The sequence below is a fragment of the Cnephaeus nilssonii genome, assembly GCF_951640355.1.
Source record: "Cnephaeus nilssonii genome assembly, chromosome: 3".
Taxonomy (NCBI): domain Eukaryota; kingdom Metazoa; phylum Chordata; class Mammalia; order Chiroptera; family Vespertilionidae; genus Cnephaeus; species Cnephaeus nilssonii.
This window is the reverse complement of record NC_137074.1, coordinates 73,210,007-73,282,095: the sequence shown is the minus strand read 5'-3', so window position 1 is coordinate 73,282,095 and position 72,089 is coordinate 73,210,007.

Sequence of the window (72,089 nt, the reverse complement as noted above, 5' to 3'; positions counted from 1 at the left end):
AGATGATAATGAACTATTACATTAACACTCCATTCATTCATTCATTTCCACTCATCCATTCATTCATTATTCAATTCAATAGGGAAATAGCCCTAGGCATTAATAGTTCTCATCCTCACAGAACTTACAACAGTAATGGAGGATGTAGAGGCGTAAAAAGCTGGTGCAGCACAATAAGCCCTATGATAAGGGAATTTGAGACTTGAAAAATTCGAGGCTTCCCAGAGGAAATAGACTTGAGGATGAGTGGATTTAGTCTTGTATGTTTGGCAGAAAGAGTCCTGTCCCCTGTGCCTCACTGTCACACATTACCTGGCTCAGTCAACTTCTGAAGTTACCCCAGGCTCCAAAAATCTGCTTCCCTCTACCTATTCTTTTGATGCTCCTAATCAATAGACAATCAATAGACAATTTGGTTATCATATTGATGTAATTGAATGGTCCTCTAGAGAGCATCCAGATTTACCCAGAGGAAGTATTTTAATACATTGAAATATCAAAAATATAAAAGAGCAGATAAAATGGGAATGTTTTGGTGCATCTAGCCTGTTCATATTTGTTATTTATTCTCATTTTACCATAAGTAGGATAGAGCTACATGATGCCCTGCTTAATAAAGTTGCTCATCCCTGCTGTAAATATTGTACTAATACTATTTTTTAGGTAAAGATGTGCACAGGGTCAAGAATAATAGAGGCATAAAGTCAGATGGATTTTAATTCCTGGTCCTCAAGAATTCCATTAAGCTATATGGTTTCCCACAATCATGATTCTACCAATCAATTACTCTAATAGTATAACAGAAACAACCAAACCACAGCATTAAAGTAACAAGTGTTTCTGTTTAAGGGAATAAAACGAGCAACTTTAAAAACAGAAATCATTACTAGTACATGTGAAGGTATTTGTTTCACGGAGATTTTTGCAGTATTTTGCAAATATGAAAATATTAAATTTATCTTCAAATAATAACATAGTAGGCATTTAATAAACCCACATTTAGAAAGATAGATTGACAAATAAGTACTGTATATATTTATTTAACATATATTGACTGTTATATTCCAAGTTCTGTTTCAGATATCTGCCAGCCCCTTAATGTGCCTGCCCCCAAGAAATTGAGTCCTGTGGCCTGTGAAAGGAATGAGGAGACCAGTGGGCCTGAAATATGCTGGGAACGTAATATGGGATGAGCTTGGAAATGTAGGCCTGTCCCAAATAATTCGTAATTTTGTAAGCCATGGTACTCATTCTAAGAGATGAACACGAACATAAACTAATTTATGTTTTCAAAACATCACTCAGATCATTGTCAGGTTTGCAGAGTATGGAAATTAGGAGACTAATCAAGAGTCTTGCCAGCTTATACTACAGTGGTATCTGAGCAGATGGAAAAGAGAACAGATTCCAACTAGGTTGATAGGTTTGAAAACAGTTCTAGCTGGTTGGCAGCATGCAAAAGATAAAGGAAGATAAGCCAAGGGGTTGAGTAAGTGATTAGACAATATCATTTACTGAGTTTAAAAAGACAGAGCCCAGCATACCTGGGGAAAATTAAGGGTTGCATTTGGCCATCTTAATTCTGAAATGCCTATTAAACATCTGATATGAAGCAGTTGGATATATAATCAGGAGATAAGAACTGTAGGGGGAAAAATAGAGAATGTATAGAGAAGATTAGAGAGAGGAGTATTAAGTTTTGGATGCAGTCTAACATTTAAAGTCTTGGTAGAGAAGGAAACAGCAGAGAAGAACTGATAAATAGCGAGGAGAATGAAGTCATAGACACCAGAATTCCAAGAAGAAAGGAGTCAACAACTATGCTGAATGCTGCTGAAAAGTCAAATACCATGTGGAGGGGGGGGGGGGGGGGGATGGCGGGCCGGCGGGGGGTGTAGGGCTAGATAAGCAAGCTCCAGGGTTGGCAGTAAGGGATCATTCGATAATTTAATAAGCAATTTCAGTGGAGGTGTATGGACTGTATGTGGATTGTAGTGGAACAATGAATGAATGTGAAGTGAAGATAGGTAGTAGTGAGTATACAAACTTGAGAATTTTTGCTGTGAAAGAGCAGAGAAATGGAAAGCCAGCTACAGCATGGTTGTGAGGTCAAGAGATTTTTTGTTTGTTTGTATATGATTGTTGTTTGTGTATGTTAAAGTTAACAGGGCATAATAGTAAAGCATGTTGTATATTCCTGGGAATCATACAGGAGAGGTGAAAAATGTGAAGATTTCAGGTTTGGGGTGAGAGGAAGGATCAATGCCAGTGTGAGGTTCCTTGATAAAAACAAGAGTGAAGGGCTCAGGATACAAGGGGATAAGTTAGCCCAGGATAGAAGTAGGGACTCTATTGCAGAAGTGGAAAAAAAGAGTACTATACAGATGTAGAATACAGGTATCTCCTCTAACAGTTTTCAAAATCAGTTACTTCTGACATGAAGAGCCTTGAGTGAAGTGAAGCAGAGATATATTATGTGAGCGGGGCTAGCTGCACACACAGGACAGTCCAAGTGCAAAACAAAAATGTGAGGACCCTTATTGTAAAGGACGGGGGGGAGGTATGAAAAATACAAAATATAATTTTCTCCTTTATTTTGCTCTTTCTTTTTTGACTTGCCATTGTGTGTTTTTTGTTATTTAACATCACTCTAAGTAAAGAAAAAATAAAATATGAAATTATTATTATGAATTTAACCATTTATTTTTATGTTATACAATGCCAGTTTTAACTGGAAATATAACTCATTTGCAGAATTCCAAAACTATACAGTTTATATTCTACAGCTAATCCCCAGAGGATGCCTCAAGCTGGCTGAACTAGACATTGTAAATGGACCCAGGAAGGTTGGAAGGCAGCAAACATGGTCCCTCAGGCATGGAATCAGAGAAGGTATGTGTTGGGGGGGGAGTGCTCCCTTGGAAACTGGGAGACTCTGGCATCAGTGCAAACTGTTACCTGTGTCTGGGGGTCCTACCTGTAACTCAGAGCAAGCTGGGCAACCCTTCCTGCCAGCTGCTAGACTGGCATGCTGCACTAACTCAGACTGTGGTGCACTCCAGGAAAGTCAAGCCAGATATCTCTTCCCATAGGCCTGCCGCTCCAACCATGGTGAACAGGCAATTTCAGGGTCTTTAAACCCCACACATGCCAAAATGCATCCTTGGTCCTCAGAATACACTGGATCAGAGGTGAGTTAGGGGCTTTCTCTCATCTATACATAGTCTCAGCCTGGCCTGGCTACCCTCTGATTGCTTGTGTAACTGCCAGCTTAAGGCTGTATGGTTGCCACCATGTCCCACCCTGGGCCGTTGTGTGGGGAGAAGGGCAACAAAAGACAAACAATTCCCCAAATGAATACAACCCAGTACTTGCCCCAGAGAGAGAGCAACAGCCTTCCTGGCATGGGGAGGTTGGGTGTGGTATGGGGTGTCAGGGACAGATGGTCTAACACCCATTCCCAGGAGGCAGGGAGGTGAACAGGAAGGAGGATTATCAATAAGCCAAGACTCCAATTACTCTGTTATCTCACACAACTTCATTTGCAAAACATAAAGTCTAAGATGACATGATTAAGTGTTTTAAGAAAGGAATCACAGGTAATCACAGACCGTTAAACTACAGTAGAGGGTAGGGGTTCTGAGCATAGGGCTTTGTATGTTTGCACTGATTGTGTGCCCATGAAGATGATCTTGTGAGGAAGGGTTTGAAAGAGGTCATTCTGCCAGGTACAGGGTATGTTGGCTTACTCTTTGTAAAACCAAACCCAGAAGCACATATTAATTGAGAGGCATTTATCCACGAAGCTCTCATGTTTCTGCATATCTTGCAAGCAGAGACACTTAATGCCTTCAGCATGCTCTTGACCATTGTAAAATATCCAGGCTCCGTAAGCTCAAACTTCCTCTCCTGTAAGCAACTCATGTGCACAGCTGTCATCTAGCTCTCCCTCATGTCTCCCTATAGGAATTGGAGCTTAGAGAACTGGTAAGTAAGTAAGTAAGTAAGTAAGTAAATAAATAAATAAATAAAATGCTGATACTCTGTCTACTGGTTAGTCTGTCATTCATCTCTGTCTCAAGAATCTCATGTCTTTTAACAGCATCCATTAGAGTTTGGCAGGCTAACTTCTTAGCTTGCAAATAAGTAAAAATTCTACTTCGTGATAATTTTGCTTTAGTTATGTACTCTCTGATCAAGACTTTCCAGAAATAATTGAATTTGCAAAATATTCTAAAATTCATGTCATTATCATTCCCCTCTTAGCAGATACAGTAAATGAAAACACACTGTCTGAGGGGGAAAAACATCTGGCTTCTAAAACAGTGATTCATAAAGTGTGCTTCATTGGATCTTAAGTGATGATACATACATACACATAAAGTTGCTTATGGTGATATAAGTTCAAAGTGATGTTGCTTTACTGCAAAAATTCTAAGATCCTCTAATGAAAAAGTCTGCAAATTTTTTTCTTCACATATTTTTTCATCAATAATAATTTATCCCCGATATGTGTGTACATGCTCATATATAAATTGAGTAATTGCACTATTGTGTAGTTATATACATTATAAAATACATAAAAATAAAAGAAATCCAAAATATTATAAAATACATTTTAAAAACGTTTTCAAATTCCCTTCTTACTTTCTACTGAATTATCTTGTGCACCCTGTGATAGAGTCACACCCCATTTGAAGACCACTGCTTCAATGACTTGATGTACATTATCAATCTGAGAAAGGGGAGACATTATGTGCAGAGTTTCTCCATGGGGCCATGAAATTTTTTTTTATTCTACTGAATCTTCTAAAATGAATGCTTCTCAGAATGTATTTTAAAATCTCGATCCATTCTCCAGAGGCTGCAGGCTTCAGAGTTGCAAATTCTGGTGGCCCCAATTAGTTCATTCATTTCATTTGAATCTACATGGCATTACTCAGCATTGCAGTTAGTCTCCAGTTACCTAATCTTCAGTATACTTCTTTTTGCTTGACAAATTTCTTTTACTTACTCATCTATCTAACATATAAAGTTCTTTTAGTTTCATAGTGCAACTTGGATTGGTTTAAAATACCACACGAAGTTTAGTGGAAAGCTTTGTGGCCTTAGAGGAACATAATTTCTTCAGAATGAGCACATATTTTTGTCCAGGGATAAGTACATAATAGCTTGCTTGAATTGGACCTAAACCAAATGGTCATGCAAGGTAATGGAATCTTTAATTCCTCTCCCCACTATCATTGTAGAATTTATTGTGCCAAAAGACATGGTCCCTAGATTATTTATGATTTTCATATTCAAGAAAATTATAGCTTCATTCTATGGCCAAGTTTGAGAAAGATAGGTTGTTAGCTTATACAATAATTAAAGAATAAGTGGCATTAATTTGTCATTTATCTTTCTTCACCAACCCTAGAAATTCAACTATTTCACACAAATTAAAAATTTTAAATTTAATTCAGAATTATCTTATTGGATTTTAAATAATCTAGAGGGAATTATAATTTAAATATGTCTAAATTATTATGAGGGTAAATTGATCATTGAAGAATATGATAACTGAATCACATTAAATCCAGTGTAATTTGTATTTCTTCTGTGAACCAGTGAAAGAAATGAGAAAAGAGAGAAAGAAATTATGTAAACAACAAAGTCGGCACCTTCTTTCATGTGAAATGTTTTTAAATATTAGCCAGAAAAGGGAGACACTTTGCTAAGTTTTGTGGCAATTGAAATTATATTGCCATTCATTCTATTCCCGCAGGGAGAGAGTGGATGAGACAACAATTGATTTCTTCCGAAGGGAACCAGCACCCATGACTCTCACTGTTCTTATACATCCGTAGTCGGGCAAAAGAAAGTTTCCTAAAGGGATTTTTATTCTCTTGAATCTTAAAAAAATATATTTCTAGATGTTTTAGTTATTAAATTTCAAAATTGTATGATACAGATAAAATGAGATATTTAAATGGTTGAGCAAGAGATGGTAAGGAAGACATAAAAATTGTACATCATAAGTGCTTTTAGCTCATATCCAGATTTTTCTCTTAAACCTTTTAAGAGTTAAGAGGGTCTGTTTGGTACTTCCTAATTTAACCTGGCACTTGAGCTGAAAAACTATAGTAAAAACCTGAAAGGAGGAGGCAGAGCCAGTGATTATTATAATAAACACACAGTTTCGTACTTAAAAAAAAAAAATCAATGGGCTTGAATTAGAATTTAAATGGTTCCTGTTATACTCAGTGGAACCTCAGAAAGCAATGCAAAATCATGCCATCTTAGCATGCACTTTCTCTCTCTGTCTCAGTATGTATATATATTTCCATACATATATATTATATTATTATAAATATATACTTTATTCATATTCTTTAAAATATAATAAAATATTTTTAAAATTTTAAATTCTTTATTGTTGAAAGTATTACATATGTCTCCTTTTTCCCCCCCATTGACCTCTCCCCAGCTGCTCCCACCCCCCAGCACATGCCCTCACTCCCTTACTGTCTGTGTCCATTGGTTATGCTTATATGCATGCATACAAGTCCTTTGGTTGATCTCTTACTGCCCCCCCCCCACCCTTCCCTGCCTTCCCTCTGAGGTTTGATGGTCTGTTATAATAAAACTAGTAGCCCTGTGCATGAATTCATGCACCAGTAGGCCGCTGCCACCCTCTTTTTCTATTTCAAGCTACTGATAGTATAACCAACATCTTAAATGATGACAGATCTGTTTTTTTGAAATGTATAACACTGGCTGTCTCTGTTTTCACTGCATGCTGCTAAGGTGGTGACTGAACTAAAAATTTGATTGCAAGGTATGAAGTTTATTAATAGCATGGGAGAAGCAAATAAGCAGAAAGAGATTACAGACCAGTGCTGATGGTACTTAGCACCAAATATTAAAACCAAACCCACCCACCCCACACCCTGCAGAACTAAATTCAGTGCTGAACATTTAGAAACATAAGAAACTAATAACAAATTTGCTCAGCCCTCTTAAAGTGAAAAAAATGCAAAGCTATGTAAATACTTCCAAAGCTATGTAAATACTGTGGAAATGATGAAGGCAGAAGGCAGGCCAATGGGCTCATTATTAAATTGACACAGCGAATCACCAGGTGGAATAATGCAATTCAAAAAGGCATTCACAACACTGACTGGGCCTCCAACAAATAATGTATACTGATTCAAATACTGAATACCCTGACTTAAGTTTCTAACTTTGTTTCTCAAAGAGATGTCAAACCTTAATGTACCAATGTTTATTTTCCCCTTTTCCCTACTCTGTAGCCAAAGCAGAGGTTTCATCCATAGTATCAGAATGAATGTTCACAATTATAACTCGTGAATTTGGCAACATCCTACTTAATAAAAGAGTAATATGCAAATTGACCACACCTTTGCTATGCCCAAGTCACGCCCACCAGCCAATCAAGGCGAGTATGGAAATTAACCAAACCAAGATGGCAGTTAATTTGCATACATACCTGGGTCCGGGGAACCTCCTCGGCATCCAGGTCACTCCCAGCCGGCCATCAGGCAGAGGCTTTAGGCTTGGGAAGAGGCCGAGCCTGCGATCGGAGGGGTGGGGGTCCCCTTCCCAAGCCTAAACCTGGGGCGGAAGCTTTAGGCTTGGGAAGGGGTCAAGCCTGCGATCAGAGGTTTGGGGGGGGGGACCCTTCCCAAGCATAAAGCCTGGGGCGGAAGCTTTAGGCTTGGTGAAGTGCTGGGGGGAACCCCTTCCAGGCCTAAACCTGGGGCGGAGGCTTTAGGCTTGGGAAGGGGCTGAGCCTGCGATCCAAGGTGCTGGAGGGGGAACTCCATCCAAAGCCTAAACCTGGGGCGGAGGCTTTAGGCTTAGGAAGGGGCCAAGCCTATGATCAGAGGTGTGGGGGGTGGGGGAGGACCCCTTCCTAAGCCTAAAGCCTGGGGTGGAGGCTTTTGGCTTGGGAAGGGGCTGAGCTTGGGATCAGAGGAAAGGGGGGAAAATCAATGGAAACATATCCTCAGGTGAGGATAAAAAATAAAATAAAGAAATTTCATATTCTATGAAAGATACATCTTGAAAATGCTTAAAGAAAGTTGTCATTTTTTCATGAAGCGATGGGGGTCTGTGTTGATGAAAATACCTGGGCGGCTGCAGTGACTGGCAGTGGCTGCAGCAGAGGGGTGATGGGGCGGGACCTTCCCCTGATCAGCCCAGTTGCCTCAAGCAAAGGGAAGACAGACTGCGGCTTAGGTCCGCTCCCAATGAGGAGTAGGCTTAAGCCATCCATAGGACATCCCCTGATGGCTCCCAGTATTTGACAGGGGCAGGCTGGGCTTAGGGACCCCTCCCCAGTGCATGAATTTCATGCACTGGGCCCCTAGTTGATCCTATATCTGTTTATTTGAAAGAGCATTTGAGTAACTTAAACTCTGATCACCATCAATACAAAATGGCCATGTTAACCTAGGCCAGTGGTCAGCAAACTCATTAGTCAACAGAGCCAAATATCAACAGTACAACGATTGAAATTTCTTTTGAGAGCCAAATTTTTAAACTTAAACTTCTTCTAACGCCACTTCTTCAAAATAGACTCGCCCAGGCCGTGGTATTTTGTGGCAGAGCCACACTCAAGGGGCCAAAGAGCTGCATGTGGCTCATGAGCCGCAGTTTGCCGACCACGGACCTAGGCTGTCCTAACTTTATTTCATCTCAGCATAACTACTTTTCCGCTGATGAATTAAATAGCAAAATGTTGTTTCAGGTTGTGTTTTAAGGCTGTGCCCTAGAGAGAAATTCAAGAATCAGCTTAGTCGACAGAGCTGCACTTCCTAGCCTACACTTGATTGAATGTGTTCTGTCCACAAAGTGCTTTGAAGCAAAGACGGTAGATGATATATAATAACTAAATAGACAGAATTTTACTGGGGCACTTAAGGAAAGGGAAACAAAAGAAATCTGACCATTTATATATATTGCCATCAGAATGTTCTAAGAGAGCCTCATACAAAATATGTTGTAAATAAAATTAAATTGCTAATTGTTATTAAAATAATAAAATTCAATCATTTGTGAAAATACCTTTTTAAAATATTTATTTGATCATCAGAATCTTTGTTTTCATCTCTAATATTTTGCTCCATTTTAACAAAATGTGCTTAATTTTTCTTATGTTTTTGTCAGCTTTTTAATGTATGAGAAGTACAAATTGGCAGTTATAAAAATAGTCATGGAGGTATAAAGCACAGCATAAGGAATATAGCCAATAATATAGTATTAACTATGTATGGTGTCAGATGGGTACTAGATTTATTGGGGAAATCACTTCATAAGGCATATAAATGTCTAATGACTATGTTGTGCCTGAAACTAATGTAATATTGTATGTCAACTGTAATTGGAAATTAATTCCTTTTTAAATAAATAAGCAGATGGAGGTTTCTACCTTTAAAAAATAAAATAACAAATACCATTTACAGTTACAAAGAAAAAAAGGGAAATCCACAAATTACATAAGAACAAAGATAGCAGAATTATAAGACCTTTATGAAAAGTATTAAATATTATTGAAAGATTTTAAAATGCTGGAGTAAATTTAGAGTGATATATAATAAATGCTATTATTTATATAAATACAAAAACAATTCTGTTTTTATTTCAGTTTCATGAAATTACTCCTTCCCGCCTTTCATCTTAAAGGTTTTATTCATTCAAATACTCTATACTTTTGCCAGAGGAGGCATTAAATGAGGTTTCATAGTAGGTTTACTTTATTGTTTTATGTTTACACATTACCCTATATTTCAACTTTTTAAAAACACATTACATGTCTAATTTCTAGTTCAATGTTTGTATTTCCCATCCTATCTAATACAAAAGTAATATGCAAATTGACTGTCACTCCAACACACAAGATGGCCGCCCCCATGTGGTCAAAGATGGTCGCCCCCATGTGGACACAAGGTGGCCACCACAAGATGGCCAGCAAGGGATGGCAGTTGTGAGCGATCAGGCCAACAGGGGAGGGCAGTTGGGAGGGACCAGGCTTGCAAAGGAGGACAGTTGGGGGCAACTAGGCCTGCAGGGGAGGACAGTTGGGAGGGACCATGCCTGCAGAGGAGGGCAGTTCGGGGGGACGATGCCTGTAAGGGAGGGCAGTTGAGGGCAACCAGGCCTGCAGGGGAGGGGACCAGGCCTGTAGGGGAAGGCAGTTGGGGGGACCAGGCCTACAGAGGAGGGCAGTTGTGGGGGACCAGGCCTATAGGAGAGGGCAGTTGGGAGCAACCAGGCCTGCAGGGGAGGGAAGTTGGGAGGGACAAGGCCTGCAGCGGAGGGAAGTTGGGGGGTGACCAGGCCTGCAGGGGACAGCAGTTGGGGGTGACCAGGCCTGAAGGGGAGGGCAGTTAGGGGTGACCAGGCTGGCAAGGGAGGGCAGTTAGGGGTGATCGGGCCACCAGGGGAGGGCAGTTAGGGGTAATCGGGCCAGCAGGGGAGGGCAGTTAGGGGCAATCAGGCTGGCAAGGGAGGGCAGTTAGGGGTGATCGAGCCACCAGGGGAGGGCAGTTAGGGGTGATTGGGCCTGCAGGGGAGGGCAGTTGGGGGTGACAGGCTGGCAAGGGAGGGCAGTTAGGACCAATCGAGCAGGCAGGGGAACAGTTAGGCGTCCATCAGGCTGGCAGGGAAGTGGTTAGGGGGTGATCAGGCTGGAAGGCAGGCGAGCAGTTGGGAGTCAGCAGTCCTGGATTGTGAGAAGGATGTCTGACTGCCCAGTGGGATTGGGCCTAAACGGGCAGTTAGACATCCTTCAAGAGATCCCAGATTGGAGAGGGTTCAGGCTGGGCTAAGGTACACCCCCTCCCCGTGCACGAATTTCATGCAGCGGGACTCTAGTTAAATTATAAGATCAATCATCTTTACTTTTAGATCCCCCAAGGTTCAACACAGTACTTGCAAAATAGTAGACTCAAAATTACTTTCATTCATTCATTCATTCATTCATTCATATTGTGTATTGTTATTATTTTAATAACAATTCACTTAATTTAGACACAACACATTTTTACACATCTGCTAATGTTATTTAATAGTAAAAATACTAGTTAAAGTTATTTTGGGTTTTATGTTTATTTTCATATAGTTTGATTAATTGACCTAAGAGAATGGACTATGGGTAGCTTTATACTGAAAATTTTTGCTGCTATTTAAGTAATTCCATGCATAGAAAGAGTATCTTATTTCATTATTTCTTTGCACCTTGATAAAGCAGTGTTTGCACCATTTTGAGTCAAAGAAAACTGAGTTACAAAGAGGTTGCTTAGCTAACAATATCTCTAGGTTAGACACTAGCAGATAACATGCAGTAAGTTGGGATGAATAAAAACAGGTTTGAATAATACATATCCAAACATTGTGGCCTCAAGTGTCATTACATAAGTAAGGCTGAGATGAACATTTTTCAAGCACCATTAATAATCATATCATATACTTGTATAATTTAGAGGGTTAGAGTGATTCTGTGATTCACCACACCTACCACTAATCTTTCATTTTCAATGCTCTTTACTCTGATGTAGAATATTAATTAAATCTGTTCTGTACAGATGTAGTCTCAGGAAGTGCTAAAACAAACACTTGAAGTAGTCTCATTGAGACCGATATTAATATCAAGTTCATCTGCAAAATCCCCTGAGTATCTGAAGAATACATACTTCAGGGTTTGAAAATATTAGCTGCTGATATTTCAATTTATTCAAGTATTTTGTTTCATTTCCATAATCTTTTTTTTATGCACTGCTTTTTTATTTTTAAAAATGGGAATGAGTTGAGATTAATTGCTCAGTTGCATGAGCCTTAATAATTATAAAAATCTCATATGGTTTATAAAATCCACTCCATTTTAAGAGATGCTTATGAGTAATAAAAAAAACTGATGAAATATGGTTTTATATGTGAATGTCCCTTTAGTGAAAAAAAGAATTTTCTGAATTTTGGCCAATTATAGTAAAGCTGTAACCATATTCTAGATGTTGTTGAGTTTCAATTCTCCTTCAGTGTTCAGTGGTGGAGGCCACTTTGCAGTCTTCAGGAAGTCCATTCTTCCAGGAAGTTCTCCACTACAAACATTTTCTGAGAACCTCTAAAATATGCACAGTTTTCCTCTACTCCCTCCTTCTCATCACCGATGGCTTCATGTTGGACCACTGATGCTTCCAAACCTGAAGGCTACCTCTTGCTTCTGGAAGTGTCTTCCTGAATCTCCTGTCACACACAAAGCAAACACGGTTAATGGGCTGCTTTCTTCATGCCTTAGATTGAGCCATACTATTTTTAAAATATTTCCACTGAAGGAATAAGAAAAGCGAGCTAGAGAATAGCTTATGTGCCAGCCTCACTCTCAGCAAACTGATACTGGAAAAGCCAGATCAGCCTCTGGACCTGGGCACAAAAAGAAATTCTGCTCCTGTCCAAGACTACCATTTTTCACCCCAGAATGTGTCCCTTCTCAAGAGAGGGGGTTTTTAATGACTTTAAAAGCAAGTTCCCATCTCCACCTGCAAAATAGAACATGAAAATTAAGATAATCATACTGCTCAATGTTATTTCTAATATCTGGTTCTTAAAATTCTAAATAGCATTGCATGTGGCATACTAATAAAGCAGCACATGTTGGACTGTGACAGCCTCGATCTGGCTGGCAGTTTTCTTCTATTATGGGGTGGAGACACTCTCTGACTTAAATATCCTTCCTGGAGTGATCTGTTCTTCCAATAAATGCAAGTAAATGTTTGAATGTATCAAACATTGTGTCCCAAGGACAAATAATAGTTTTTAGTCGTGGGATAGCATACATCAAGATTCAATAAAAAAATTCATTTCTCTATCTCAGCAGGGATACAGTTTTGCATAAGATAAACCTAACTTCTATCATTAAACAGAACGCATCTTGGTTGATAATAGCTGCATTTTGATTTCTTCTCTTCTTCAGGGCTACACTATAAGGATAGGGTAGACATTGCTTTGTGTCTGCATGAGTGAAAGAGCAAACCAGAGTAGTAAGTTCCCTAGAGAATACAAACAAACACAATGTCCAATTTTAACCCCAATCACTGGAACTTCCAGCAAACCCAATGTGGCAGTTTTTGTCTTAGCATTTTACAATTAAATCTTCATTGTACACTCACACAAAAATATCCCAAACAACCCAATAGTCAGTGACTCTCTGTTTATCCCCTGAGAAAAACTGGCATATTGCATACTTCTAAGTTCTATTACCTTCCTGCCTGGCCACTGCTAATTAACCTCTTTCCTTTTAAATCTTCTAAATCATTAAGCAACTAATCATTCAGTGTCTTGGAAAATATTTTCTATTGTTTCCCAGTATAGCCTGTAATCACACATTACTGTCTCATTTCTCCAAGTCAATTGTGTGCTTGGAGGGTACAACTGTGGAAGGGGAACAGATTTTTGTCTTTCAAATGACCTTGAACTGTTTCTCTGCACTCAGTAGGAAACCAGTAAATATATGCTGATCCTATTCTATGAACATGTTCAGAATATGATAGTCTCTACTGTCTTTTATTAACCCCATCACAACACATACAAGTTATCTTCATTTTGGTACCACTGAATATTAAATGCGCTCTCTTAGTTAATGTTGTCATTGATCTCCTGAGTTATAAATTACTCCAAATTTTAATAACTCCTTCTTTCTTACTATCTCAGCTATTCATATAAAAATTTGTCTAAAATTTTACCTGACAAAAGCCTGTGTTACTTAACCTCTCTCGTCAATTCCTATTTCCCTTAGTTTAGGACTCACCTGGAATATCCGTAAGACTGCTAGTAATTCCCCAAACTTCCAGTCAATTAACATAACTGATCATCATTCCACTAATCCCATCAAAATACTGCTGAACATAAAATTGATTTTGTCACCCACTTGTTTGAAACTTTCCAGTGTTTTTCTATTATAATCTTAGTTTGGCATCAATCTGTTACCGTACTAAAGGGGCTCTTTTGCCTGTGTGCATTAAAGCCCAATGATTCACAAACAGGAACTTGCAGCAAAGAAGGTAAGGGTTTATTGTTAGGAAGTAGCCCACACGCAGAGAAAGGTTAGCTAATGCTCAAAGACCTGGCTCCCCCATGACTTCCATGACACTGGCTATATAGGGGGAAAATCATTAATCATGGTGACAGAGGGAGCTAGGGTTGTGGTCTCTACTGATTTGTTGATGCTACCATAGATAGAGGGTAGTTGATCAGGGCATCTGGTCCTGGTGTCAGCCATGGTTTTAATTTATCTCGTTTCACCACTTTCCTGGGCCTGGAGCTGAAACATAACTGAGGCCTAGATGCTCTCTCTCCTTTGACTGAAACTCTGTGTCTATGGTCAACAGATCCAAGGCTTTGTTCCTAAGATTATTTGATGTAGGCCAGAAAAAACCTCATCGTCTTGAGGGCTTAATGATTAAGGGAGTGGACATGCAAGGGAGAAGGAGGCAGGTGAGTCAGGGAGCTGGATGAGGTAAATTTGAATGAAAAGGAATGAATGGAGAAAAGGTTGTATTAAAGAGATAAAGTTTCTACTCAGTTACAGATCTTCATAATCTGGTCCTATTCTTTTCTCCAATATGACACCAGTGCATCCTGCCACACTGAAATTTCTACATCCTCCCAGATACAACACTTACTTTATACATGTACTAGTATATGTTTTGGCATAAACAAAAGCATGCCAGCATGTTTTGTTCCTGAAAAATCTCGTTAGCCTTTTAAAACACAAGTTAAATATTACTCACATTATAAATGCATCCATGTCTTTTCCAGGTAGAATTAGTAACAGCACTTTAAATTGCATTTCCATAGCACTTTTTTCATATCTTCATTATAGTATTCATAATGTTTATTGTTTTTTATTTGCTTATATGCCTTTTTATCCTTGTTCTTCAATAAAAATGACTACATATTTATATCCTATAAACTTTGTTCTATTTTCTGGAAATTTGTTGGTCTCTTCATAGAAAGCAACAACATACAATCCAAAATGATAAAGATATGTTGAAAATTCAACTCTGTCATTTTACTCAAATCTAAGATTCAACATTGATCAGCTATAGAGAAATAATTTAACCTCCCTGTAAAAGCAATTATCTGCAATGCAGAGCTTATAACAGTTATCTAAGTATCTATCACGATTATCAATGTGTTCTTATATCTGTATATAATAGATCCCCTTAAATAATTTTTTATTGTATCATGTTAGAAAGTGGTTGAGTAAATAACTTCTTTAATTTCATTATTTTCATTATCCTCCTATGTTGTAAGCTTCTGGCCAAGAAATTTGCACCCAATAACAGCTCAAGAAAATAAGAGATGTAAAATTATCTCTCCTGCTTTTGATGTAAAACACTGCAAAGAATGTTGCCCCCGCCTCAACAATTTAAAAAAGCTGAAAAACACACAAAATCACAACTTGTCAAACTATTATAGAGCAAAAGTTATAAGGCACCTATTAACCAGGTAAATTCCAAAGAGAGCTAAGCTTTTCCAAAATAAAAAAGGCACTGAAACTGTCATATCTGTGGCTGAGCAGAGGATAAAGAGATACCACCCACCATGTAAGCAGGCAAGAAAAAAATAGCCAAAATTGTATTTAACTTCGAAGTTCAAGTGTAGACAAGTTTGTCGGCTTGAAATAGCTGAGTTCAGGACATAAGGAAAGTCTTCACTCATTTGCAAAACTTTCTCATAGGTCTCTACCAGGTGAGACAAGGAAGATTGGGAGAACATGAGCTGAGAGTAAGTGATGCAGAAAGCAAGTAGATAAGTATGAAGAGGTACTTGGAGCTGGGAAGGAACAGTAATTAAACACTGCATATTTTCTCTCCTATGAAGCAAAAGTTTTCAGCCTGCTGATATAAGGGCGGCAAAGTCTGCTACACCCAGAGCGCAGAAAAAGACTGTATGGCTTAGGGAAGAATAGAAGAAAAAATATTTTTACTCTAGAAGACAACAGGAAACCAACATGGCAGGATGCTGTCTTGGACCTAGAATCTTACATTGATATCAAACAGTAATCTCTTACTGCTACCTGAGAGCAAGAAAATTTCCATCAAAATGAACCACAAATGTAAGACTGTAAAAACTTTAAGACAGTGTTTGACTATCATGAAATGAGGGGTTAGAATGCTGAGAAAACCATGTTCCCAAAGCCAAGACACACATGGCCTTCATAACCATGAGACCGGATTGGCATAAAAAAAGAAAAGAAATCCCTGACTCAAAAAAGAATCCTAGTACATAGCAACAAGCAACTGTCATGTGCTGTGGGGGATGGGGCCAGGGCACGGAGAGACCACGGTTCTGGCACAGGTAGGCAGGGAGAGCTGAAAGCTGAGGATGAAGTAATGATGGAGAGAAAAGTCATCCAGCAACACAACCTAAACCTTAGGAACAAGATAAGAGCAGCACAGATTAAGAAAACTCATACAAGGAGTGTGCTAAAGGTAACCAGAAAAACAATAACACCCACATCCATCTCTACTCCTGACTAGATTCACAGAACCCCACACCTCACTAACAACTTGACAGAAGAATAGCATGACATTTCCAGGCATAGAAATTGTTGACCTCTACTTTTACTATTCTAACATGATGTCTTGCAGTTAATCAATTAAAAGACATTTTTAAAAAATGGAAGAAAGAAAGAGACCAAAGGAAAAAAAAAAGTAATACAATAAGCTGAACCAGAATAAGAAATGACCATATGTTGTAACTCTCAGACAAAGCTTTTAAAATAAATATGACAGGATTTTTTTTTGTTAGTCTAGTGAGAAAAACAAAAGAGAAAGTATGCATTCACAGATGGAGAATTTCAATAGAGAGTAAAAACTAAGTGCAAATGCTGAAACTATTTTTAAAAAGTACACAGAGGAATTCATTTGGCAAGTTTATTAGTAACTTAAAAACAGTTAATAAAAAGTAGTAAATTTAAAGACAGGTCAATATAAATTATACACACTGAAATTCAAAAGGAAAAAAAAGGGGGGGCAGGGGAGTGCAAAAAGATTATCTATGAACTGTGGAAAATTTCATATAGTTTAACAAATGTGTGCTTTGAGTTCCAGAAGGAGCAGGAAAAGGATGAAACTGAGATAATATTTAAAATAATAATGGTAGAGAGTTTTTCAAAATAATGAAAGACATAAATAGCATATGGCATATTTGAGTTACTGCTCCAGATAAAATTTCTCTCTCTCTCTCTCTCTCTCTCTCTCTCTCTCTCTCTCTCTCTCTTCTCCATGCAAAAAAAAAAAAAATTAAAAACGGAGAAAACTGCACATTATATACAGAGGACCAACGATTTATACAGCAGCAAACTACTTGCTAAGACTTATTCAAGTCAGAAGACACTTGAATCATATCTCCAAAGTACTTAAAAATAAAATAGTTCTCATCCCAGAATCATATATCCAATGAAAATGTGTTGCAAAATGAAAGTAAAGACTTTTAAACCAACAAAACTTGAGATAATTCATTTTCATCAGACTTATGATGTGGGAAATGTTAAAGAAAGTTCTTCAGGCAGAAGTAGTATGACACAAAGCAGAAACAGAATATGGTTTGAGTACTGAATATAGTAGAAATTAAAAGTAAGTTTTAAAAGGAATGTTTCCTTATCTTTAATCATTTTAATAGATAATTTACAGTCTAAAGAATAACTAATAAAACATACCTTGGGACATATAACATGTATAAGTAAAATTTATAATAACAATACAAAAGATGTAAGAAAGAAATTGGCAATATTGTAAAATTCTTACAATGTATGGGAGTGTTATCATATTCCTGGAAGGTTAGTTGTGATATAGTAAAGATATATATTGTCACTCCAACAGCTAAAAATGTATAAAGAAATATGCCAATTAGAAAAGGAATCATAACAATACACAATTAACCCAAATTAGGGAGAAATTATACAAAAAAAATGAGATAGACAGCAAATCGCAAGATAGTAGATTTAAATATTACTATGTATATTATTACATTGATTGTGATGAACCAAAGTAAATGTTGGAGATCATGATATTGGATTAAAAAACAAAAACTAAATTCTGACTATAAGAAATTCACTTTAAATATGCCAATATAAATAGGTAAAAAGTAAAATATTGAAAAACATATTGTTCAATCATTTTTAAAAAAGGAGTGGCTTGAAGAACATTATAACCTAATGAACAAAAAGATAGATACAGAGGCAGAGAAGCATCAGACTGTCAAATTACAGCAGGAAGGCTGGGAAGTATTGGGGGCGGGGGGGTGGGGTAAGAGATCAACCGAAGGACTTGTATGCATGCATATAAACATAACCAATGGACACAAGACACTGTGGCGGGGGGGGTCGGGTGAGGGCATGTGCCAGGGGGTAGGGGAGGCCGGAGGAAGGTCAATGGGGGAAAAAAAGGAGACATATGTACTACTATTTGTAATACTTTAAACAATAAAAATAATAATAATAATAATAATAATAATAACAATAATAATAATAAAAGGAGTGGCTATATTAATATCAAACATAATTGACTTCAGGACAAATACAGAGGAACATACATAAAACTTGAGAAGCTATTGACTCCAGCACTGAAATTTCTGAGATGAAATAGACCCTACTGACTTACTGTTGGCACTGCTGGGCATAACTACTGAGGTCACACCAGAGTGTGAGCATATACCAAATGACATTCCATAGTAGAATGTCAAGTCAAGATGATCCCAGGGAGAACAGTGGTGAATTAGATAGTAATATACTGAAAGTAACATCTTGCTAATTTAGAAGAGAAAATGGATTCAGTTTAAATAAAGACTAATTCCTCCTCCACTTTAAATGAAACATTATTTTCAATTTGTTTTATCTTGCCACCTTTTCTCTTTAAGCATGACTGTTAGGATATCTTGTTTCTCAGATTTCTCCATCTCTGACAACATAAAATCTTTCACAGTGCAATTAGCTAGATAGAAATTCATAAAAAATTTATTTATTGACCTCCTGTTCATTGCTGTCCCCTTAAGGAGCTCAGAGTTGAACACAGATGTAAAAAAAGTAAATTACAGTAAGTTGTGGTAAATACAAAAGGCTGTGCAAGACACAAATGTAGCATCATGCATAACTAATTCTTCCAGGCTTGTGCAGGATTGCTAGACACATCAGATGAATATTATTGGACATTTACATGAGTCTGCCAGGAGAACAAGTGGGGAGTAGGAGTTTCCAAGAAGAGGGAATAGCATGAGCAAAGACAGGATGCTAAAACCTGTGCAATGCTTGGCATCTGATACATCATAAAATATAATTAGGGGAATAGTAGGAGATAACAAAGGAATCAGATCCCAAAGTGCCTTATTTGTTATATCAAGGCAATATGGAAAGAATGAAGTGCTTTAATTGGTAGAGAAATATGATCAAACCTTTTTTAAAAATCATAGTAGCAATAGAGTGAAGAATGGCTAGAATGGAGAAAATTTTCAAACAAAGAGACCATTTCTGTGACAATTTAATTACAAAGCCTAAAAAGTGTCAATAAAAGTGGAAATGGCATAGAGAAGTTAGTTTTGAGAATATTTAGAAAATGCATGATTTTATGACTAATTAGGTACAGACAATGAGCACAGGTAGCATTTGGAATGGCTCCTAGATTTTACCTAAGAAATGGAATGACTGGTGAGTCATTATCCAATATGGGACATACAGAAAGAAAGCATTTGGGTGGGAAGATAATTAGTTCAAGTTTAGAAATTCTGAGTTTAAATGACCACAAAAATACAGGTAGAAATAAAAATATGCAGAGAGTAGTTAGGATTCCTACATAATTAGGGACGTACTAATTAACAACATTTCCTGGTTATATTCTCTACTTGAGGCCCGGTGCACAAATTTGTGCACAGGTGGGGTTCCTTGGCCTGGCAGGTGATCGGGGCAAATCGGGGCCAGCCGGCAGAGGGGAGAGGCCGTGGGAGGTTGGCCGGCCTCGGGAGGTTGGCTGTGGGAGTGCACTGACAGCCAGGGGGCAGCTCCTGCATTGAGCGTCTTCCCCCTGGTGGTCAGTGTGCATCATAGCAACCAGTCGACCAGTCTTTTGGTTGTTTGGTGGCTTAGGCTTTTATATATATATAGATTAGAGTGTATTTTCTATGAGCAACTGTATCATATTATGGTTAAAAGCATAGACTCTGAAACCAAACTTCCAGGATTCCTATTCTTGCTCTTTGGGGCTGCATGAACTAAACAATTACTTAACCTTTCTATGCCTCAGTTTCTTAATCTGTAAAATTGAGATAATAATGGTACCTATTACATAGGGATGTTATGGGAATTTAATGAGATATTTTATTTTAGCACTAACATAATGAGTTATCCTAGCACCTGATACATAGTGAGGACAATGTGCCTACTATTATAAGATAAATAAGGCCTAAAGACAGAAACCATTCATTTCAATGTAATATTATTCTGACCTGGTATAGACACAAACAATAGACTACATTTTGTCTTGATTGTATACTATCAAGGCAGAAAGGTTGTTGTTTTTTAAATATTTTGTGAAAAGTTGATAAAGTACTACTTGAATCATGTTTCTCTAAAGAAGAAAGTTACATGGCTAAAACTTTATTAATTTGGTTTTTCTATTGATTGTGGTGTGGTTTACAAGAGATGCAAACCTTGTTAACTAGTTTGTTATTTTTCATACAAGGTTATCAAGTTTGAAAAAATTGTTTTTTATAATTTAAACTTAGATGAATATAAAATCAGGCCATGGGAAAAATACCATTGTTTTAGGCCCATAAAATTCTAATGGGAAAAAATATAATTTTTGATTCAGTGAAAAAGTAGCAGAGATTTTTCTCACAGGCTTACTCTCTTGTATAATCCAAAAGAATGGTTCATGAAATATATTTTTTGTCAAGTTGCCTTCTCATCATCTTAAAGATCATGTCTTCTTCAAAATTCCTCTAAGCTTCTACCCTTTTCACTCTTGCCACCTCATTAGCTAACTTCTGCTTCTTGCCCACCAGTCTGTGTTTTGTTTTCTTTGTTTGCTTGTTTTTTCATTTCACTTTGCTGTCTCCCAATGTTATGAGGCGTTAAACTTCTGACTCCCTTAGAGATACTGCATGAAATTGGAAAATAATGAAAAAAGTATACTTTTATAATAATTTTATTTTAAATGCTGCAATTATAAAGATGAATCTGAACATATGGCATAATTCCAAAATTGGAACTGATTTTATCTAAATTAATGGCACCTTTTGGGAAAAGTATCATGTAACTGGCTAACTTTTCACTTCAACTCATATCTAGAAGATTATTTAGTTTAGCTAGGAGTGATTACGTTAGAAGACCCATTCTCTTGGTATTTGGAGTAAGATAAGGGGAAGAAGAAATCAGCAAATAATGGGGGAAATTAGTTTTTGGGGTACAGCCTGTATTGTTTAGTGGTTTCAACATTACATGAAATTCATATACTTATGTAAGCTCATGTGTTTTTTTATGGGATAAGTTATTATTTTGACAACACCTTCTTGGCTAATTCTCAATGTAATATAAAATAATAGATATAATGAACAAAATATCATTTTAAAAACATTCTTATTTTAAAATAATACAGTGATGACATCTTTGCCAGATACTGGCTACATGAAGACCCCAATGCTAAAGCATAGACAAGGTGATTAAAAACCTCAACTCTTTCATAATATAAATTTAAAACAGAATTAATGTTACTTATGTTTAGGAATAATTTTTTTCCATTATGAAAATTTAGCAGGCTTTTGGAGAATAATTTTCTTGGGCCAAGGCTCTTAAAAAGCTGTCCAAATGAGCATGAAATCATGCCATCTTTTTATAAATTTCTCTGTAGCAAGCAAAAGCATTCAAAATCATTTCATTTGTTCAGATGGTGAGGACTCTAAAGGGACTTAGACCTTTACTGCAATCACCAGCACCTGCAGAATTTATTCTGGAGTTCAGCACACACCTGTGAGCCTTAATCCATCCACATCAAAAAGGCTGCTTAAAACAGGGCAGAGGGATTCTAAACCTCATCATGGGGTTTGCTGTCATATTTCCCCTGCACACATGAGTGAGTTATCCACCCACGTACTCAGGGTTCTGACTTTCTAGTCCCGATGCATTCACTACCTTTTCCTTCATGATTGCTTAAGCCCTAAACTCTATTCTTAGATACTATCACAGCTTAAGCTGGCTCGCAGACTTCATTCATGACATTGTGCATTCTGTCGTTTGATGCTTAGTTTGGAAATTTTGCAAGTGCATTTATTTTTTTTTAATTATTATTTCTTTTTAGAGAGAGAGGGGGGGAAGAGAGAGGGAGGGAGGGAGGGAGGGAGGGAGGGAGGGAGGGAGGGAGGGAGGGAGGGAGAGAAAGAAAAATATCAATCAGTTGCCTCACGCACACCCTCTCTACTAGGGATCAAGCCCCCAATCCAGGCATGTGCCCTAACTGGGAATCAAACTGGCAACATTTCTATGCAAAGGACAACATCCAACCTACTGAACAACACCGGCCATGCCAATAATTTAAAAGAAATATTATTTACTCCAGGAGATATGCTTGATGATAATTATTTGCAAGGCTCTCTTACATACATCCCTGAATTTGGTCATCATAACCATTCAATGAGGTAGGGTATCAGCCTTGTGTCATAGCCCTGCATTTATATTTCTCTCCCTAACTTCCAGAGCTAAACCCAGTCTTGGTCCTCATTTATAGACCAAGGCTGAGTTCTGTCCCTAAGCCAATCAACAGTAGGAAGCAATATTTTATTTTGTTGGAGGTCATGTATCACAGGCTCAGTAATTCAGCGAACGTATCTGGGTTTTCTTGGATTCCAAAACTCATTTGTATAAAAATAGAGTTTTTAGTCTGATAAATCCCCAACATATTCTTGTCCCTACAAAGCTGCAGCCAACGGTTGGCCCCATTCTTAAATGTGTGCATGTGGTTGGGTCCCCTTTATTATTTCTTTCTATTTACTCAGCTCTCTACTTCATGGGGTCCTGCCTTATACCCTAGATATTGACAGATCACCAACCTCCTGTGAGAACTCCTTCCAGGAATCAGGCTCATCTCCACTGTATGTTTCCTTCATGTACTCCCCAACTAGAACCCCAAAGACTGTATTAAATTCTTAAAACTATCAGACTCCTCCTGAATGCCAAGTTGTAGCTATGACTGAAATTCCTAGCTAACTTCACACCAGCCCACACCCAAAGTGCATGTAGATATATTGCAATAATACTAATAATAATAAAAATAATAAACACTTGAATTTTTTACTATTTTCCAGACACTGATCTAAGCTGTTTGCACACAGTAAATGCTTAATCTTCAAAATAACAACTCTCTGATCTCTATTATTGTATAGGTAAGGAAACTGAGGCACAGATGAGATTAATCAAATAGTCAGGAAATAGTGAGATTTATTTATTTATTTATTTATTTATTTATTTATTTATTTATTTATTAAATAGCTAGATTTAACCCCAAAGTTGTTTTGCTTCTGGAGTCCATGATCTTAACCAAGATACATTTCATCATTTGGGGGCATGAACTTTGGATATTGTAACTTGAACTGCTGGATTTCCTGTGCAAGGGAGGACACTATCAGCAGTATATGTATCTCACCTCCATCCTATGCCTAAGTCTCAGCTTTAGCACTCTTTCTTTGGTACATTATTTCCAAATATGGTCATTATAATGTCTCCCTATTGCATGCCTTCTGCAATGAGACTTCACCACTCCTCTCATCAAGTGGTGGGGGTCTAATTTGTATCTCCCCTTGAGTACGAGTTTGCTTTGTGACTTACTTTGCCCAATAAAATGTGGTGGAAGGAAAACGATAGGATTTCCCAACATTAGATGCTAAGAGCTTTGGAGCTTCCACGTTCACATTCCTGAAATCCGCCCTATTGGAATGCTGCAGGAGACCACAGGCAGTGGGGAAGCACATGTCCGCTCCTTGGAAAGGCCCTGTGAAGAAAATCGGATCAACCTCGCTAACAATCCAGGCGAGTCTTTCCCTTAATGAAACCCAGAGCTAAACACAACACTGATGATATAGGTCAAACCAGCAGAAAACTCAGTCAACCCACACAATCATGAGAAATAAACTATATTGCTGCAAGGCAATAAATTTCAGGGTAATTTATTATGCAGCACTAAATAACTGAAATGCACTCCTAGTCCTGCGGTGCCTGGATTCCAGCATATCTCATGCTTGAGCTTCCCTAAGAGCACAGATATGAATTTTAGAAAAAATAACAAAGAAGCTCAGAGTGATTTAATAAACTGTATTTGTGAGATACAAAGTCTAGACTCCAACCCTGGCCTTTTAAATTCTAAGTGCCATAGTTTCATTAATCTTAAATCTGATGCCCCTTTATCAACGAACCTTCCCTACTCCTCTCTAACCAGCTTAGGGTTAGGCCATTGCATTTTACCTGAGACATTTTCCAGACATGGTCCTTCCTAGGACACCCAGTGCGCCTGCTGGGCTCACATCATTGACCTTGTAACTGTCAAGTGAATGCTGAATGCCTTTGGATAGGAAGAAAAAAAAAGGAGGAGGATTAAAAAAAAATAGGAGGAGGATTTTCCCACTGACAACCATTCTTAAAATAACAGATTTAGACAACATTTTTTTTTTTACTTTTACTTCTCTAATTTATTTTAAAAAGCAGGTGAAGTTCATGAAAAGTTAAGACTTACTATTACTGTGCTTATCTATAGGCTATTTTTACCACTTGTTCACAAATATCAGAATCCTTCCTACGTTTTTCAAAGGTCACAGAAAAACAATTTAGTTTTTCACATAGAATTTTAAAGTAAACTTCTGAGAAGAATTTTTTGTTCTTACTATTCAAGGGTTGTTGGTTTGAAATAGACAAAATCTTATAAAGAATGAGTTCTACTTAATTAAGCATCATCAGATAAATAACAGTGCAACTAGGAGACTGAGTATGAAACCATGTAAATCTGTAAGAAATAATTAAATTTCATTGAAATTTGGTGGGATTCTGGATTCTATACTAAAAGATTACATGTTAAAATGCTTTTACATTTTAAGAAAACAATATAGAAATGAGTAATTGTTGGTGCCAGGGTGTAAGCTGACATGGTCCTTGCACCTGAAGGGACTAGCAAGGCTAGGACCCTTACCCACACAGCTTTCCTAGACTTGTTTGGATGGCGGTTATCAGTAGAATGAGAGCAACCTTTGTAGAATGAGAACAGCCTTTCATGGCTTACTAAGAAGTCTGTAACTATTTTACTAAGATTTGCTATACCAAGAATTTGTACTTCTGCTCTATCTCTCCCTTAGAGATTAAGAGGAACAAAGAGTACATTCCTCTTCACAGACCTCCTGTTCAGTGTTTTGTGTATAAAAGGCATTACACAGTTAATAAACAGTGCTACAGCCTCAAGAAGACTCATAGACCTCCCGAACCCGATGTCCTGTCTTTCTTTCTTTTCTCCAATCCCACCTCCCTACCTCAGCCCGGTTCAACCTGTCAGGCTGGCCCTGACAAGTAATATTATATTGTCCTCATTTTTTTCTAAATTACCTTTATTCTATCATAATTTGCAAACTTTACTCCAATCAACAGTAATCAATTGTCTTAAATATTCTTAATCAACTCCAATTTCAAAATAAAGTAATTCTTTCATAAATGAGTGTCATTAAATATAAAACTAAATGTGATATAGGTTTCTATTTTTGCATTTAGTGTTATTTTTTTTTAAAAAATGTGTAAGCCATATCATATAGTAACATTATTAATTCAGAAATTTTGAAATCATGAATATATCATTCCCTCCTCATGTTCTAACAAAATCAAATTTAGAAATATAGATTCACATTATAACCCTTAATTTTGAGTAAGATTAACATTATTCTCTGTGCAGGTATATATTTTTAAAAGGAATATCATGAAAGAATCAGGAAGCATACTCTACCAAAAAAATCCCATGTATATTATTTCCCTCTTTGAACAATAATATCTTTGTGTCTCCTTCTCTCTTATTAATTATATTAAATAGAAAAGCCATCCTAGCAAATCACTTCAAATATTATTAGAAATAAAAAATGGCATGCTCAAATAGTCATAATGATGAAGATGCTATAAATGATTCCTATATTTTAAGCAATATAAACTAAAACCAATAAAGATAAAAATGCACATTTCACATGCACACCTCTGGTATAACTATGGATAAATCACTTTCTCTATTTGTAGCTCAGTTCCTGAATTTAAGTTTTCTTCTCCAAAGTACTTGCTTGGGAGAACACTGCATGCTCATGTGTACATGCTACGTGCAACATCAATAATCCCTCTGTAGAGGATCATGAAAGTAACAGGTATTCTACATGTACACAGGTTTACAATAAAAAATTAAATTAAATTGTGAATGGTTACCTATGCTGCAGAGGGCTCTAAAAGTACATTGCTAATGAAATTATTTAGGACTCAATAATAGCAGCATCTGTCAGACAATCTTCAAACATTGATTAATAATTTTAGTGCAAAGCCTGCTGTCGGTCAGTTCTGTGCAACTCATCACCCTCCCTGACTAACGTACCACAGTTAAGAATGGAGTCCAATGATAACATTTCCCACCACCCTCATCATCCTGACACCATGCCATGCCCTGTTCTCACAGGATTGAGAGCTTCATGGGCTCTCAACTGGGGGATTAGCAGCTATTGCCTAATATTTTGTAAGATAACTTGCAATTTAATAGCTACACGTTTGAAAACTAAAAACTTTTCACACCAAAGGAGTGAGTCTGTAACAATAAAAGACAAGCTGTTGGGACTTACTTTAAGTACGATGATTCCCACTTGAAACTCCATCAGCAACTCTGACACCGGTAGAATCCCGTTATGGTTTCTCTTGAGGCAGACTCTCTGGCAAGGCTTCCACGGGTGCCTCTCCCACTGATTGTCGGAGACCTGCTCAGACAGAGAACAGGGTAACCTGAAAGTAGGAGACAGCGACGAAGAAGAAGAAAGAAAGAGAAGCAAAAGCGGGGGTCAGGAGGACCAACAACAGTGATGCTGTTGAAGGCAAGTTTATTCTCAGAGAGCAGTACATTTATATCCCAAATTTTGGCTCCCCTCCCGAACTCCCGGGTGTCGTGCTATAGGTCTGGGCAGCGAGCCACACGCACCTCCTTGTGGAGACAAAGCAATCCTTGAGTCATGGACTCTCAATCCAATCTTCCTTGAGCAAAGTTCACTCCAAGAACACTTAACCTCTACATCTGTTACGATTACAGTTTGCTTATAACATTCATGTGACCCCTTTCCAAGGACAGGTAATCACGCAGCTGCCTTGGAATAAGAACACCAGTTAGAGACAGACCCTTTTCAAGGCCCGTCTATCCAGTGCCCTTATAGGGAGGCCCCATGAATTTTCCCCACAACTGATGACACTTCCCACATGGGAAGCACTTCTCTCATTCTATTGCCAAGAAGAGAGAATTAAAATGTAAGCAAGCTCACACACAACCTTTAGAAATGAATACAGATAAGTTATACCAACATGCTAAGTAGTGGAAAGCTGGGCAACTCTGTCAAAGTTCCATGACGCTGAAGAAACGTGCACTTAACGTAGAGTTTCGTTTTATCAGTGCGGTGTCTCTTACCTGCCACATGTCAATTACTTCCCTGCTAAATAAAACCTTTATGGGCAGAAGCCAAAATGTGATGAGTCTGGGTGAGAGTTAATGATCTGTGACTCAAATCAGGCTTAGCTTCGGAAAGGTCTCTGAGGTTCACATGTGATTATATCCAGTATGAACAAGAGCAGAGGGCATGTCAGCAGCAGACAGGGCACCACTGGGGGATCAGTGTGGCATCTCTGTAAGGGTTCAGAAATGGGGCTTAACAACTTCCAGGCTGGCAGATACTTCCTCTGCTCCTGCACTTTAAATGCCATATAACTTCATCCTGGCTAACACGATGGCTGATGTGTCCATTCCCCCTGGATTTGCCTTGCAATATCATTGCAAAAAAATGTGGAAACAATCAAGGTATCCTACCTTTCAGCTTGATCTAGCGCTGGATACATATAACAATGACTTTGAGCCAAAATATCTATAAAGAGAAAACTGACAGCCCTCTTCGGGGTTAATTTTTGGAAGTTACCCTTTACATACTTTCTACATGCATCTCTCAGCCATGAACATAAACCCTGGAATGTGTGAGTAGGAACCTGTGTGGGTCAAATGGAAACCAGATGGAGAACACAATGAAAACCAGACTATGACCTGACGAACACTGCCTTTCTATTGTCTTTCTGCTCTACTTTCATGTCTCTTTGAAAAAGTCAAAGCATCTGCTGCTGCCAGAAGTTTGTTGGGGAAAGAGAAGGTGCAAGTAGTCAAAGAGGAAGAAAGAATCTGGGATAGATGCACAATCAAATACAAATATTGGGGATCAGGTAGAAATTCAATACTCAGGTTACTTTTCAAAATGATTTGAAAACTAGGTCCAAAGCACAATGTGAGAGCAGCAAAAGGAAAAAAAAAATCAAGACATAAATAAAGATAAGTAGAATTAAGTAAATAAGTAATTAGCTAGAAAAGGAAAAACAAAATAAGGATCAAAGTGACAACCCCTAGGTCAAATTAAAAAGCCCACATGGCTCTGTTACTTTCCAAACCCTTAGCTGCTATTCTGTTTCATTGCCCAAGTATAAAATCATTAGTGTTGTGAGCATCAGTATATTAGGTGTTGTCACTTAAAAGGAAGAACTTCACAGCACTGAGGGGTCTTTCAGAAGTCAGAGGCATTTAAAAGGAAAGTTAGTGCGATGATTTCCTTTGAAGAAAAAATATTGCATCATTATCTGATGTTCTCATTAATTTCTAGGCTGTGCTCAGCATTTCTGTGGCAAAGTAAAGAAATAGACCCGTATTCAGAAAACAGGCTATGAAAGAGGCTAATTTTCAATAATGAGAACTGGATATTCAGAAGCTAATGCTACCACCGTTTTGTGAACAGGAAACTCTAATATAAGATTTGATACACTCTCTTTGACCTGTGTTCACAGGTTCTAATGATAAGCTTTAAGTGGTGAAAGAATCCCCTGAAATGGAAAGCTGAATGTATACGTAACTTCTGGGGAGAAAACAGATCCACCGCCTTTTATCATAATTCAAAAGGATCTATGATCCCAACAAACTTAAGAGCTACTAAGCCGGGAGATCTTTGAAGTTCTCTACAGTTCTATGCTTCTGAGTTTTTTACTCCTTATGTTAAGATAAAACTAATTGATATTTTCTGCTCAGTATGATTAGAAATTATAATAATACAGAGATGAATAAGTCATATTGTTTGAGTACTTATAATGTACTGAGCACTGGTCTTATAAACATTATCTCATTTCATGCTCAAAACAGCCCCACGAAGTAGTTATTTTTATCGCCACTTACATTAGGAAACAAGGACTCATGATTTGCCAAAAATAAAACAACTGGGAAATGATAGAACCTGTCATAAAACCTATAAAACTCGGATTCCAAAGCTGGTGCTTTTATGACTACACTTTATAACATTTACATAAAGACACAATTATGTCAGCCTCTTCCAAGAAACAAATGAATAAAAGAACTTTCTTTGAGGGTTCAGGGCCATACATGGGATACAGTGTAGGAAAAGAGAAAAAACTCATTGTGTCTGCCAGCATTTTAATCTATTGTATTTATACTAAAACAAGTATCAAATGGTAAAAGAAAATGAGAAGAAAGCACAGAGCAGCGTGGTGTGTGGAGCAGCTAGCAGGCAACATCAATGTCTCATTCTCCAAGCCTCCCAGGCTCCTGTCTTCTCTCTAAAGTGCAGTGAAGGTACATGTTTATTCTACCCTAAGGACAACTCTGCTACTGATGTTTGGGAAACTGCAGGGGTAAAGGGGATGATCTTTGAAGGGCCAGCTGCGCAGTGTGCGACCTGTGCAGTCACTCAGGGCCCCCTGCTCAAAAGAACTCTGTAACTGCTTTAATGCTCTGTTATTGTCATCTTGAAATTTTTAATAGTTTTTGAAAAGTGCTTCTACATTTTCATTTCACACTGTGCCCTGCAAACTATGGGACAGCCCCGGGTCTTGGTTTGAAGTTCATGTATTACCAATGTTCTGCTTTGATTAAATTGAATTGTTAAATTTAATTCACATTAAGCATCCCAGCTTCGAGATGGGGATGGGGTAGAGTGTAAGAAGTGAGACCCTTAGTTGTCCACACAGTACCATTCAGTGTCCAACCATTCATCCTGCTCACTACATCCCATTTCATCCCTTTAATCCAATGCATGCAAAAGGTGGAAAAAATGCTTTCATTTCATCAAAATGGCACTTCCATTTTTACAGTTAATCAATTCAGTTCAATGAGGCTGATTCAATAATGAAAAATGATTCAACTAAGTGGTTTCCCCTCCAGTCCCAAGAACACGTGTCATGCACAGACACCCAGTCTGATGAGAGAGGCTTTGTGCTTGATAGGCTACCTTCTGGAGGTGACCAAGGCTGCTAGCTGGTGTCTCAACATGCCAAAGCTTCTTAATCCACACACTTGTGCTTCACAGTCCCTAAGTGTTGAAATAAAACACTATATGCCCAACTAAATATCAATTCCATGGATATTTTAATTTAAAGGTATTGGAAACTTCAATCTAATTCAGCTTTTCTTTAACTTCCAATACAAGAACCACTTCAGTAAAGCACACGGCATCAATTTCTGTTACCAACACCATTTAAATAGTCATGGAGCATTTACTCTCACAGCAATGTTTTATTTAAATTTAAATTCTAGATTAAAATGTAATTCACCTAATTTTTTTCTGGAAAATATATATTACACTTAAACATTTTTTATTTGTATTTTTATAGTTGCTGTCTGGCCATCTTAAGTATCTTAAGAGAAATGCACAGAACTCTCTTAAAGGACTACTGATCAAATATTTTTTATAGATGATAAGATTGAGAGAACATTTTTAAAAGTGCCTTGTAAGCTGTAGAGAGTAATAAAACATTGATTACTTCTCTAAGAGTGATTATTTTGAGTTCCTTTCCAACAGTGTGCATTTGTAAGAAATGCCAATTTAGACACTGAATAGTTTGCTTAAAGTCAGATAATTGGTTTTGGTATGTCGAAATATAGGCTCTCCATTAGACAATGAAAAATAGGATGAAGGAAATTTTCTTTCATTTAAGAGTTGTGGGAAGGTCACCTTATGATGAAAATTCTGCCTCATGGTTCAGATAAAATACCTAAAACAGTATCATTAAGAACATAGTTTCTATAGCTCACAAGTCCAGGCATGGCCTAGATGGTCTCTACTCAGACTCTGACAACAGTGCAATCCAGTGTTGGCTGGGCCACATTCTCATCTGAAGGTCCAACTGAGAGGAGATATGTTTCCAAGCTCACTCAGTCTCTTCTTGCCTGCCATCCTCAGAATGAAAAGACTATATCTACTAGTGTCTTCTGGAAGAGGTAACATATTTTAAAAATATGTTGAATTAATTTAAGCTTTGTAATAGCTATGTAAGTGCAAAGCCCAGGAGTAGGGCTTTGAAGTTTGAATTTTGAGGGGGTGGTGTAGTGCTAAAATAGTTTGATCTATTAGTACTAAACTCTTTCTAAGGAGAGTGGATACTAGAGAAGTGCCTAAAAGGGTCCCAGAGCATCCAGAGAATTATATAATTCCTCTAAATGGTGAAGAGAAATACATAGATTTATCATCAACGTGCTTGTTGAGGGGATGAGCAAGGGCATAAAAGGGAAGTACTTGGTCATTCTTCCCTCCTTATCATGTTTTTCTGAGAGTCAGTGAGACTGAGCTCTTAACATAAATCAGTTGTAAGAAAAAAGGGCAACATCTATCAAGATGTGCACATTAAACTCCCTAGGTGCTCTGGGTTGAGTCTCCAAGATGAGGCAGGGTCATTTACTGCCTCAGAAGAACTTTCTTCATTAGATGTGTCAGTGGAATACAGCACAGTCTCCTATATAAGTAGTACATAATATGAACTATGAACTCTATGTATATAATCTCATTTAATCTCAAAAAAGCTGTTTGGGTAACTATCACCATTTGTGGTAGACACACCAAGATGACCCCAGTGAGTCATGTTCTTGTAAATCTTCTTCTCTTGAGTACAGTGTGATCTGTGACTTTTTGCTTACCAGTAGAATATAGCAAAAGTGATTCAACGTCACCCCTTGATTAGATTATGTTAAATGTCACTGCGATGATTGTTATGTTGTATAAAATTCTGTTTTAGAAGACTACAGCTAGCATATCTTCTTGCTTACTTGATGAAGTAAGCAGCCACATTGAGGAAGTTTGTGTGGAAGAAACTTCAAGGCCTGAGGACAGTCAACATCTAATAATCAGCAAAAGCCAGGGCCCTCAGTCATACAATCTCAAGGAAATTAATTCTGTTACCAACTTCAGTGAGTATGGAATCATATCTTTCCCCATTCATGCTTCCAGATGAGAATGCAGCCCAGTCAGAACCTTTGTATTACCTTTTCTCCAGCTTCTCAAAATTCAGTTGTCTTTTATGGCTATTCCTCTCCACCACTACCCTCCAAGACTGTCTGTTGAACCCAGGCCCAACATTAATCTTTGAGTGCTGGTATACAACCTGTGAGTGTGGATAAAATCTAAAACTATTTCAGATATTTTTTCATTGTTTATCCTTTGTGTTAAGAACAATTACAGAACATAAATTTGAAAGATTATAAATTCAATTTCTATTCTAAGATGCAAAAGTTTAACAACTATTTATAAAGTTTCTCTTCTAGAAAAGAAAGACTTTCAAATCTAGAGTTGCTTTCAAGTTTTCCTATTTTTATGGACAAAATAAATACTTTTTTACTGTTATGTTTTTGCAGTTTTATGAAAGAAACTAAACAGATACCAACATATATTGCACTTTGTTATGGTCTGAATATTTGGATTGCCCCAAAATTTGTGTGTTGAAGCCTTAACCGTGAGTGCAGCTGTATTTGTAGATGAGGCTTCTACGTAAGTAATTAAGGTCAAAATAGTTCATTAGTGTGCTTATAAGAGGAAACATCAAAGAGATCACTCTCTGTCTCCCTACACAAACAAGGCCATGTGAGAACATAGTGAGAACATAGTGAGAAGGCTGCCATCTGCAAGCCAGAGAGAGAGCCCTCACTAGAAGCCACCAAGCCCTGCTGGAAACTTGACCTTGCACTTTCCAGTGTCCAGAACTGTGAGAAAATAAATTTCTGTGTAAGCCACTCAGTTCTCTGAACAGACAAATACTTACACTTTCATTTTAAAAATCCTTCAAAGTTAGTTTACAAAAAAGTTATTTCAGCTTCAACATTAAGGCAGAAATAGTCAAAGCTTATCACATCATACTAGCTGAAATCTTTTGTAAAATACAGTTCCAAGAGCAACACCTCACTTTAGAATCTGATTAAATAAATCTTGGGAGGGATTCAGGTATCTGTATTTTAAGTACTGAAAACCAAAGTACACTGGGTGCAATATCATTCCAAACTTGCATAATGATTCATTCTGTTGTTGAGATGCTTGGCCCATACATTGAGAAGTATTGCTCTAAGTGTCCTTACAATACTAAGATATCTAACTATTCTTACCTAAGTATGTGTCTCCAGTGGATTATGATGATGGAATAGGGAAATATTCTAAGTAATTCAAATGCACACTTACTTATTATACAACATTAAAAATATATATTTATTTAGAGATAACTCTCTGAATGTTTACTTATATAGGCATCTGTATTTAAATTTAATCATTGAAATTTTTCTCATACAATAAAAAACAAATATGTTGTTTAAATTAAATTTTCTACACTGTTTGTCATACTGTTTTACCCCCAAATAACATACACACAGGAATATTTCTTTCATGCTTATTTTACAAAGTTAATATACATTTATCATTACAGAAAAGAATCCTGAATTTAAGAAACTGAATAAGAAACAGATGTTGGGACATTAGTAAGATCTAAAATGCAGCCTACCTTCATTTTTGTTATAAAGAGACCCACATCAGGACCCCTGTTGTGGCTACATTCTCTCAACAGAAGTTTCATTTGGATTTTTTTCCCCCAGTAATGAAACCCAAGCTGCTGGTACTCCTACAAAGACTGGTGGTTCTTTTAGGCAAGGATTATTTTGAAAATACCAGCCTCACTCAAAAATTTCTATAGGTCATCAAAGCCCCACTACCCCTATCAAATCCCTTCTGGAGCCCAGCATGATTCTTCACAAAAAAGATACATGAGCTACTTGCTAAAGAAGAATGGCTCTTTTAAAAATTGTATTACCCACTGAATATAGGGGTTTCTCAAAACATTCAGCCAAACACATTTAACCAGAACCGCACCCCCCCACACACCATTCTCCCTTTGTTGCTCTCACCCTCTTCCACCTATGTTGCTTCCCTAGAAAAATATTGTCATGCACAGCTGAGAAATTCTTCCTAGACTGAAGCTTCATAGTGTGGTATGCCAAGGAAAATACCATAAGAACAAACCAACATAGTGAATAGAGCTGTGGAGTGTAATTGGTTTTGAATTCATTTCTCAATTATGCTGAATTTCCTGAGAATGATTTTTAAATCTCTCAGCGATATAGTTTCCACATCTATAAAATAAAAAAGATAATGATGTGCATCTCATTGCATTGTCCTGATTCTTAACCTTCCTTGACTGGTGTAGCTCAGTTGGTTGGAGCATCTTCCCATACACCGAAAGATAGCAGATTCAATTCCTGGTCAGGGCACATACCCAGAATGTGGGTTTAATCCTTGATCAGGGTGCATGCAGGAGGCAAATGATTGATGTTTCTTTCTCACATCAATGTCTCTCTCCTCTCCTCTCTCTAAAAATCATTTTTAACAAAGTTTAATAAGGTAACTATCCAAAACTGCTTGTACATCATCATAGTTATCATTCATGGAACACCTACAAAATGCTGTAGTCAGCTAAGAGTATATTAGCAAGTGTAACAATAAGTCAGAAAAAAATTAGATTACAGGCTCTTGGTTGTGAAATTTTGCTGGGTTTCAGCAAATACTCATTTCTCTATAATAAATGTGTGGTTGTTTATAATCAGGGTTGTATTTTTTTCTATGAGTTTTAAGTTCCTTTAAAACAGGGATCATGTCTCTTTCTTTACATATACTTGAACAACAGTACCTTATCAATTCCAATAAATTTAATTGAAAAATATTATGTCACAATGTTTGTGGCCAACCCTCCCCAAATATTCTTACCTAACACAACAAACTTCCACCTGCTATTAAGTTATAAATAACACACTAGTGTATTTTATTCATTTTTATATATGTAACTAGAAGCCTGGTGCACAAAATTCGTGCATGGGGATGTGTGTCCCTCAGCCCAGCTTGCACACTCTCCAATCTGGGACCCCTTGAGGGATATTCTACTGCCCGTTTACAGGGATCAGGCCATGGGGGTGTGGCCAGCCTGGGTGAGGGGCTGATGGCTGTTTGCAGGCTGGCCATACCCCCCAGAAACCCAAGCTCTCAGGCCCTCATTTTTTTTTTCAGCGCCTCCTTGAGCAGAGGCCAGGGCCAGCTGGAAGCAAGTATCTGGGATTTATTTATCTTCTATAATTGAAACTTTGTAGCCTTGAGCGGAGGCCAGCGCCAGCCAGGGAGGGCAGGAAGCTTGGCTTCCTCCATCACTGGGGGCAACCCAAGCCTCCTGCTTGCTCCAGCTCCGTGGCTGTCACCATCTTTGTTGGGTTAATTTGCATACTCGCTCCTGATTGGCTGGTGGTGTAGCAGAGTGATGGTCAATTTGCATGTTTCTCTTTTATTATTGTAGATTACAATTTGAAATATAGTCATAATGAGATGCAATACCTATTGAACTTTATCAATTCCTTCAGAAATTATATATATACTAGAGGCCTGGTGCATGAAATTTGTGCATGGGGGGTCCCCTGAGCTCAGCCTGCACCCTCTCCTAACTGCTCACCTGCCTGCCTGCCTGATCACCCCTAACTCCCCCCCCCCACCAGCCTGGTTGCCCCTAACTGCCCCCTGCCAGCCTGGTTGCCCCCAACTACCCCCCTGATGGCCTGGTCGCCCCACAGAGCCTGCTGTTCAGTCATTTGGTCATCCCTCACTAACCCCCTGCCAGCCTTGTCACCATATGCAGCCTGCTGTTCAGTCATCCATCTGGTTGTTTTGGTCGTGACGGCCCCTGGCTTTTTATATATTAGGATCTGTGTCTAAAAAATAGGGTCACAAGATGGAAGTAGGTTCTGTCAAAGCATGTCTCTGTGATTTAGAAGAACTTAACTCATATAAAAAAATGTATTCACTATCAAGTTTAGAAGAAATGACTTATTTAATGTTATAATTTAGTAAAAATTTTAAGATTAATATCAAAGATTATCATCAAAATCTCATAAATGAAAAATTGTCACTCACAGCCACTTACTATAAGTCCCTGAAAGTGTCACTTTTTGTAAATCAACAAACATGTTTTTTATATGATCAATGATGCTTGTATATTCATTGCTTACAAATCACATCCAAGTTAACTATTAAAAGAAAGGTAGTCTTGGCTGGTGTGGCTAAGTGGTTAGAAAGTCTGCCTGTAGATAGACCTATGGGTCTCTGGTTGACTGCCCTATCAAGAGCATGTACCTGGGTTGGAGGTTTGATCCTTGGGCCCAGTCACAGCACGTGTGGGAGGCAACCAATTGATGTGTCTCTCTCACATTGATGTTTATGTCTCTGTTTCTTCTTCCTCCCTCCCTTCCACTCTCTCTGGAAATCAATTAAAAAAATATCCTCGGGTGAGGATGAACAACAACAACAACAAAAAAGGTAAAATGATGCTTAGCGGGATAGTGACAAATAGTGCTTTATACAGATAAATTGAATACTATAGTTTTATCTTTCAACTTCAACTCTGAGGTCTAGGTAGTCTCAGAGACTTCAGTTTAAAGTTGAAAGATTTTAGTACACTGGAACATAAGATAGTAGGGAGATTACATCAATTCCATACATGGAAAAAGAGCCCAAAACAGAAGATGTAAACTATATAACCCATTCAATAGACCTGCATTGGTTTAATGCTCTACTATTGCTGCCTTGAACTTCTTCATAAATTTCAGCTTTGAACTTGAGTATTGTAAGTAAAATTCAGGGCAGGAACCCAGTGGAGGGGGTCAATGAGAGGGGACAAAGGGTGGACATCTGTAATACTCTCAACAATAAAGATTTTTTTTTAAATCCAAGGGGACAGTGAATCATGCACTTGAGCAGAGGAGATACACTGGATGCACACACAGGCCCAGGTCAGAGAGCACGGCAGGCAGCATGCACACCAAGCAGGTACCCTGGCCATGTCTAGGCCAGTCTGCGGCACTCTAAGGCCCAAAGGAGCAGCTAAAACTTGGCCCTAGAGGCATATTGGTAGCAACAATAGCAGCGACAGCAACTGCAGCAGCATCAGTGGCAGCAGTGATGGACACCTGCTGCTTGTCATTCCCACAGCCCATCCCTGCCTAGAGGCTGAGACAAGAACTGCTAGTGCTCACACAGTCCACGTTGTCAGTAATTATAACAAAATAAAAGTGTACACATGGACATTGCAGTAAAGCATGTCAGTAAGATATTAGAATTCTTCAAAGGGATTAGACTCTTGTTTTAAAAATGTTTGCAACATTGCAAAGCAAATATCCACAGGCACAGAGTAAAATTTGGAATTTAAAAATTGTCACATTTAATAGAAAAAAGCGTTGTTTCCATATGAAGCTTGAAATAAAACAATTATTCACAAAGAAGCGTTTAAAATTAACTTATCTTGTAATTAAAGGCAGTGATAGAAAGCATAAACAGGCATTTCGAATTATAAACAAATCATGAAAGCACTTTTTTTTGGATGTGATTTTCACAAGTTAAAGAAAATGTCAAAATACATTAAAATGCCATTGTGCATATTTGCATTTAAAATTAAATTTAGGCTTATAAGAAACTAGTGGCCCAGTGCACGAAATTCGTGTACAGGAGGAGGGTGTCCCTCAGTCCAGCCTGCACCCTTTCCAATCTGGGACCCTTCAGGGGATGTCCGACTGCCAGTTTAGGCCTGATACCTGGGGGATTGGGCCTAAACTGGCAGTTGGACATCCCTCTCACAATCCGGGACTGCTGGCTCCTAACCACTCACCTGCCTGCCTGCCTGATCGATCCTAATCACTCTGCCTGCCAGCCTGCTCACCCCAACTGCCCACCCTGCCGGCCTGATCACCCCCAACTGCCCCCCTGCTGGCCTGCTCACCCCCAACTGTCCCCCCGCCAGCCTGCTCGCCCCCCACTTCCACCCCACCAGCCTGCTCACCCCCAAATGTCTCCCCTTGCCAGCCTGCTCATCCCCAACTGCCCCCTGCCGGCCTGCTCGCCCCCAACTGCCCTCCCCCCGCTGGCCTGATCACCCCCAACTGCCCTCCCCTGCTGGCCTGATCGCCCCTAATCACCTCTGCCTCAGCCCTGCCACCATGGCTATGTCCAGAAGGACATCTGGAAGGTCTCCTGGTCTAATTAGCATATTACCCCTTTATTAGTATAGACTAGAGGCCCAGTGCACGAAATTCATGCACGGTGTGTGTGTGCGTGTGTGTGTGTGTGTCCCTCAGCCCAGCCTGCACCCTCTCCAATCTGGGACGCTCTCAAGGGATATCTGACTGCCCATTTAGGCCCGATCCCACCAGGATTAGGCCTAACCAGGCAGTCAGACATCCCTCTCACAATCCAGGACTCCTGGCTCCCAATCGCTCACCTGCCTGCCTGCCTGATCACCCCCTAACCACTCCCTGACAGCCTGATTGACACCTAACTGCTCCCCTGCCAGCCTATTTGCCCCTAACTGTCCTCCCCTGTAGTCCTGGTCCCCCCCAACTGCCCTTCCCTGCAGGCCTGGTCCCCCCCAACTGCCCTCCCCTGCAAGACTGGTCCCCCCCAACTGCCCTCCCCTGTGGGCCTGTTCCCTCCCAATTGCCCTCCCCTGCTGGCCTGATCGCCCACAACTGCCCTCCCCTGTCGGCCATCTTGTGTCCACATGGGGCAGCCATCTTTGATCACATGGGGGCAGCCATCTTGTGTGTTGGAGTGATGGCCAATTTGCATATTACTCTTTTATTACATAGGAGTTGTAACTCTTTTTCTTTCTGTTTTTGGAATAAGGGGCTCTGAATTTCATTTTGTATTGAACCATCAAAGTTATGTATCCAGCCCTAAATAGAGCTATCTTAATTCATTTTTACCTATTCTTTCTATCTCATTTGTTATTTCACTGACCACTTCTAAATTCTCCACATGAAAAATTCTGGAGTTTTTAACATAGTGTGGTTTCCTCTAAGATAAAACAATGCTGGATATTAAAGAACACCCTCCAGCAATGTACTGGATATTCTCAAAATATTAATTACTTTACCTGTAAAAATCGAACATCTAGTGCTCCATAAATTACAGGCACCAAGAATGGTGAAATGCCTTATAAAATATCCTTAATCTAGTTTCTGGGAAATTTGCTATGCACATCAGCACATCCAAAGCTCTGCAGTGTCCTGCAGTCTTTGTTTAACCAAGGATCTGCATAAGTATCTGTCCATGGGCCTTTTTAAGTATAGCACTATCAACTCTCCATGTAGCTGCTATTTCCTGGATACTATCTGAGAAACATGCACAAACACAACAGTTATTTCAGCTTTTAAATTCAAGTTTTTTAAAAAAGTGAAAATGCTCCATAATGTAGGCTTATTTTTATACTCCTCAGGTAGGAGGGGTGTCTGTATTTGGTAGTTTCTAATAAATCAAGCTTGCAAATGTGAATTTCCAGCCACTAAACTATACCAGAATCATTTTTTTTCTTGTCATGAACACTTCATATCTCAGGGAGGAAACACAAGATAGTGGTTGTTAGCAGTCATTGTTATTTTTCTTTATAGCCACATACTAAAAACATATCCTTTTAACCAAGTGTTCTGATATGTAAACTGTCCACTTGTGAGATATATTTTGGGCCATAGGTAAATGATGTGATCATTTAAATGTGTATTATCAGAATAATTGTAACTTTTAAAATCCTTATGATAATTTTGAAAGATTATAGCATTCATTATAAAGTTTTAAAACATAATCAATGAACCATGTTTACTTTTATCTCTAATTTTTTACAAGGGTTATTCTTTTAGCAATAGTTTTTCTACAATATTCAGTCTTAGATTATCAGTGTGGAAAAGGCAATGTTAATATAGCTCAGGAGTTAAGAGAGCTAAGTGTAGAGTCAGGTTTGCACCTTGAATAGATCACTTTCCTGCCAAGTGATGTGGGGCAATTTATTTTAAGATATTTGATTCCTCTATTCCATGAAGTTAAAGCAGTACTTACCTCTTAGAATTACTTTGCAAATAAAATGAAATATAAACATAAAAACACAAATGATATAAAAAATATATTAAAAGTAGGAGGAAATTAAAATCAAACAAGGAACAGGTGAAAAACAAACAAACAAACACACACACACACACACACACACACACACACACACACACATACCACATACACACACTTATAACCTAATCCTATATAATAAAAGCCTAACATGCAAATTGTTCCCTCAGGCGGTCATTTGACCAGGAGTTCAACCTGGAGACCAGGAGTTTCGACCACTTGTTATGACGTGTGCTGACCATCAGAGGGTGGTGCGGAACGTGGTGGGCGTCGGCGACATGGCACTGGCAGCGGGCAGCAGTGGAGGTGCTGCTGGCCCCGATGGGCCCCAATGAGAGCGGGACAGTGGTGGGATGGTGGAGCAGGTGAGTGGGCAGCACCAGGCCAAAACAGGTGAAAGTGGGGGTCCGATTGCCCCACCGATCGTCCTGCAGACAGTGACCAGCAGTGGCGGTGGGGGCAGGGCTGCCGCCTGGCTCCCAGGCACTGAGGGAGCCAGGCGGGGGGCCTGGCCCTGATCGATCGTCCCGCAGGCGGGATGGTAGAGCAGGTGAGGGGGAAGTGCCAGGCCAAGGTGGGGTACCAGGCAAGGCTGTGGGGCTGCGAGGTTGGGGGCATGAGCTGTGGCCCAATCTCCACAGGCCACCCCGAGGTACTCCACCCATGCAAAAGTTCATGCACTGGGCCTCTAGTATAATATAAAATGTAGCAGATAAAAAAATTTAAGTATATTCAAATAGATAATAGAGGATATGATATCCATGAAACATGGATGGATGGAATGCTATGTTAAAATACCTCTACAGAGTCCCCCAAAAATGTATGCATACTTTAACAGCTGATAGCTCCATTATGAAAATGAAATTTATTTTTTATTTATTTTAATTTTGTTAGTCCTCACCCAGGGATATTTTCCCATTCATCTTTTAGAGAGAGTGGAATAGAGAAGGAAAAACAGAGAGAAACATCGATGTGAGAGAAACACATTAATTAGTTGCTTCCTGCACGTGCCCCAACCAGGGCCCAGGCCAGGGAAGATCCTACAACCCAGGTATGTACCCTTGACCAGAATCTAACCTGGGATCCTTTGGCCGACGCTCTATCCACTGAGCCAAGCTGGCTAGGGCAAAAATAAAATGTACTTTAATAAGCACTGCCATTATAATTATTCAACATGTGTGTATACATTTTTGGGACATCTTCTATCCATATATCTCTATTATAATTTGTTAGAATTTAAATAATGAAATCAGAAATAAAGAGAAAATGAATAGAAAAATTATAAGATAAACCTAATGACACCACTGAAAAAGTAGTCAAGAGGAGAAAACACAAATAGAAAGAATAATTAAATTCAAGGATTGATCTAGCAGGTTCAGCATGCAAATAATATTTTCAGAAAGAGCACATAGAAAAAAATGGAGGAAAGATGTAATGAAAGACATGGTATGAGAAAATTTTCCAGAATTTCCAAGAAGAAAATAATCTCCCAAGCTTAAAGTGCCCATTAGAACAATAAATGAAAAGAGACCCACACCATCTCATATTATCATGTTTCAGAACGTGGTCATTGAGAAAATAAAAAAATATATTCAGGATATGGAATAAACTGCCATAATACAGTATGAGGGAAGAAGATAGCATTTTCACACATGCAAGTTTTCAGAAAATGTACCCCACTGCTTGAAGTTACTAGATTCATCCATCAGGAAGCTGCAGGATGGTTCACAAAACAAAGTGGAAAATACCTCAAAGTTAACTTGTGAACAGAGAATCCCAAGGAAAAAGAAGGTGAATAGAATTCATAGTGTTATAGTGAAAGTCCATCCTAGGAAAATATCTGTGCATCTGGTCAAGATAACAGGCAGTTTAGATCAAAAGTCTCCAGGAAAAGTCTCTTTAACAGAAAATAAATGGAACTGATAGATTCCCTGAGATATGAGACTATTGAGTACAACATATCAGTTTATTCCTGGAATTTGGAATACATTAGTAACCTAAACCCTGAATGTTAATTTAACAAAAATTATGAAGTATTTGTGTTGGGAGTATGGGACAAGAGGACAGCAGGAGGTGGTCAGGAGAGTGATATAAGAAAAGTAAAGCTCAGTGTTGATTTAAAGAAGTCAAAAGACTTCTTCAAAGTTGGGAAAAGCAAGATATAAATGTATATAAAGTGAATGTGTGACCATATGCATGTATTATATCTTGCTTTTTCAAACATACACATATATATGTTTGAAAAAGCAAGATATAAGCAAAATATTTAAAAGTGGTACCCTCTGAAAAGTAGAATTTGGCGAAGTGATAGGGTAAAGTAGTGCTATATTTCTTTGCTAGAGGTCTGGTGCATGGGATTTGTGCACTGGTGGAAGGCGTGGCCTGTGGGGATCAGCCTGCTATAGGAGTGCTGCTCATCCTGGTCAGCTGAGCGGCTTTGGATCCGCCCTCTGAGTGGCTGCTCCCACTGTGGGGGTGCCGCTCATCCTGGTCAGCTGAGCAGTGCTCCCACTGTGGGAATCTGTGGGAATGCACTAACCACCAGGGGGCAGCTCCTGCATTGAGCGTCTGCCCCCTGGTGGTCAGTGTGCATCAAAGCGACTGGTCAACCAGTCATTCTGGTTGTTCTGCCGTTGGGTCACTGGGCTTTTATTATATAGGATAGGACTAGTAGTACTATCAGATTTTGTTTAAACTGTGGACATATATTATCTTGATAAAATTAAAAATTATATTTGAAAACAAAACATTAATGTCATGCAAAACATTTACATAGTTGTGCCCTATTGAAGTTAATTTTTTGGAAAAAAAAATCTACTTTGATCAACAGTCTTGTGGGAAATTTTTAATCCCAGGGGATTTTTTTGTCACTCATAACAATTTTGAAACAATGTTCCCTTTATTCTACCATTATTTAATCAAGGAATATAGATTCATTTAACTAAAACAATAGAGCATTTTTTATACATTGCAGAATCAGTAAAATAAATATTGTAATATCTACTCTTTTACATTATTTACATGAGTATTTCTTAAATTCAATGGCACATAAATAAATCACCAGTACTTTTCTTAAAATTCAGATCTTGAATCTGTAGCGCCTCAAACTCTGCATCACAAACAAATGCTCAGATGATGTTGATCCTGATGGTCTGAGAATTGTACTTTAACTACCAACACAGATCTATGCCATTTTTCCTCTCCACACTGAAAACAATTAAGTTGAATATATTTATTTCATTATAAAATAGCTTAATAATCAAATACATTTAGAACTTTTAGATTAAATATTAACTTCTAGATTCCTCAAGGAATTTAAAATGTTACAGTTGATTATCAGTTTCCGCAGTGGAGACAGAACTCACCACAGTTTCCATATTTCCTTGGCTATTGTTAGAGAAAAAATTATTCATGACACTTTCAAAAGAAGAGTAAGGCAGACTTTATTCTGGGGCACTACTACTATGGGGCTTTAGAGTAAGGGAGAGAGATTAATCTCAACTCCAAAGACAATAAGGAAAAGTAGGGATTTATACTAGTCCAGGAGCAGGGCAAAGTGATAGTGGATGAAAAATTATTAAGAGATAGGGAAATTTTTTTTGCTAAACTGACCTCAGGATTCTTGTGAAAGACAGCCAGGGTAAACATATTGAGGGTGGTGGATTTTCACTAAACTGATTCAACAGGATACTTACGAAAACTAGAAGTGGGCCAAGGACAGAACCTTAAGGTAGGGTCCTGTCAGAGAGAAGATTAAGAGGAGCCTGACTAGAGTTAGGTCGAGAAAAGTCTTTGTCACCACATGAACCTTTTTTTCTTTGTGAGGGTGTGAGAAAGAAAAAATAATAATTTGTTAGTATTTGATATTACATAAATACATCAAAAATTTAAAAAAGTGTTAAATATGTTTGTACTTTATTTTATTGAAGAATATTTTTTTAAAATATTTCTAATACTATATCTTAGGTCAAGAAAGAAAATGATAAAATATTAACTCTATAATTTAAGCATTCAATTAGCAAGTGCTAATTGAATACATCCTGTTTTCCAGGTGAGATATACAAAAGAAATTAAAGCAGTCTTCAAAAGAATCTTATATTGTTTTTGAAAAAGCTTGGAACCTTGCTGGCCATATTTTTCAGTTTCAATTTTCACTATAGCAGGAAATATAAAAAGAATTTCCTCCCTTTGGCAAGCTTCGCCTCAGTTTCAGGGAACTGTTGTCTCAGCTGGCTTGTACCTGCTGCTGCTTTTTTTCATTTTCTTATAACCTCTTTGACCCTAAAGTGAGCCGCTGGTTCCTGAACATACTTATGCATCTGAGTCACTCGAAGGAGATTTAATAAGTGCACGTTGTTGGACCCCAATTTACTTCAGAATCACTTATGCAAGTCCTCACCATTTATACTTTTAGCTTGCATACTGGGTAATGCTAAAATAGCCAGCCATAGAATATGCCCTGGGCCAGCTTTTGGTTATTAGTAATTAAACTTGCTCAACACTGAGGGATATAGTGTCACAGTTTCTGAACTCACTCTAAAATGATTTAAAATTGTGTGCGTGGAGGGAGAGAGAGAGAGAACTAGACAGACGATTTAAGGATTGATGACTCTAGTTCTAGATAAAGGGTATAATCACAGTGTATGTTCCAAGACCCCCTTGGATGCCTGAAATTGCTAGTAGTAAGGGACCCTATATATACCATGTTTTTCCTAAACATACATACCTACATACATACCAGGTGTACCGGTTAATAATGCGGATTTTTTCAATACATGGAGTTACACATCTGTTGATATATATGCAATTTGATATGTATGCTATTTTGTTGTATTGACAACAAGCTTCAAAACTTCATATGTCAAATTTGCTGAAGGTGTTAACTTCATAGATATTTTTATGCTTAAAAATGTTGAATTTCATGCCAAAAAAGAGCATTTGCAGGAAGTTTTAATTCATTACTTTATTTTGAAGAAAAGTGCTGCTGAATACTTTGGGAAGCTTATGGTAAACATGCTCCATCTCAAGATACTTGTGAACACTGGTTTAAATGCTTTAAAAGTGATGATTTCGACGTGAAAGACAAAGAACGACCAGGTCAACCGAAAACGTTTGAAAACCAACAATTACAAGCATTATTGAATGAAGATGCATGTAAAACTCAAAAATAGCTTGCAGAAAGATTAAACATTGCTCAGCAAACAATTTTTGATCATTTACAAGCAATGGGAAAGATTTTAAAGGAAGAGAAATGGGTGCCACATCAACTGAATGAAAGACAAATGGAAAACCGAAAAGTCATCAGTAAAATGTTGCTTCAAAGGCACTAAAGAAAGTCTTTTTTGCATCCAATTGTGACTGGCGATGAAAAGTGGATTTATTTTGAGAATCCCAAATGCACAAAATCATGGGTTGATCCAGGTCAACCATCAACATCGACTGCAAGGCCAAATGGCTATGGAAAGAAGACAATTATGTGCTTTGGTGGGATCAGGAAGGTGTGGTGTATTATGAGCTTCTAAAACCAGGTTAAACCGTTAATACTTATAGCTAACAACAACAAATAATCAATCTGAACCATGCTCTGATCGTGAAACGACCAGAATGTGCCAGAAGACACGGCAAAGTAATTTTGCTTCATGATGACGCACCATCACACACTTCAAAACCAGTTAAAGACACGTTAAAAGATCTTGCCTGAAAAGTATTAACCTACCTGCTGTATTCACCAGACCTTGCTCCTTCAGATTACCACTTGTTCTGATCGATGGCACATGCACTTTCTGAGCAGCACTCCAAAACGTACAAAGAAGTGGAAAATTGGGTCTCTGAATGGTTTGCCTCAAAATAAGAAAAGTTCTATTGGGACAGTATCCACAAATTACCTGAAAGATGGGGAAAATGTGTAGCTAGTGATGGAGATTACTTTGAATAAAGCCCTTTTGATGTTTCTCTTGAAATTATCATATTTTCTTTGATTACAAAATCCGCATTATTAACCGATATACCTGGTACATATGCTACATTTAATTTATAAATTAGGCAGAGTAAGAGGTTAACAATAACAGCAAAGTAGATCAATTATAACATCATATAGTAATATAAATTAAGTAAATTTGATATCACTCGGACTCTCTGATAACCGATCTGATAAGCAACACGGTTACTAAGTGACTAATGGGCAGAGAACACATCAGTGTGTATATGCTGGACAAAGGGCTAATTCATGTCTCAGCTGGGACAGAGCAAGATGGCAAGATAGTTCATCATATTACTCAGAATGGCAGTGAGCAATTTAAAACTTACAAATTATTTATTGTGGAAATTTTTATTTAATATTTTTGCGATGCGATTGACCATAGGTAACTAAAACCATAGATAAGGGAGGGTTACTGTACTTTCCATAGAACTATTTTTGAAGTTTCAAAATCCTTCAAAATAAAATGTTGAGAAAAATTTACAACTGCCCCCTTCACTATCCCCAGCCTCACCAGCAGCCCTGTCACTCTCAAACCGTTAAGCTTGCTCTATTTTATTCCTCCACAGCATTTATCACTTTCTAGTAAACTATATTGCTAAACAATTTACTTACTTGTGATGTTTCTATTGCCTGTAGTCTGTCTTCTCCCACTAGAAGGTAGGCTTCATGGGGAAAAAGATTTTCTTCTCTTTTGTTTGCTGATATTTTCCAAAAGCCTTAATCAGAGCCTGGTACATAGTAGTCATTGAGCACCAGTTTTCTCCAAAATAAAACATATTAGCGTGAATATGTCTGAATTTATCTTGAAACAAATGTTTTGTGTTAATCTTTACCAGGGGATGTTTTTCCATTGATTTTTAGAGAGCAGAAGGGAAGGAGGGAGGAAAGGACTGATGGAGAGAGAGAGAAAGAAAGAAATGTCAATGTAAGAGGGACAAGAGAGACGCATCAATTGGTTGTCTCCTGCAAGCTCCCGGACAGGAGCGGGGATCACACCTGGAATCCAGGTATGTGCCCTTGATTGGGAATTGAACTTGCAACCCTTCAGTGTGCAGGCTGACATTCTAACAACTGAGACTTACTGGCCAGGGATATTTTAAAATTTTAAATTTAATTTCATAAATCCTTTCATAATTACTGCCATATTTCTAATCAGTTTTAGATTGACTGTTTTCTCTTCTTAGTCTCATTTAAGCAAAACTATGCATAAAGTTATTTTTATGTTCTAGATATATTTCAAATAAACATTTAAATTTAAATTATGACAGTAGTAAATATCTGAAGAGCCCCTAAAATTGCCTCATGTTTCATTTTGGAAATAAAGAACTATGTAGAAGCACTGAACACAGTGACTGTTCATGATAGATGCACAATAAATATTTAAATCTAATTGAAAAAAATCTAATTGAGATTCTGTTAAAAAATTGTTGTCCTTTACAAATAAATATAAAATCTTAAGGACAATCATCCAGAAAAATTTGAATTTTTCAAAAGACAATGAGAAAAATGGAACAAAAATCTTGTTCATTCAAAAAGAGAGATTAAAGAAAAAATAATAAAAATATTAAATAGACAATTATTAAAATGTGTCTAATATATTTATACTGACAAAAATATGAATGAAATATAGTTTGCTATTGATAAACTCTCAGTTTAAAGTGTTTTGTTCTACTTATTAAAAAATGCATCCATATAGTCTTTATAGCATGGGGAGGAGAAGTGACAGAAAGGTTTAAAATAAAGAGGAAGTACAAAAAAATTTAAGAGTACTTCCAGCCAATTGAAATTGAGTGCAACACTGCTAATATCAGATAAAGTGAAATTTATTTAGAAAATCTTAAAAAGGATAGAAGGTGGAACAAAATATTTTTAATTATCATGACAATATTTATGAAACAATGTAACATGCAAAAATATATGCAAGACTGATAAAACAAATTAAAAATTGATACACAAGATGAAATTTCAACACACATCTTTAAAAATTCAGGGTTCAATGAAACAAAGGGAATAAAAATAAGTAATAGTATAGACAATGGGTGAAACATTTAAATGGGTAAAACATTTATCCACAATGAGCTTTAACAGTTTTGTGAAACAACCAAGTCTCAAAAAATTCACCTAGAAGAAAAAACAATATGCTGCAATCTTTCAATATAATAGCAATAACTTTATAAATTCAGTAAGGTGAGTACATCAACTCTTTCCTTATCACACCAGTACTTTCCCAGTAAACTAATGATAAAAGTAGTCCCAATGGCAGGAACGTTATGCATAAACTTAAAACAGAGACTCTCCCTCCATAAAGATGACTCGGTTGTCACATCTGCAGAATACCAAACAGTTCAGGATTAGCAGCCAATCTCAAGGTTCTAATTCAGTACCAAATATTGGAGTTCAGGGACCAGATAGAGTTGATTAGACAGGATGGCATATTGAATACCTTGTATCTATGAGCAAGAATAAACCAAACTTATTGAAATACTTAATATTTTGAAATGTGATGGCCAAAGAGGATTTATTCCAGAAATTCAATGGTATTTTATTATTTATTTATTAAACTAGAGGCCTCGTGCACAAAATTCATGCACGGGGCCGGCGGGTGGGTGGTGTCCCTCAGCCCAGCCTGCACCCTCTCCAATCTGGGACCCCTCGAGGGATGTCCGACTGCCTGTTTAGGCCCGATCCCACTGGGGAGTCAGACATCCCTCTCACAATCCAGGACTGCTGGCTCCCAACCTCTTGCCTGCCTGCCTGCCTGATTGCTCCTAACTGCTTCTGCCTGCCAGCCTGATTGACACCTAACTGCTCCCCAGCTGGCCCAATTGCCCCTTAATTGCCCTCCCCTGCTGGCCGGATCACCCCTAACTGCCCTCCCCTGCCAGCCTGGTTGCCCCTAACTGTCCTCCCTTGCAGGCATGGTCACCCCCAAATGCCCTCCTTTGCTGGCCTGGTAATCCCGAACTGCCCTCCCTTGCCAGCCTGGTTGCCCCTAACTGCCCTCCCCTGCAGGCCTGGTCTCCCTCAATTGCCCTCCCCTGCAGGCCTGGGTCCCCCCAACTGCCCTCCCCTGCCAGCCTGGTCTCCCCTAACTGCCCTCCCCTGCAGGCCTAATCGTCCCCAACTGCCCTCCCCTACTGGCCATCTTGTGGTGGCCATCTTGTATCCACATGGGGGCGGCCATCTTTGACCACATGAGGGCGGCCATCTTGTGTGTTGGAGTGATGGTCAATTTGCATTTTACTCTTTTATTAGATAGAACTATTAAGTTAGTTAATCACATACTTAGGTCAAAGTACCCAAATAATTTATATAAGTCCCAAATTTATCTAATAAATTCATCAGACATTCCCATTAAATGTAGTAGGTAAAAATGTAATAAAATAAAACTATCTAAAAAAATTTTCTTGCCCTAGTCAATTTGTCTCAATGGATAGAGAGTAAGCCTGTGGACTGAAGGGTCCCAGGTTCAATTCCAGTCAAGGGCACATATCTGGATTGTGGGCTTGGTCCAGGTAGGGGGTGTGCAGGAGGCAGCCAATCAATGATTCTCTCTCATCATTGATGTTTCTCTCTCTCCCTCTCCCTTCCTCTCTGAAATCAATAAAAATATATTTAAAATAAAATAATTTTCTCCAAAATTTCTGTAAAGATAAAAAAAATGGGGTGAGAATCCATAATACCTCCACCCTTATTTATAATATTATGGTAAGTTCTATCCCATGAAATTCAAAAAAGTAAAATAAAACAGTATATGTAAACACCATGTAGGCTTATTTATGGACAAAAAGAAAATATACATGGGGGAATAAAAAACAGGAAAATTAACTTCAAAAACTAGATTAATTAGAGACAACAGAGTGGAAGCACATGAAAAAAATAACAGAAAAAAATATACCAGCTACTTCCATTTTTTTAAATGTCATAAAAAAACATATTACATTAAAAAGAGTGAAGGATAGTATTTGAGTTATAAGAGTTAATATTTCTAAAACCATATTGATCTGCTCGAAAATGTGCAAATTTGTGGCAAGGGAATCCTTCATAAACATACAGGTATATGACATTCCTGGGTGGGAATCAAAGGAGAAACTTCAGCATAAGGTCTGGGGACAAACCCTAATTATACTTCACTGTAGAACTTCAACAAAACAATGAATAAGGGCAATAGACTAAGATATACATTGTGCATATATATTTTTTAATATATAGAAATAACATAACTAACAAAACCTGGAAGGAGAAAGAAAAGTAAAAAATAGACTAAGCTTGGTGACGTTTCTAATTCTTAACTGAGAATGTAAGAAAATCCTTTGATGCTAATTGATCAACTGGCAGGAACTTAAATGGAATCACTTCATACCAAGTCTGTTTGTAAATTTAACCCACAACATGAACCTCCCATATCCATAAGTGAGTTTTGTAAACCATGTATTGTATCCCTGATGTTGACATTCTAGGTGATACAGTTGTCATTGTGATCCACAGAGCCTGAGGGCTGTTGCTGGCAATACCAGGAGAGAAAATGTATCTATAGATATGATGGAAATAACTGACCATCACATGAATGTAGTTTTCATAATTATAACCAAATCCTAAGTCATAGAGTTTTGGGTTATTATTACTATTAACTTCCATTTTTTCCTGGCTGAGAATTCATGAAAACTGGCTAGAAGATTTGGAGACCTCCCCATGTCTAGTCCAGCCTGACTGTCTTCTCTTAATCATTCATGGTCTGACAATGCTCTTGCAAGTGGACCATATAATTCTTTCTCACATTGTCTCAAGCTTGTAGCAAGACTCTCATTACCAATCACAGAAAGTTCTTTTGCTAGCTAGATCCTTATTCTTGTCAGTGACATAAAGTTTGCTATCCTTAAAGGCTTCCTGGTAAATATCTGCCACCTGTTATATATGACCTTGAGGATGACCTCTCTATGGGTATAGGCTGAAGCCCTGCTCTATTCTTGCAATGGAGGCCACTGCCTCTGTGCTCTCACCAGACTGGAGCAGTTCAGGAAGGGGAGGGGTGGTCCTAAACTCATCACTATTTTATTGAGAAGAAAAACAAGTTCTCCCCTTGGGTAGGAATATGGGCATCTGGAGTTACCGTGACCAAGATTTAGCTCTCTTCTTCTTCACTTACCTTGCAAGGTAAGAGGCTAAATATTTGCTTTTAACCATTCATGTCTACTTCTCTGTGAGCTTGAAAATAATTGGTGACATCCACCAAAGGTCATGTAATTTTAATGTAGATAGGTAACATTAATTCTTTGAGTGAGAACATGCTTTCCTCTTTATTTCTTCCTGTTATTGTATTACAAACCATACATTACTTTTAATATAAAGAAATATGCATCAACTGAATAAAAGAAAATTACATAATTCCCAATATCAGAGATGTTATTAAATCAGTGCTTTTCAAATTTTAAAGAGCATAAGACTCACCTAGGGATCTTGTTAAAATTCAGATTTTGATTTAGTCAGTCTGTGGTGGGGCCTACGGTTCTACATTTCTAATAATTTCCCAAGTGATGCTAATGCTGCCTATCTATGGCCCACACTTTGATTTGCAAGGATAATTAGACTTTAATAAACATCTATGCCATATTAATTGTCATTGAGAATTATGAATATGTATAGACACACATACACACTCATATATACCAATACTGAAATAAACATCTTAAAAATAAGCCTTTATAATAAGGAACATGGTGCTTCTTACATATTTCCTTTTTCTGATACTTAAAGAAACAAAAATATTTTCTTGCTAGAGAAGAAAAAACATCCACATAAAACATCCTCACATTAGAAATTGATGATTGCTCTTATAAATTCTAATGGACTTTTCTCAGATTTTATGGCAATTTTTAGAAAATCAAAGTCATCTGCTACCATTGATACCATGAGATAATGTCCAATTTTAAGTGCAAACAACTACAATAGCAAAAAGGGTTTGCCTGAGATACCATTCACTAAAATGTAAGCAGACCCCAATAACCAAAGATGTTTTGGTACACCTGTAAGAGACATTTTAAAAAGCCTGGGTGAACCTGTCCAAGTAAATGACATGCTTCAGAGATCACGTGCTGATTTAATGAAAATATTTTTAGCCAGTTCTATGATACGTAATACAGACATAGCTTTTTATAAGTCTTATATACATATTAGATACCACCATTTTAAGTGTATTTTAAATGAACTGGGAGAGGATTTCAAATGTAAAGAGTTCTTTTATGAGTATTGTAAAAAATTACTTTAGAATATTGTCATATAGTGATAGTGATATGCAGAATTGGGCAAGTTGAACTCTCCTCATTGTGGATTCTTGTCCTACAAAGTTTGAAGAATAAAATTCATAGACTAAAAGATTTTAAGCAAAAATGTGGAAGTTTATTGTAAGCATATACAAACTCCCCCTGGGAAGGGGGTCACCAAAGGGGAACTCTCCTGGGAAGGGGTCCCCAAATGGAAAAAATTCTTGCTCTCTCTCTAAATGGGAAAAACCTAGTCCTTTGAGTCTCTTTGTCTAAGGTTTATAAATGCTAGAAGCTCTTTGTCTGTTCATCCTACTTTCTAATTGGACTCTTCTTTATCTGATGTTCCCTGTGTTTTCCTAATTGGTCACTTTTCCCCTTATTCCCACATGGTATCAGTTTCAAAATTTTAAAGTTCACCCAGTGCGCCCCCTTTTCTGCTTCCTCTTATCTTGTAACATTCTTGTAAACAATCTCTAGCTTGGAGTTGTCTCTTCCCTTTATGTATGCATTCCTCTCCCATGGACCCTTCCTTAAATCTGCCTCTGCTATCTCTAAAATAATTTCAATGGTATCATTTGTTGAATAACTACTAAAAACCATACACTATACAACGTGCTTTAAATGGATTCAATACCCAAAACCACTCTTTGACTATTATTAGTCCCATCCTACAGATGAAGAAACTGAGTCTCAAAAAAAAAAATTATGTTTTTCAAGGTCATGCAATTAGTTAATGGCATAGTTGGGATTCTAACCTATGTCTGTTTGATCTAAATAATGGACCCTCTACATATGTTGGACCATTTTCAAACATCACTCTATATCAATGATTCTCAAAATTTGCTCCCCAGATCAAAAGCGTCAGCATTACCTGGAAATTTGTTAAAAATGTAAATTTTCAGGACCTACAGGAGCAGAAATTTTGTAAGTGAAACCCATAATCTGTGCTTTAACATCTTCCAGGTAATTTTGATGCCTATTAAAAAACAAGAACCAGTAGTATTAAAAAGGATTCTGTACCCAATTTCACCAAGCAATTGTCTGGAACCAGCTGAGTGTCCTACACTTCAAACTCAATTCTCATACTATTTACCTGGACATAGCATCAGATACCACAGGTTAAGGGCTCAGTCCCATAAGACTGCCCTCCTTTTCAGATGCCAATCTCAAGCCAAGGTGGTTACTGGTATTTCTGTCTGACTGACTATAAATCAGAGATTCCCACAGCTGACTCCTTGGGTTTGACTAATTTGCTAGAGCATTTTAATGAAGTCTAGAAACCCTATTATTGACTAGATTAACAATTTTTATAAAGGATAAAAATAGATTAAGAGATACACGGGTCAAGGTATTATCTACACTAATAAAAGAGAAACATGCAAATTGACTGTACCTCCGCTATGCCCACAAGCCACGCCCACCAGTCAATCAGGAGCGAGTATGCAAATTAATCCAACCAAGTTGGCTGCGGCCACAGAGCGAACAGGAGGCTTGGGTTTCCCCGGCAATGGAGGAAGCCAAGCTTCCCGCCCTGGCCTGCCCTGGCCTCTGCTCAAGGCTACAAAGTTTCAATTATAGAAGATAAATAAATCCCAACAAAAATGGCGGCAGCCATGGAGCTGGAGAGAGCAGGAGGCTTGGGTTGTCCCCGGCAATGGAGGAAGCCAAGCTTCCCACCCAGCCTGGTTTGCCCTGGCCTCCACTCAAGGCTACAAAGTTTCAATTATGGAAGATACATAAACCCCAGATACCAGGGCCTCTGCTTGGGTTGCAAGGGGGCATAGCCAGCCTGAAAACTACCACAGGACCCTCGCCCAAGCTGCCCCATGCCCCAAGGGAACCCCCACCCTGATCTGGGACACCCTTCAGGGCAAACCAGCCGGCCCCCACCCATGCACCAGGCCTCTATCCTATCTAATAAAAGAGTAATATGCACATTGACCATCACTCCAACACACAAGATGACTGCCCCCATGTGGTCAAAGATGGCTGTTCCCATGTGGACACAAGATGGCCCCCACAAGATGGCCAGCAGGGGAGGGCAGTTGGGAGGGACCAGGCCTCCAAAGGAAGGCAGTTATGAGTGATCAGGCCAGCAGGGGAGGGCAGTTGGGAGGGACCAGGCCTGCAAGGAGGGCAGTTGGGGGCCATCAAGCCTGCAGGGGAGGGCAGTTAGGGGTGACCAAGCTGGCAAAGGAGGGAAGTTGGGGGTGACCTGGCCTACAGGGAAGGGCAGTTGCGGGGGACCCAGGCCTGCAGGGGAGAGCAGTTTGGGGTGACCAGGCCTACAGGGGATGGCAGTTAAGAGCAATCAGGCTGGCAGGAGAGCAGTTAGGCATCAATCAGGCTGGCAGGGGAATGGTTAGGGGGTGATCAGGCTGGCAGGCAGAAGCAGTTAGGGGCAATCAGGAATGCAGTAAGGCAAGCAGTTGGGAGCCAGCAGTCCTGGATTGTGAGAGGGATGTCCGACTGCCCGTTTAGGCCCAATCCAGATCAGGCCTAAATGGGCAGTCGAACATCTCTTGAGGGGTCCCAGATTGGGGAGGATGCAGGCTGGGCTGAGGACACACCCCCCCACCATGCACGAATTTCGTGCACAGGGCCTCTAATCCTATATAGTAAAGAGGTAATATGCAAATTGACCATCACTCCAACACACAAGATGGCCACCCCCATGTGGTCAAAGATCACTGCCCCCATGTGGACACAAGATGGCTGGCAGGGGAGGGCAGTTGTGGGTGATCAGGCCAGAAGGGGAGGGCAGTTGGAAGGGACCAGGCCTGCAAGAAAGGGCAGTTGGGGGTGATCAGGCCTTCAGGGGAGCAGTTAGGCTTGACCGGGCCAGCAGAGGAGAGCAGTTGGGGGCAACCAGGCCTGCAGGGGAGGGAAGTTGGGGGAGACCAGGCCTGCAGGGGAGGACAGTTGGGGGTGACCAGGCCTGCAGGAAAGGACTGTTAGGAGCAATTGGGCTCGCAGGGGAGCAGTTAGGCATTGATCAGGCTGGCAAGGGAGTGGTTAGGGGGTGATCAGGCTGGCAGGCAGAAGCGGTTAGGGGCAATCATGCAGGCAGGCAGGCAAATGGTTGGGAGCCAGCAGCCCTGGATTATGAGAGGGATGTCCAACTGCCCAGTGGGGTTGGGCTTACAAAGGCAGTCGGACATCCCTCGAGGGTCCCAGATTGGTACAGGCTCGGCTGAGGGACATCCTCCCCACCATGCATGAATTTCATGCACTGGGCCTCTAGTCATTATTATAATTAACTAGTTTATTAACATTAATAAAAGAAAGAGAGCAAAGTGGAGGCCAGACATAAGCATGGTCATTTGGGCAGCTTCATCAGGAAGGTACAGTTTCAAGCTCCCTAGGGAACCACTGGTCCATTCCCTGCAGATCACTGGGGGAAGGTTGTTAATAAAAGGAGAGATGGGCACAAGTTGGGGTGACATAGGAAAGGGTCTTGCCTGTCAGACTAGCCTGGAGAACAATGGATTGGATAGGGGGTGAACTCCTTCAGAGACATGTGAAATCTTGGAAGGTGAAAATCCCCAAAGAATTCCCTCTGTTCTGTGACCCACACTCCTGTTCTCTCTCCATCACCATGTGGCCTTAAGCAGTTGCACAGCCCATGGCCATGTGGAACCCACACACAATGGACTGCAGCTGGGAACACCAGGTAAGCTAGTCAGATGCTGGAATGAACAGTACTTTAATATGAAGCAGAAATTCTGGGCAGTGGCCTTAATTCCGGCCCTGCTGAAGACAAGATTGGACTTATTCCACGGTGGGACAGATGAAGATGGGACATTGGAGGAGAACCCCTTAATTTTGCATCTTCAATAAAACTTTCCAGGAAACCCCAACCTCCCATGGGAGCCTCAGGACACTCTTCCTTGCGGCACTCTAAGAACTGTTCTTCCACCGATAACAGTATGGGGAGAGGGTTCAGAGCTTCCATGCCCTCTTCTAGTTAACACTCTCCCCAGATCCCACACGTTCACAACCAAAACCTTTTCCAACTCTGTCCTTTTGGGTTTTTGTGGAGGTTTCACATATGGTTGATTAAATCATGGGCCTTTTGATTGATTTGATCTGCAGCCCCTCTTCCCTCCTGGAAATCAGAGGATGGGAATGAAAGTTTCAAACCTTCCATCACAAAGTTGGTTTCTCCCTCAGGCAACCAACCCCCATCCAGGGGCATCCTAAAAGTCATCTCATTAACATAACAAAATATGCTCCTTTATTGCTTTCATCAGTTGGGAAATTCCAAGGGTTTTAAGAGCTCCATGCCAGAAATGGAGACTAAGACCAAATATATATTTTTTATCATAAATCATAATATCACAGATATATAATATTAATATCAGATGTTAGTAATTTGATTTTTATTAAATGACACATGATCAGAAATATATATATTTGGTCAAAGCAGAAAAATGTCTAAATGGAATGATATTTAAAATATTGAGAAGGTGTGCCTGCCTACCCAAAATAATTTCTCCTTGATATCTGGGCTCAAGATTAAACTTTGTTAACAGAGAACAAATTAGTTCATAAATTAACAATGAGGTACAAATTGTAAATCTTAATTACATTGCCTAGAATCCAGATTTCACACTGTTACTTACAATTAATATTTTTATGTACTTTTTGTTTGTTTCTTACTATTTAAGAGTCAAAATCTCCTAAAGCTTAATTTAGTTGAAGACACTTATTATAACACTAGAGGCTTGGTGCACAACATTTGTGCACTGGCGTGGCGGAGGGGGGGGGTCCCCCTCAGCCCAGCCTGCGCCCTTTTGCAGTCCAGGACCCCTCGAGGAATGTCCAACTGCCAGCTTAGGCCCGCCCCCGCAGGCAGAGGACATACCCCGAGGGGTCCTTAGTGCTGCCTGGGAGGCGGGAAAGGCTCCCACCACCACCACTGGGCTCACCAGCCATGAACCCAGCTTCTGGCTGAGCAGCACTCCCCCTGTGGGAGTGCACTGACCACCAGGGGGTAGCTCCTGCATTGAGCGTCTGCCCCCTGGTGGTCAGTGCAGTCATAGCAACCAGTCATTCTGTCGTTGGGTCTATTTGCATATTAGGGTTTCATTATATAGGATTAACTGTCAATTAAAGGATGCCTTCTGTAAAGAACCATAAATGGTCTGAGAATTTTCCCTCTTTGAAGCTAACAGGTGTCAAAAGTAATAACAAAAACTTTAACCAAGATAGGAATTGGGAGGGCCTATAAGTAACAGAAGTTGTCACACCTTATATCAGTCCTTTGAAATCCCTACAGGAAGAACTTTAGGGTTATAGTCCTTCTCACTTCCTCTTCCCCGCTATTCTATACAAAAACTTTATCTTCTTTGTTTCCCTGGGGACATACATGTCCCTTGGCATGGTTGCAGGTACCAGGAATAAATCCCTTTTTGTTGAAGAATACTGGGTGACTTTTTTATACTCAACACATTTAAGAGACTCCAGAGAGGACCCCCTCCCCCCCAGTAGCTCTGGAGCTGGTGAGCAAACAGCTGTGGTGCCCACAGCGCCATTTGAGCTCATTGATTTTCTCCCTGACTCAGCTTGAGGGTAAGTTTTCTTCTGAATCCCAGCTTCCACTGTTTTTGAATTTTGAAGCTCTCTGGGTTTTATTCAGGACCTGTTTAGAGGTTGCTTTTTGTTCCCTCTCCCTTTTCTTTATTTTCCTGTTAAAAATCTTTATTTGTCTGTGAGTTCTAGTTTAACTCTGTGGCCTCACTCCCTAGGGGATCAGACTATTTCTTGGGACCCTGTTAGCCATCGACTTGATTCTTTTGGAATTGGACTGTTTGTGCTGGCCTTCACTCTGATTCTGTCTGGAACCCTGCAACCAGATTGTCCCGTTGAAACCCTGTCATTCACCCTTTGGCCAGGCTCTTTCAGAAGAAGACTGTTTTACTAGAAAGAAGCTGTTTCAGCTTACCGCCTGACTCCCTCAGGACCATGCTGCTTCTCTGAATCTGTGTTGCTTCAGCCATTGACCTAACCCCTTCACGATTACACTTTTCTAAAGTGGAACTGGCTGGTATTAAGTTGGCAGGCTACTTGCACTGTTTAAAGGCTACTTAGATCCTTTAAGCTGTTTAAACTATTTAAGTTGTTTTAGCTGTTAGGCTGTTTTGAGCTTTCTACTTGAGAAAAATCCCTGAAAAATGGGATCTTGGTTATCTAAATATTTTCAGGGTGTTCCTACTATAGAGACACCACCCAAACTTATGTTTGAAAACCAAAGTAAGTCCTCGTGCACATTTTTATTTAAAGGGATGGATCTGAGCAAAAGTAATTTAGAACCTCAATGGCCATTATGGGAAACTTGACATCTTCAACTTACTTTTCTTCAAACTAAATTGGACAATTAGCTTTGAAATTGGCAAAATTGAATGGAATGCCTATTTTGAGTGGGATATGGAGACTTCTAATCATTACGAGGAATTTGATGTTGCCTCTTTGCAAAATGAAGTTTTAAAATTAACTGAGGCTAACAAATATTTAAAGAAAAAGATCTTTAGAAGTCTCATGCTCCACTCCTGCACCATGGTGCCCTTCCCCCATACTCCTTTATCTCAGGTCCCACCTCCAATGCCATCATGCCCTCCACTCCCAGCTGCCTGGCCTCAGGCTCTCCTCCAGAGCCATCCTCCTTTGAACCTTCTCTCACCCATCCTCCTCTGCTCCTGTCCTTTATCATTAAACCCTCTGACAATCCTGGCAAACCGCCAGTGTCCTATGTTCCCAGGACTAAAGATGAATTGTGATTTATAGTTAAATAATTTCTTAAGGTAATAGGATCCTCACAGATTTGCAAACAGTTTAATATATTTATTCAAACCACTAGCCTGGATTTCTGACTTATATCAGCAAGTTCATAGTCTAGTCAGCGAAGGTCTGGCTCAATATTAGATGAGACCTGCCCAATGGGAACATCCTGAAAGAAATTTAGAAAAACAAACTTCTAGTTTCTGACAGAATGCTAAATAAAAACAAAAACTAGAGACCAAACCATTACAGCAACCTTGCAAAGCCTGTTGATTAAAACAAAATTTAGGCTTGTTCACAAAAACCTGGTGACTATCATAAACTTGATGACTATTATAATTGACTTCAGATTATTTTAAAGAAAATTCTGGACTTCCTTCAAATGTTGATTCCACTTGGTAGCCTTTAACTTATGTTTATTAATGGGCTGAACTGAGACCTTTCCCTTTTAGTTAAAAGGACAAGGATGAAATGGGAAACCATGTCCACTACAGATTTGCTTAATTTGACAAATAAACTTGCTTGCAACCCAAACAAGTCACCTGAAAGTAAGATCACTAAGACTTTTAATTTTCAACTCCATCCAGCAAATGAAGGCCCCTCTATGAAACAAAAAAAAAACAACAAACCTCATGCCTTCTGATTTTATTGCAAAGATCGAGAGCATTAGAAGAGAAATGGTCACAAATTGAAGAGCTTCAGGTACGCTCAGCCTTCTAACCAGCTTTCCCAAGGTCCCCCTAATTCCCAGTGCCGGGGCTCTGAGGAACCACAGGGGCTTTTCCCAGTCCTCCCTCTTAGTCAAATTGGAGACATTTTTCTCCAGATTGAGAATAAATGTTTCCATCCTTATTAACACCAGAGCTATCTTCTCGATGCTCAACACCACTGCTATGAAGCGGTCCCTGCCTGAGAATAATAATGGTTAAATCTGGGAACACTGATCATTTGTCCCTATTAGGTCAATTGCCATCCCCTTTATGAGCAAAATCTTCAGCTGATATTGGCAGAATCCACAGTGTACCTCCTATTAAGATTCAAATAGATTCTTTAAAACCTCTTTCCAGAATGAATGAATACCCTATGTAAAGAAGCATTTCAAGGCATAAAGTTTGTAAGAGATTGTAAAACTCAGGGTGTTAATTTTTGCACTAGTCTCTGCAACACTTCCATTTCACCTAAAGAAAAAAAAAAAAGAAAAAGAAAAAGGAACAAGGGCAGAGATTTGCCTAAGACCCCCGGGCAATAAACATCACTGTTATGTCTTGAAAACTTGTTGTTCTTAATCCCCATATGTTACTAGCATCCATCCCAACTGGAAGTAAATTTATTACTGTACTTGCTTTATGCTGCACATTTTTTAGTATTCCACTTGGTGAAGCTAGCCAATACTTTCCTGCCTTCACTTGGTAAAGAAAATAATTTCACTGAGAGTTCTTATTTTCCTTAAATCTTGAAAGCTGACTTGGATGACATAACTTTCCTTAGAGGTTCTACTTGCTTCTTTGCTCTTTCTCATCTAGGTATATCCTCTAAGAAAAAGTTGCAGTTTTCTTAAAACACAGGTTTGATATTTGGAGCATCTGACATTAGAACAAAAATTGCACTTGGATCCAGACAGGCTTCATGGTATCTCAAACTAAGCATCAAATGTGAGGCTTTCTTGGGCTAGTTGGCTACTGTCAAAATGGATTCCAGTCTCTCTCTCTCTTTCTCTCTCTCATGACCAAACCTCTGTATGTACTAAAAAATAGCCTTAGCCAGTTTGGCTCAGTGAATAGAGCATTGGCCTGCGGACCAAAGGGTCCTGGGTTTGATGCTGGTCAAAGGCATATAACTTGGTTGCAGGCTCCTTGGGCCCTGGCCCTGATCGGGGTTCGTGCAGGAGGCAACTAATCTATGTGTTTCTCTCACATTGATGTTTCAGTTTTTCCCTCTCTCTTACACTCTTCCTAAAAATCAATGGAAAAATATCCTTGGGTGAGGATTAAAAACAAGCACAACAATAAAAAATAACAATCCCAACTCAACTTTATTGGAAGAATGGGATGACATAACCTTTAAAGCCCTAAAGAAGAGTTTAATGAACCCATGTGCTCTCAGGCATCCCAATTATCATAGTCCCTTTTATTCCTTTGTATATGAAAATACAGGAAATGTCATTGGGGTACTTACCCAAAATAATGAGGATCATCATAAACCCAGTCAGCAACTGGTCCCTGTGGCTCTGGAATTCCCCTTGCCTTAGAGCCATTACTGCCATTTCCCTTTTGGTTAATGCCATAGAGGAAACTCCTGTGGGATCCCGTTTAATCATCCTGTACCCCATGCAGAAGGAGCCCTCCTGAATACTCATTACACCCACATTTTTTTTTTTAGTCAGTCACCTCACTTCCTAGGAAGTCCTTTTGTTAACTGCTTTTCAGATATCTTTTCATGTATAATAACATTAACCCTGGAACTCGTCTCCCTCCAACACCGACGAAGCTCCTCATGGCTGCTTATTGCTCTCAGGTCACCTCCTGACCCTTCATGATGATTTGTAGGAAATTTCTCTGGGTAAGTCTGACTTCTCATGCTTTACAGATGGTTCATATTTAAAATGTGAAAATGGTTAAGTATTTTGCTGGGTATGCTATTGAACCGCATCCAGCACAGCCAGGGGTGAACCTGAGGAGGGGCGGTGAAGGATTAAAGAAGACAGACAAGAGAATACAGTTGGGGCCAGGTAGGATCACTGTGCCTGGATGAGGAAACAGTGACACAGCCTGTAAGCTGAAGCTTTATTTTATAGTCAGATCACACAAAGCAAAACAAGGGCAAGATGCTTACAATGTTCTTGCGAGTTTCAAATCTGATTCTCTCCTGCTGTTGCCATTCTCTGAACTCTCTCAAGCCTTGTTTCGGCAGCCCACATCCCTTAGCTACCTAGGACTGCAGGGTCCGGCTATAAGGTCAAGCTTACAACCATAGCCTTTTGGCTATAATTGTGCTGGGAGGGATTTGCTTTCCAAGGTGGGACTTGTATGTGGCTTTGCCACAAGTCAGTCCAGGGCTTGAACCTATCCAAATGCTCTAGCCGCTCTCCACATGCTATTGTAACTCCTTTCAAAGTCACGGAGGCAGCATCTTTTCCTTTGGCTACATCAGCCCAACAGGCTGAATTATATTCCCCCACTCGGGCTTCTATGTGAGCCAAGGCCAAAACTGCCAACATTTATACCGACAGTAGATAAGGTTTCAGAGTAGTAATGTGATGAAAGCAGTGTGGGTTCCTTATTTCTGGTGGAGATAAAATTAAAATGATCAGGAATCTTTGGATGCTGTAGTTTATCTGCTGCTTTAGCTAATATTAAGAGTCCAGGGCATTCTAAAATTGACTTACAAGAAACCAAAGGAAATCACCGTGCTGACATTTCTGCAAGAAATGCTGCCCTGAAAAGAGGTAGAAACAGTCACATTTCCATCATTGCCCAACTAGATACTTCTCCAGCTGATAGCTTAGAAAAATTGGCCAGAGGAGTCCAACAATTGGCATCAGAAAAGAAAAAATAAGATTGTAAACCCAAAAATTATTGGTTTAATAAAAATAAACAACTGTGGTTTGGACCAAATAATGACCCAGTCCTATCAGAGACTCTAAAATTTCCACTTGTAATTACTGAGAATGCATTAAATCATTGGTCCAGTGATTTAAAAAATCGCACCTATGAATCAATATTTATGGACAAATATTAATAAGACCATGAGAAGCACCTACCTCACTTTTGTCCTACTTGTCCAAAATATAATCCAGGGAAGTCTGTTTACACTGTTCCTGGACACTTAAGTTTGCCTAATGGACTATTTGATGTTTGGGAATGAATTTCACATAGCTTCCCTCATCTTGTGGAAATAAATATGTTTTAGTCATGGTCTGTATGTTTTCTCACTGGACTGGTGCTTTCCCTTGCAGACAAGCTACGACCTGTTCTCTGGTTAGAAAAGATTATCACTATCTAGGAAACTCCTCTTGATCCCCATAGAGATCAGGGAACCCATTTTTCTGGTCAGGTGTTTGAACAAGTCTGTGCTGTTTGGCTTATCCTATAGCATTTTCACTGCACTTACCATTCCCAATCCTCAGGTTTAGTCAAATACACTAATGGTGTTATTAAGATTTAATTGAAAAATGTGTAGAGACCCTCCAAACACTTTGTTCAAATGCAATGTCATTTGTCCTTTTGTCTTTTTAAATCTCAGATCCACCCCATAAACTCTCACCTTTTGAGATCAATTCAAGGCATCCCATGCGTTTGGCTCCTTTCGATCATCAGTTAATAAAGGGAGACATACTTCCATATTGTGAAAGCCTAACTGCTTCTATTAAAAAGAATCATGCTATGGTAAAGCAAATTATTCACAGTGGGCTCCAAAGAGATGAAAACCCCAAACACTACACACATCTGCAACCCAGAGATATTTTTTACTGGAAAACACACCTCCAAAAAGACCCCTGCAGCCTCGCTGCAAGAGGCCCTCAGGTGCTGTTGACTAACCCTATGCTGCTAAACCCTAGGGAGTAGACACTTGGATTCATGTGTTGCACCTAAAGAAGGCACCAAACCCTGACTAGACCTGTACACAATCTGAGGACCCGAAATTAAAGTTGTCAAAACAACAACAACCAACAACCACAAAACTGAAGCAGGCAGCCTCTGAAGAAGATAGCTTTCACCAAATAACTGAACTAAGCCTGCACAACCTTTTCTTACTGTTGCATCTTATTGTATTTTTTTTTTTTACTCTTTCTTGGGGGTGAAAATCCTCTTATCTTCCAATGTTGTGAAAGAAAAAACATCTCTAGATGCTGAGCCTACTGTCAAGAGCTTTGGTGACCCTTATTGTTTATGAGCTTCTGGTTTAAGATAATCATATAGACTAATGTTTTAATTTTCTTCTGATTTCTTGTTAAGTACTACACCTGTTTTTCATCAAGCCTGGTGGAAGGGAGTGGTTTTAGGACCATGAACTTTCCCCCAGGCATAAGACCGGACACCCAGAAGAGTTCCTTCCCAGCTTTGAGGGACAAAAGGCCACTGAAATCAGAAGGCCTGACTATTAATCAGTGATACTGTCAGAGAAAGATCTTGATCCAAAGGAGAATTGTTAAAATTAATGATGAAGACTTTAACTAAAACAGGAATCAGGAGGGCCTGTAGGAGGAGCTCTCATCTCTATGTCAGTTGCAGAAGCCCTATAGAAGAACTCTATGGTATACCAGCCTCCTCCACTTCCTCTTCCCCTCTACATATATACAAACTTCCTCTCCTTTGTTTCCCTGTCTCCTTTTTGCAACCATGGTGAGCACTGTCAGTGTTCACCATGGTTGCAAAAACCAGAATGCAATCCTTTCTTTTTCCCCAATTAAATTGTTTTTGCTGAAGGAATACCTAGCCGACATTTTTGTTGACAGTCAACACATCTGAGCCTGTCACAATTTCATAGATGCTGTCAGAAGCCACATGACTTTTAGATCAGAGACTAAGGACTTATTACTCACAGCAAAAACAATAGCCAGAGTATGAACCCTTTTTTATACAGATTTCCAAGGCCCAGTTCCCACAAAGTGATACACAAAGAACCAAGTGATGCTTGTACACACAGTGCATTTTATTACCTGAGTGGAACCCTGAGCTTGGAGAACTTGAACCTTTTATAATGGGTAGTAATCATGCTTGCCTTTCACTCCAGAGGAAGCACTGCTTCTGTCCTTTAAAGGTGTAAGCAAATCTGCCTCTTGCTCTGGAGGGAAACAATTGCTACCTGCCAAAATTGTTTGTTATACAAGCATCCTTGAAAAGATAACTTGGATAAAATACTGTCAGTGCCTGTGCTTGTAAGCAATGCAGAAGCACAAGAGATTTATAGAGAACTGCCTCCCAACACCTTCATTTCATAAATGTTTGGCAAGATAGTGCCTCTCCATGAAAATGCCAACTGGATATAGCTAATGGTTGCACAACTATAAAACATTAGATTTGCTGCAATGTAATCACTTATTAAATTTTTAAAAGATGACATATGCTATGCACTTTAGAGACTTTTGTAACTTGAAAGATAGCACATCATGATCGGGAAACTTTCTAGATTGTCTGAAATAAGATATGCTTTGTATAATTCAAAAGATATCACATATCATATATGCCATTTACTATTTAATTAAAGATCAAATATATATTTTTAACCTCTCACTAAAATCTCAGAATTCAGCATTTTCCCCACTGTATAATGTTGCTTAGCAACAAGGCCAAGCAACATATTACTTCTAAAGAGGAGCCAAAGTATCAATTGAAGTGTCCCAATAAGAGTCATTTAGAAAAATAGCAATTATTTGCAATACAAGACATTTATTTCTTATATAATTAAGAGCAGCACTTATTTCCCACTTTAGAATTAATTCTCTGATTTAAATATTCACAACTTCTTCCTGAATCAGGAGGCGGAAAGGCGGGTAAGAGCTGGCTTTGGAGGAGTCCTCAGTGGATAAGTATGGCTCCATTTATATTTTCCCTTTGTAAATAATCTCTCTTTAATTGAGCCCTATAACCTATGAATAACTACTTTGAATGTGTTTTAGATTTTGATACCAGTTGATAATTGTTGTGTCTGGCCCTCATTTCCTGTCAGACTTAATTAACTCAACAAACTATCTCAGTGACTTTCTAAAGAGACATTGATTTATTTACAATAAGATTAACTGCAATAGCCTTTCACTCTTTAAATATCTTTCAGAACAAAGAGCAAATAAATTGAAATGGCAAAAGGAATGGAAGGGAGGAAGAAAGGTGGGCAAGAAGGAATCTGAAAAAAAAGGGAAAAAATTAAAACTATTTCAAATACATAATTATTTCTTCAATAATTATAAACATTTAGATAGATATATTAAAAAAATAAAAACAATTTCCAAATTAAAAAAATCCCTGTTCCCAAAGAACACTTGTTTGGGATTTTGGCAACACTGTATATAGAAACAATGGTTTAAAAAAAATCACTGAACACAATGAAAGTAAAGCATAGCAGTGCTGAAAGCTTGATAACAGAAACTTAAAATAATATTAAGGTTTGTTAGCTTTCCTGAGCACAAGTTCTTATTTTCCTTGACATTGTTTTTCACTCAGAATTAGTGCACCAAACTTTCCTTCTCTAGGCACAGGTCAACACTCCTTCAGAATTCCCCCTCTGATGGTCTCGCTTGTCTTCATGACTTCCTAATGTTAAGTTTCTAGCAAATACATCGATCTATAAGCATAGAGTAAAACATAAATTATTATATAGATTATTGTAAAAGTGTCCTTAACCTATAGCATTGTATACTATATCAATATATAAGAACAAAAGCATTTCTTTTTGTAAAGTCTAAGAAAGTGAGAGGTTCATAATCACACATTGCATGAAGTACTCAATACACATTGCTACTTAATGCATTAGCACAATAGTAATTTTATTTTTTGGGGAGGTTAAATAAAGGAAAATTTTATTTTGTATATTGAAAGGAAATATTTTATTTTTAATGAGAATTCTGTCCTTAAAGTGTTTTTTTTTTCATTTCTATAACATTTTTAAAAAATTATTGACACAGGTTAATAAAAGTGTATAGGTTTCATTTGTACAATTCTATAATACATCATCTGCATATTGTATGATGTGTTCACCACCCTCACTCAAGTCTCCTTCCATCACCATTTATCCCCCCTTTACCCTCTTCTACCTCCCCCTTACCCCACTTTCCCTCTGGTAATCACCATACAGTTGTCCATGTCTGTGAATTTGGTTTAGTGTTTTGTTTTGTTTTTTCTTAATCCCTTCACCTTTTTCACCCATCCCCTCAAACTCTCCACACTGCCAGTTGTCAGTCTTTTCTCTGTCTTTATGAGTCTGTTTATTTTGTTCATTAGATTCCACATATAAGTGAAATTATATGGTACTTGTCTTTCTCTGACTGGCTTACTTCACTTAGCATAATACTCTCCAGGTCCATCCATGCTGTCACAAGGGTATGATTTCCTTCTTTTTTATGGACAATTAGTATTCCATTGTGTAAATGTACCACAGCTTTTTTATTCACTCATAGCTTCCAAATCTTGGCTATTGTGCATAATGCAACATTGAACATAAGGTCATAGGGTGCATATAGTCTTTTAAATTGGTGTTTTGGGTTTCTTGGGGTATATTCCCTGAAGTGAAATTTCTGGGTCATATGGCAGTGTCATTTTTAATTTTTTGAGGTAACTCCATACTGCTTTCCACAGTGGCTGTACCAGTCTGCATTCCCATCAATAATGCACAAGGGTTCCCTTTTCTTCACATCCTTGCCAACACTGATTGTTTGATGATTTGTTGATGGTAGCCATTCTGTCAGGTGTGAAGTGATATCTCATTGTGGTTTTAATTTGCATTTATTAGATAACTAGAGGCCCAATGCACAAATTCGTGCATGGGTGGGGTCCCCAGGGGGTGGGGAGTCAGGATGCTATCGGGTCTCTGGGCAGGCTGTGGGACGCCCTTGCTAGCCGGGATCTGGATCCGTCCTGCTGACATTCGTGCCTGTTGTCGGGAGCCACCTGGTGGCCGCTTTTTTATCCTTTCTTCCTTGTGGAGCATCTAGGAGGGGAAGCGGCCATGATGCTCAAGGCTGACTTCCAGGAGGCGGGCAGTGCTATCAGGATGGTGCCAGCGGCCCTGGTCCATTGGTGCCTGGCCTGTTCTCTGGAGATTGGACCTGCGGGATACTGAGAGAGTGAGTGGCTACCACAGGGAGGTGGGCAGCAGGATGGGTTGGTCAGCTGAGCAGCACTCCCATTGTGGGAGCACACTGACCACCAGGGGGCAGCTCCTGCATTGAGCGTCTGCCCCCTGGTGGTCAATGCATGTCATAGCGACCGGTCATTCTGGTCATTTGGTCAAAAGGTTGCTTAGGCTTTTATATATTTAGTTTAGTTTTGTTGAGCATCTTTTCATATGTCTATTTGCCATTTATACATCTTCTTTGGGGGGGGTTAGGTAAATATAGTCTATTCAATAATTGGTATTGAGAAAATAGGACAGATATATGCAAAAAAAAATGAAGCTAGACTACCTTCTTATATCATATACAAGAATAAACTCAAAATGGATTAAAGACTTAAATGTAAGACTTGAAAATATAAAAATCCTAGAAGAAAACGTAGGCAGTAAAATCTCTGAAATTTTCTTAACAATATTTTTTCTAATATGTCTTCTCAGAAAAGGGAAACAAAGAAAAAATAAACAAGTGGAAATGCAGCAAACTAAAAACTGTTTTGGTTCTTGCTGCACCATATTTCACAATGGAAGGAAGTGTCTACTTTCCAGAAGGGTCTATATGCCTGCAAAATACATCATCTTAAACCAACTTGGGTTTACAGAATTTGGGTATTTCTGCATTGCAGCTGCTATAAAAGTTTCCCATGGGTGGTTAGAGACATGCTTTAAAGTCCATACTTCTTTTTAATTGGATTGTTTGTTATTTTGGTGTTGAGTTTTTTAAAAATTTGGATATTAAACCCTTTTCAGATGTATTATTGGTGAATATGTTCTCCCATTTAATGGGTTGTCTTTTCATTTTGTTAATGGTTTCCTTTGCTGTGCAAAAAGTTTTAGTTTGAAGTAGCCCCATTCATTTATGTTTTCCATGCTCAAGGAGATAGATGAGAAAAAAATATTGCTAGGAGAAATGTCTGAGATTTTACTTCCTATGTTTTCCTTTTGAATTTTTATGGTTCTGAGTCTAACATTTAAGTTTTTAATCCATTTTGAGTTTATTCTTGGGTGTGGTGTAAGAAGGTGGTATAGTTTTATTTATTTATTTATTTATTTATTTATTTATTTATTTATTTATTTATTTTTGCACTTTATCTGTCTAATTCTCTCAATGGCACATGTTGAATAGATTAGCTTTACCAATTATATTGCCTTTTTTGTCAAATATTAATTGAAAGTAGAGGCATGGATTTATTTCTGGGCCCTCTATTCTGTTTCACTGATCTATATGTCTGTGTTTATGCTAGTACCATGCTGTTTTGATTACTGTGGCCTCATAGTATAGTTTGTATCAGATAGTATGATTCCTCCAACTTTGTTCTTTCTCAAGATTAATATGGTTACTCAGGGTCTTTTATGGTTTCTATAAATTTTTGGAATATTTGTTCTAGTTCTATGAATTACACCATTGGTATAGTGATAGGAATTCCATTGAATCTATAGATTACTTTGTGTAGTATGGACAGCTTAATGATGTCCATTCTTCCTGTCCATGAACATGCTATATGCTTCTACTTATTTGTATTTTCTTCAATGTCTTATAATTTTTTGAGTACAGGTCTTTTATATCCTTGGTTAAATTTATCCCTAGGTATTTTTGTGATGTAATTGTAAATGGAATTGTTTTCTGAGTTTTCCTTTCTGGTAGTTCATTATTGGTATATAGAAAAGCAACTGATTTCTGGATATTTATTTTGTATCATGCTACCTCACTGAATTAATTTATCCATCTAGTAGTTTTTTGGTGGAATCTTTAGGGTTCTCTATATACAGTACCATGTCATCTGAAAATAATGACTGTTTTACTTCTCCTTTTCCAATTTGGACACCTTTTATTTCTTCTTCTTATCTGATTGCTGTGGCTAGGACTTCGAGTATTATCTTAAATAACAGTGGTGAAAGTGGACATCCATGTCTTGCTCCAGATCTTAAGGGAAATGCTTGTAGGTTTTTCCCATTGAATATGATGATGGCTGTGGGTTGTCATATATGACCTTTATTATGTTGAGGTGTATTCCATGTGTTCCCACTTTGCTGAGAGCTTTTATCATAAATGGGTGCTGAATTTTATCAAATGTCTTTTCTGCATCTGTTGATATAATCATGTGGGTTTTATCCTTCTTTTTGTTTATGTGGTGAATCACATTTATTTATTTGCATCCCCAAAGTAAATCCCTCTTGATCATGGTGTATGATCTTTTTAATGTATCGCTGTATCTGGTTTGCTAATATTTTGGGGGTAATTTTAGCATTTATGTTTATCAGGGATATTGAACTATACTTTTCTTTTTTTGCAATGTCTTTATCTAATACTAGAATTAGGATAATGCTGCCCCCATAAAATGAACTTGAGAATTATCTCTCTTCTTTAATTTTTTAGAATACTTTGAGAAGGATAGGTGTTAGTTCTTCTTTGAATGTTTGGTAAAACTCATCTATTAAGCCACCTGATCCAGAACTTGTGTTTGTTGAGAGTTTCTTTATTACTGCTTCAATTTCATTAGTTGTAATTTGTTGGCCCTGATTCTCTGATTCTTTCTAATTTAGTTTTGGAAGCTTGTATGTTTCTAGGATTATCAGTTTTATCCAGATTGTCCAATTTGTTGGCATATAGTTGTTCATAGTATTTTCTTATAATCCTTTGTATTTCTGTAGTGTCAATTGTTACTTCTCCTCTTTCATTTCTGATTTTATTTATTGGGGGTTTCTCTCTCTTTTTCTTGATGAAAATGATTAAAAGTTTGTTAATCTTGTTTATCATTTCAAAGAACCTGCTCTTGGTTTCATTGACTTTTTGTATTTTTTTTTTAGACTCTACAGTAGGTCCTTGGGTTACATCGGAGATCTGTACCTACAGCGCGATGTAACGTGATTTTTGCCGTAAGTCAGAACCCACATACATAAGCACCTACGTCACTCACCTGGAGCACATACACAGCAGTAATGAAGTGAAACAGTAAAAAAAAAATTTAAAAGAAAGATAACAATTCCTGACCTTTACTTGTGGTAAATAAATAATAAAAAAAACATAAAGTACATATGTACATACTTAGAAATGATGGAACTTTTTTTTTTATAAATACTGTAAATGGGAGATGGCAACGTAACCACGAAATGACATATGTCAAGTCTGATGTAACCCGAGGACTGTCTGTATTTTATTTCTGCTCTGATCATTATTATTTTCTTCTTTCTACTCACTCTGGACTTTGTTTGTTGTACTTTTTCAAGTTTCTTTAAGTGTAGTTAGACTGCTTATTTTAGATTTGTCTTGGTTCTTGGAGATAGACCTGTAATGCTATGAATTTCCCTCTTAAGATTGCTTTTGCTGTTTCCCATAGATTTGGGGTTGTTGTGTTCTCATTTTTCTTTGTTTCAAGGTATCTTTTGATTTCTTCCTTGATCTCGTTGTTAACCCATGAAATGTTTAGTAACATGTTATTAAGCCTCCATGTCTTTGTGTGTTTTCCATTTTCTTTTCTTATGATTGCTTTCTAGTTTCAAAGCATTAAGATCAGAGAAGATGCTTGATATGATTTCAGTCTTCTTAAATTTATTGAGACTTACTTTGTGTCCTAACATGTGGCCTATCTTAGAAATGTTCTGTGTGCACTTGAGAAGAATGTATATTCTGATGCTTTAAGGTGAAATGGTCTGAAAGTATCAAT